This window comes from Bufo bufo, chromosome 1, assembly GCF_905171765.1.
Source record: "Bufo bufo chromosome 1, aBufBuf1.1, whole genome shotgun sequence".
NCBI lineage: Eukaryota > Metazoa > Chordata > Amphibia > Anura > Bufonidae > Bufo > Bufo bufo.
Genome location: NC_053389.1, coordinates 237,823,198 through 237,895,286, shown reverse-complemented (window position 1 = coordinate 237,895,286; position 72,089 = coordinate 237,823,198).

The following is a 72,089-nucleotide window of genomic DNA, read 5'->3' as shown; positions in this document are numbered from 1 at the left end:
TATGCCTCTTTAGTGCCCCCTCACAGTAGATATACTCCTTTAGTGGCCCCTTACAGTAGATACGCTCTTAGTGTCCCCTCACAGTAGATATGCCCTGTTAGTGCTTCCTCACAGTAGATATGTTCATTTATAGTAGATATACTCCGTTAGTGCCTCCTTACAGTAGATATGCTCTCTTACTGCCCCCTCAAAGTAGATATGCCCCTTTACAGTAGATATGTCTTTTTAGTGCCCCCTCACAGTAGATATGCCCCTTTACAGTAGATATGTCTCTTTAGTGCCCCCTCACAGTAGATATATCCCTTTACAGTAGATATGTCTCTTTAGTGCCCCCTCACAGTAGATATACCCCTTTACAGTAGATATATCTCTTTAGTGCCCCCTCACAGTAGATATACCCCTTTACAGTAGATATGTCTCTTTAGTGCCCTCTCACAGTATATATGCCATTTACAGTACATATGCCCCTTTAGTGCTCCCTCACAGTAGATGTGCCCCTTTACAGTAGGTATGCCCCTCTCACAGAAGATATGTCCCCTCACGGTAGACATTCACCTTGGTGCCCCCTCACACTAGATATGCCCCATTAGTGCCCCAATAGTGATGCCCTTGTAGTTTTGATAAAATAAAAGAGCATTTCTTACCCCACTTCCTGGATGAATGGAGCACATCATCCTGGAGCTTGTGCTTCTCAGCACAGCACGCGTGATGACGTCATTACATCGCGCCTGCAGCTGGTGTCAGAGAGCACCGGCCAGGGAACGGTGGAGTAGGGAGCTGCCGGGCTCCCTGCTTCTCCATGATATTCAACTGTATCTGTGTTCTCAGAATGCAGGCACAGTTTAATAAGAAACATGCACAGGTCTGGACAGCTGGCATTAGCGGTCCGAATCCGGCTGTTGAATATACGTGGTCTATGGAGTCTTATCAGCAAAATGCAAATGTATAATTGAATTATAATGTATTGATCATTTAAAGTTGTGTAGTTCAATGCCATCTATTGTTCCCTGTTACGCTATATGGACAACAGTATTGGGACAGACACCTACACATTACACCTACTGGAGATTTTATGATAAAACATTCTATATCCAATAATAATGGAGTTTCTGAGAAGGCTTTCTACAAAGTTTTGGAGTCTGTGGGAATTTTTGCTCATTCCTCCAGAAGAGCATGTGTGAGGTCAGACTTTTATGTTGTAGGGAAGTCTCAGCTCATAATCTCCAATCTAGTTCATTCCAAAGGTGTTCTATAGAGTTGAGTTCAGGGTTCTGTGCAGACTAGTCAGGTTCTTCCCCACAAAACTCACCCGTGCCTTTATGGACCTTGCCTTGTGCACTGCGGCTCAGTCATGCTGGAATAGAAAAGGGCCTTCACCAAACGGTTCCTACAAAGTTGGGAGCATACAATTGTCCATAATGTCTTGGTATGCTGACGCATTAAAATTTCCTGTCACTGGAACTAAGGGGCTAAGCCAAACCCTCCAGCCCTCAGGGGAGGCGTGAGGGTGGAGAAGATGGTAGTGGTGCTCTGGCGGGGATTTAGGTCGTAGTACTCACTGTAGCAGTTCTACTCCTGTGCTCCTTGGGCCTTGTGTGCAATGAAGGGAGGGATGCACTCTTTAATCCCCTCAGGGCACACCCTGGTTTTAACTAGGGTCCCCTGCCTGGTTGCAGTTGGGGTTCCTTTGGTGTTAGTGGGTTTTGGGGTGCAAAGCAGCGGTCCCTTAGAGTGACACAATACAGTGCAATGATGAGCCTGGTAGTAGGTGAAAACAAGTCCTCTGTACTTTACTGGAACAGTGGCGTAGCGTGGGTTGCCAGCACCTGGGGCAAGCCAAGTATTGCGCCCACCCCTCCAACCTGTGGCCACGCCCCTTTTTTCAGATAATGTAGTAGATATCACCTGCAGTCCTATGTAACGCCACAGATAACACGGTGATAACTCTCTGTGTACAGATAATGTATTAGATGGGTGTGAGGCCCCAGATTTCAGAACACACACAGTGTGACCTTAAGTCTGGGGCCAGGCTACTACAGTGTGGGCCAAATTTTATATCCACCCTCCTATCACTACAGTACATACAGGGTAATACAGCGCACCATACCTCTTACATCTAGTGAAGCCTCCTTTGATGTAGATGTTCGTTCCCTCTTTCCTCATCTTCTCCTTTCAGACCTTCAGAGCAGACCACCATTTTTCAGCCATTTCTCGTCTCTGCAGTTTGACAAAACAAATCTTAGTTCACTACTTTGCCATCATCCTCCCATCCTCTGGACAAATCATCCTACCATCCCCAATACTCTGCCTGCCGTGCTCCCCAATATTATACTGCAGAAACAGATAAACCCCCTGTCACGAGGGTATCAAGAGCCACGTCTGACTCCGTTATACCCGGGGTCAGGAGGTCGCAGCGGGTGGCTGCGCGCTCTATATCTATAGATCACGTTGTTTCTTAGTGATTGTTTTCTGTGTTTGCCTTGCTATCCTTTTTGTCTCAATCAGGGATCCGTAGCTTCTTCTCCTCAGCTGTTTCTTGTCTGCCACTCCCAACCTCCTTATATTCTCCCCTCACTCTTCTCTAGTTGCCAGTTATAGAGCTTCCTGCCTGGACATCTATACTGCCCACTGGAGTTGTGAATCCTGGTTGTCGTTCCAGAGTGCTACCCTCCGGATCCCTGTTGGGCTTCTTGTTGTCTCCTGTTGTCGCCCACCTGGGATTATATGTTGAGTTTGTATTGTCTGTCCTTCCCTTGGTGTTTTCCTTTAGAGCTAGTGGTGCGGACTAGTGTTCCCACCGCCCTGTTCACTATCTAGGGCTCAGCTTAGGGAAAGCCAGGGCTTTAGGCACGTGATCGGCGTACGGGTGAGGAACCCGTCTAGGGACGCCAGGGCAGCCAGGTGCCAGCCGCTAGGTGAGTCAGGGGTCACCATCTTCCCTCTCACTTGGGCAGGGCCTTCCTTGTTCCCTCCCTCTGCGTCACGTATGTGATAGTCACGCCCGACCGTGATATTATAACTGGCCATTACTTTTTGAGAAAAAAATAAAATAATTTTTTGTTGTTTTTTTTTCTCTACTTAGAATCCAATATGGATCCTATTGCTGCCTTGGCAAAACAGCTTCAAGGCCTGTCTTTGGAGGTGGCAGGATTGAAGTCGTCTGTCCTCCAACAACAGCAGCAAATGCAGCAGACCGCACCCCCAGCGGTTGCTATGGGTAACCAGGTAGTTACAGAACCCAAGGTTGTTCTTCCTGACAGATTTTCTGGGGGAAGGGACAAATTTGCGACGTTCCGTGAGGCCTGCAAATTATACTTTAAGTTGCGCCCTTACTCCTCAGGTAATGAAGAACAGCGGGTAGGGATTGTCATTTCCCTGCTTCAGGGGGACCCACAATCCTGGGCGTTCTCGTTACCCCCTGGTTCCCAGGCTCTCCGGTCAGTGGAGGGATTTTTTGGGGCTTTGGGTCTCATATATGATGACCCTGACCGAGTCACCCTGGCTGAGTCGAAGTTACGGAGACTCCTACAGGGAGATTGGTCAGCAGAGGAATATTGCTCAGAGTTCCGTAGGTGGGCTACGGATACTCAGTGGAACGACCCGGCTCTCAGGAGTCAGTTCTGCTCTGGGTTATCTGAAAGGGTTAAGGATGCACTGGCGCTGTATGAGACCCCCCTTTCCCTTGATGCTGTTATGTCCCTCTCTATCAGAATAGATAGGCGTCTTAGGGAGAGATCGAAAATTCCTGAGCAATTGGTTACCTCTCCCAAGCAACAATTAGTCTGTACTGACTTAGATGAGCCTATGCAGCTAGGCGGAACTTCTCGTCAGGTCCGTCCTCCTGAGGTTCGCCGTAGGGGGGGGGCTTGTTTTTTCTGTGGGGGGAAGGGTCATTTCATTAATGTCTGTCCCTCCTTTCTCAAAAACAAAAGACCGTCGGAAAACTACTAACCCCAGGCTGTGCGGAGGATGTTTTTTTCTAGACAGTGGAGCAGGGGTAAATTTGATAGATGCCCATTTTGCCCGCACTATGGGTTTGTCTCTCTGTACGCTGCAGAGACCTATTCCCGTATTCGCTATAGATTCGGCTCCTCTGTCTCAGAGAAACCTCACCCACATTGTTCATAATTTACACCTTCGGGTAGGGGACCACCATAATGAGTGTCTTTCATGTTACGTTCTGGAGGGCCTTCCCTCTCCTGTGGTATTGGGTCCTCCCTGGTTGGTAGCGCACAATCCAGTGGTGGATTGGCAGGCCAGGGAGATATTGGAGTGGAGTGAGCATTGCAGAGAGAATTGCTTAAATAACAATTGCTTAATCGCCTCCATAGCTTCCCTACCTACATTTATTTCGGACTTTGAGGACGTTTTTTCTGAAAAGGGTTGTCAGAAGCTACCACCTCATCGTCCTTATGATTGCCCGGTTAACCTGATTCCCGGTGCAAAATTACCCAAGTCCAGGTTGTATAATCTTTCGGGTCCCGAGAGACAAGCCATGAAAGATTATATCTCCGAGAGTCTGGCTAAGGGACACATCAGACCCTCTTCTTCACCCGTGGCTGCAGGGTTTTTCTTTGTTAAAAAGAAAGATGGGGGCCTGCGTCCTTGCCTAGATTTCCGTGAGCTAAACCAGATAACCATCCGAGACCCATACCCTCTTCCTCTCATTCCTGACCTTTTTAATCAGATTGCGGGTGCTAGGTGGTTCTCCAAACTTGATCTTAGGGGGGCCTACAATCTGATTCGTATCAGGGAAGGGGATGAGTGGAAGACAGCTTTTAACACCCCTGAGGGGCATTATGAAAATCTAGTTATGCCTTTCGGTCTGACCAATTCCCCCGCTGTCTTCCAACATTTCGTTAATGATATTTTTAGTCATCTCATCGGCAGGTTTGTAGTCATATACCTAGATGATATCTTAATTTATTCGACTGATCTGAAAACACATGAGGTGCATGTCAGGCAAGTACTGCAGGTCCTACGGACGAATAAATTATATGCGAAAATTGAAAAATGTGTCTTCGCCGTTCAGGAAATACAGTTCCTGGGATATCTATTATCTGCTTCAGGTTTCCGTATGGATCCTGGGAAGGTCCAGGCAATTTTAGATTGGGATCTTCCTGAGAACCTTAAAGCCCTACAACTGTTTTTGGGTTTCGCAAATTTCTATAGAAAGTTCATTAAAAATTATTCAGTGATCGTTAAACCCCTTACCGACATGACTAGGAAGGGGACTGATTTTTCTAAATGGTCTGACGCCGCTAAAAATGCATTTTCCTCTCTAAAAGAGAGGTTTACCTCGGCACCTGTTCTAATTCAACCTGATGTCTCCCAGCCTTTTATTGTTGAGGTAGATGCGTCAGAGGTGGGAGTGGGGGCTGTACTATCTCAGGGTCCGTCTCCTGGCAAATGGCGCCCTTGCGCTTTCTTTTCCAAAAAATTATCTTCTGCAGAGAAGAACTATGATGTTGGAAATAGGGAACTGTTGGCGATTAAGCTGGCGCTTGAAGAGTGGCGTCACTTCTTAGAGGGAGCAATCCACCCCGTCACGGTGATTACGGATCACAAAAACCTTCTGTACCTAGAATCGGCTAAGCGTCTCACCCCTAGACAAGCTAGGTGGTCGCTATTCTTTACCAGATTTAACTTTGTAATCACCTATCGTCCTGGGGCAAAAAATACCAAGGCAGACGCGTTATCTCGTTGTTTCCCTGGAGGGGGTAATGCTAGTGATCCGGTACCTATTTTACAAAGAGGAGTGGTTGTCTCTGCTGTACACTCTGTTCTAGAGGGAAAGGTGTTAGAGGCCCAGGGGGACGCCCCGGCCTCTTGCCCCTCAGAGAAATTGTTTGTACCGTTAAACCTGCGTCTTGAATTATTAAAAGAACATCATAATTCGGCACTTGCTGGGCACCCGGGTAGTAAAGCAACCTTGGAGCTATTATCTCGTCGTTTTTGGTGGCCAAGGTTGCGTCAGGATGTAATGGATTTCGTGTCTACTTGCTCTACTTGTGCACGCGCGAAAGTCTCTCATTCACGTCCAGCAGGGTCTTTATTGCCTCTTTTTATCCCCAATAGGCCATGGACACATCTGTCAATGGATTTCATCACTGACTTACCGTTGTCTGCGGGTAAAACAGTTATTTTGGTAGTAGTAGACAGGTTTAGCAAAATGGTACACTTTATTGCGTTACCCGCACTTCCTAATGCTAAAACTCTTGCTCAGGTGTTTATCAGTGAAATCGTGAAGCTTCACGGGGTCCCTTCCGATGTGGTTTCGGATCGGGGAACCCAGTTTATTTCTAAGTTTTGGAAAGCTTTTTGTTCCCGTTTGGGGGTACACTTGTCCTTTTCCTCAGCTTTCCATCCTCAGTCGAATGGACAGACTGAGCGTACCAACCAAAACCTAGAAACATATTTAAGGTGTTTTGTGTCTGAAAACCAAGAGTTGTGGTCATCATATTTACCGTTAGCTGAGTTTGCCATAAATAATCATTATCAGGAGTCCACTGGCAAGTCACCATTCCTTGGTGCATACGGTTTTCATCCCCAATTTTGTACTTTCAAAGAGGGGGGGTCTTCTGGGGTTCCCGAAGAGGAAAGGTTTTCTTCATCTCTTTTTTCGGTATGGCAGAAGGTGCAAGTTAACTTGAAAAAGATGAGTGGTAAATATAAATGCATGGCCGATAAGAAACGGTCGCCAGGTCCGGACCTAGGGGTGAATGACTATGTGTGGTTGTCTACTAGGAATATTAAGTTGAAGGTTCCCTCTTGGAAACTGGGCCCTAGGTTCATTGGTCCTTATAAAATAGTAGCCGTCATTAACCCTGTGGCTTTTCGCCTGGAGCTACCTCAGACTTTTAAGATCCATAACGTCTTCCATAAATCGTTACTCAAGAAGTATGTTCCACCTCTAGAACAATCACCGCTGCCACCTCCTCCTGTTATTGTGGATGGTAATCTGGAGTTTCAAATAGCCAGAATTGTTGATTCTCGTCGGGTCCGCCGCTCTCTTCAGTATCTGGTGCATTGGAGGGGTTACGGTCCCGAGGAAAGAATGTGGGTTCCAGCGTCAGAGGTAAACGCCAACAGGTTAATTCAGGCTTTCCATGTCTCTCATCCGGAGAGACCTGGTCCTGAGTGTCCGGAGGCCCCTCGTGAAAGGGGGGGTACTGTCACGAGGGTATCAAGAGCCACGTCTGACTCCGTTATACCCGGGGTCAGGAGGTCGCAGCGGGTGGCTGCGCGCTCTATATCTAAAGATCACGTTGTTTCTTAGTGATTGTTTTCTGTGTTTGCCTTGCTATCCTTTTTGTCTCAATCAGGGATCCGTAGCTTCTCCTCCTCAGCTGTTTCTTGTCTGCCACTCCCAACCTCCTTATATTCTCCCTCACTCTTCTCTAGTTGCCAGTTATAGAGCTTCCTGCCTGGACATCTATACTGACCCACTGGAGTTGTGAATCCTGGTTGTCGTTCCAGAGTGCTACCCTCCGGATCCCTGTTGGGCTTCTTGTTGTCTCCTGTTGTCGCCCACCTGGGATTATATGTTGAGTTTGTATTATCTGTCCTTCCATTGGTGTTTTCCTTTAGAGCTAGTGGTGCGGACTAGTGTTCCCACCGCCCTGTTCACTATCTAGGGCTCAGCTTAGGGAAAGCCAGGGCTTTAGGCACGTGATCGGCGTACGGGTGAGGAACCCGTCTAGGGACGTCAGGGCAGCCAGGTGCCAGCCGCTAGGTGAGTCAGGGGTCACCATCTTCCCTCTCACTTGGGCAGGGCCTTCCTTGTTCCCTCCCTCTGCGTCACGTATGTGATAGTCACGCCGACCGTGATACCCCCTGGTAATACTAGTACTATGCAGATAGTGCCCTTCAATAATTATTGGCACACAGTGCCCTAAAATTACGGCGCCCAGCAAATAGTGCCCCTGACACTAATAGTGTAAACATAACTTCCACCAAAAATAATTGTGGTAAGCTGATACTGTGCCAAGGCGCCCCCACAGTAATAGTGCTCCCAAAAGTCCCACCAATAGGAATAATTCTCTGCTAGATCACACATGGTAGTAATAGTGCTCCTAAAGTGTCCACAAAATGTCCCCACTGTGCCCCAGAAGTAATAATGCTCATATAGTGCCCAATCATGTTCCCCCTAGACACCATAATGGCCCCCTGTATTAATAATTATCCTTATAATGTGACAGTGCAAAAAATACCCCTTTTTAATGCCCCTAGTTGAACTAATGTCCCCATAGTGCCCCCATAATGTGCCAGTATAAAATACCCCTATATAGTGCCCCCAGTAAATGCCCCCATAGTGCTCCTCGCCCCCCTTCCTCCTAGTGCCCCCCATAATGTACCAGTATAAAATGCCCCATATATAGTGCCCCAGTAGATGCCCTCAGTTTCCACCATAATTTGCAAGTATAAAATACCCCTCCTTAGTGCCCCGGTAGATGACCCAATAGTACTCCTCTCTCCCCTTCTCCATAGTACCCACCATAATGTGTCCCAGTATAAAATGCCCCTATACAGAGTCCCCCATTGAAAGTACTCCTTCTTTGTGGCCTCAATAGATGCCCCTAATAATGTGCCAGTAAGAAGCGCCCCCATAGTGCCACCCAATAATGTGCCAGTAAGAAGTGCCCCCATAGATGTCCCCACAGTGCTCCCCAATAATGTGCCAGTAAGATGTTGTCACGGTGGGGAGTGGGGGAAACCCCCCACCGTACAATGTCGCCAGTTACTAGGCCATAGGCAGGGAAAAGGGAGTTGGTCACCTCCTAAAGCTTCCCTCAAATTGCCCTAGTCTCCTGGCTGTATGAGCCGCTTTCAATGGTAAGGGGGCTCATAATCACGAACCTAGAAGTCTAGGAATCCCTGCATCACCCTCAACATCGTGACAGGGCAGAGACCTCCTGTTCATCCAACATCACGGATGAAAGGCGTCTCCAGAGGCCCAGTAGCTGACAGGGAGAAAGACTGAATGCAGCAACTGCACGGCAGGTAAGTAGACAGTGTAACAACAGAACACTAGCAACAACCAACACTTACCTGCCGCAGCAGAGATGGAAAGACGGCACCAAACATCTAACCGGACCTCCATACGAACACCAGATGCGCGGAAGCTCCAGGCAGTGCTGCATATAGGCTTATGGTCCCCCCTCCTGGAAACCAGTCCCCTCGCGGAGGTCCGATTAGATGTTTGGTGCCGTCTTTCCATCTCTGCTGCGGCAGGTAAGTGTTGGTTGTTGCTAGTGTTACTAGGTAAGTAGACAGTGTAACAACAGAACACTAGCAGCAACCAACACTTACCTGCTGCAGCAGAGATGGAAAGACGGCACCAAACATCTAACCGGACGTCTGCGAGGGGGCTGGTTTCCAGGAGGGGGAACCATATAGCCAGGAGACTAGGGCAATTTGAGGGAAGCTTTAGGAAGTGACTAGCTCCCTTTTTCCTGCCTATGGCCTAGTAACTGGCGACATTGTACGAATTGGGTTTCCCCCACTCCCCACCGTGAAATTTGTGCCCCCATACATGCCCCCCAATAATGTGCCAGTAAGTGCCCCCATAGATGCCCCACCAATCATATGCCAGTGAGAATGCCTCCCATAGATGGCCCTCCAATCATGTGCCAGTAAGAAGTGCCCCCATAGATGGCCCCCAATTATGTGCCAGTAAGAAGTGCCCCCCAATCGTGTGCCAGTAACAAGTGCCACCCATAGATGGTCCCCCAATCATGTGCCAGTAGCCAGTATTGTACCATATAAAAAAATAAACACTTATACTTGCCTCCATGGCAGTGATGCGATGCAGGCCTCTTCCGGCCTGTGTCCTGCTCTGCACGGCTCATGCGGCACGATGACGTCATCGCGCCACCTGCATCGGCCTCTGATAGGCTGCAGGCCTAGTTCCTGCAGCTTATCATAGGAACGGGAAGGGAGACGTCTCTCCCCTGCCCTGCAGCACATCCTTCTGTATAGCTGTCCTGAGGACGGCGATACAGATGACTATGGGGGCGATCGTCTCACTTTGCCTAATTGGCGGTGTGGCCCTGCTGGCTCCCCTTAAAATTTTGCACCCGGGGCAAAGGCCCCCCCCCCCACGCTACGCCACTGGGAACGACTGGGCAGAAGGTATGCACAGGCACTTGCAAAAGTAGACACAGTCTATACAGGTTCCATATACAATTTCCAAAGGCTGTATGTAGGGAAAAATAGGCAATGAAGTTGTTGTCTCTGAATGCCTTTCTAGTTAACCTGAGCAATCTTCCCAAATCAGCCAAAGGTTAACATTTTTTTTCTCTCCCTATATATAATCAATCCTGATTTCTAGCATTCCCAGCTGTGGGATGTAGACCTTTAAGAGATAGCCAGTCTGTCTCCTGTTTATAGTAGGGGCACCCCAAGCTTTTAGCTCCAACTAAAGGAAGCGAAGTCCACAGCCAAACATGCGTTACATTCACTGAATCTTTGTCCATGCACTGACCCTTTGAAATGGTAGCTAATCCTTCTGTTAGGCTCAATTATTTTCTCCCTCAGAGTTCGATACTTGTTCAAGTCTGATAACATAGAATGTGTCGACAGATAAGAACCATTTGGCCCATCTAGTCTGCCCAATAAGACTGTTGTATCTCAGTCTGCTGCTTCTCTTTTCAACTTCTACACCACACTCATTAACTCATTAACACACTGAGACTCTGTCTGCAATTTCTAACTATCCCAAAAAAGGATGGGACCAGCCCGCACCCAGCAACTATCTCCAGGGGCTAAGTAAGTAATCTTCTTCTTTGCATAAATAGCCTTTCGATACAAAGGGCATAAAGTTTAATGTAACCCCTTTCACAGTGAACCACTGGGATCACTGCACAACTCCCTATTTTAACTGATGCTGTCCTCAACATCTGCTGACACTTAGCTCTCCTAAAATCTGTAAGACGGAAAGAATGCATGCATGCATACACATTACAGTTTTAATTTTTTTTTCTTCTGCAAGAAACCATAGCATGGCATATACAGTAGTACAAATATATGTGGCATAAGGGCCAGTGATATCTCAAGCACGGTGCTCTGGGGGCATTGGTCTAAAGAATAACACAATAGATGCAAACATTATATAAGGACTAAGCCCTCATTCTGACATGATAAAATCTGAGACTCTCAGCCAATATATTTGGATCAAAACACATCTGTGTCTGCCTACCAGCACCAAGGTGGTCTCAGTCAGGCAGGTCCTACCCTAAACCAACCTATGCCGTTGGGCATCTATATTCAGGAGAGCAGACCCTGCACATATAGTGTGCTGCTTCTTGTTACCCCTGTGTGCATCAAGCAACCGATGAGGGGGAGAGCAAGCACTGCTATATGTACCATTCAGACTTAAAGGTGTTACTACTTCAAGTGTATACTACAGACTAAACAAAAATCACAGAAAAAGATTTAAAAAAAACACATCCTGTAAGATGTAATAAATGAAAATGCGGATGTGCATGGCTACATATACAGTATATTGGGTGAGAGTCTCTGATTTTATCATATCAGAATGAGGGCTCAGTCCATATATACTGTTTGCATCTATTGTGTCAGTGCATTATTTTCTGTGAGTTTTCTTTTATAAATCTAGCTCATCTGTGTCCATAACGTCTCAGAATAGGCTTCAGAATAGGCACGTGGAACTCTCAAAGGGGGCTTTAGAGCATAGGTCTATTCCTGGGGCACTGAATTTAAATGTTGCAAAACATCACAAAGGGCTTTGGTGCATAAGTTCTACTTTGGGGACAATACTGGATCATTACACAATTAAGGGTACTTTCACACTAGCGTTTTTCTTTTCCGGCATAGAGTTCCGTCAAAAGGGCTCAATGCCGGAAAAGAACTGATCAGGCATATCCCCATGAATTCTGAATGGAGAGTAATCCGTTCAGGATGCATAAGGATGTCTTCAGTTCAGTCATTTTGACTGATCAGGCAAAAGAAAAAACCATAGCATGCTACGATTTTATCTCCAGCGGAAAAAAACTGAAGACTTGCCTGAATGCCGGATCTAGCATTTTTTTCCATAGGAATGTATTAGTGCCGGATCCGGCATTCAAAATACCGGAATGCCGGATGACACGGAAAGACGGTTTTGGCATTTCAATGCATTTTTTTGACTGATCAGGCATTTTTAAGACTGATCAGGATCCTGATCAGTCTTACTAATGCCATCGGTCGGCATACTTTTGCCGGATCCAGCAGGCAGTTGCGGCGACGGAACTGCTTGCCGAATCACTCTGCCGCAAGTGAGAAAGTAGCCTTAGGGTGCATTCACATCACCGTTTAGCTTTCCCTTCTTCTGATCCATCAGAAGAGAGAGAAAAAAAAAAACAGGATCCAGTAAAAAAATGGATCCTGTTGCATCAGTTGTCATCCGTTTGAGTCATTTCCGTCTGAGATCCATTTTTTACACGGGAAAAAACTGCATGCAGTACTTTTGTTTCCATCTAAAAAAAAACGGATCTCAGATGGAAATGGCTCAAACGGATGACAACTGATGCAACAGGATCCATTTTTTTACTGGATCCTGTAAAAAACTGATTCTATGCAATTCTATCCATAAGGGCTCATGCACACGAACAAATTTTCTTCCCGCTTCCTTTCCGTTTTTTTTTGTGGACTGTATGCTGTTCCGCATTTCCGTTCCGCAAAAAAGTAGTGCATGTCCTATTGTTGTCCGCAAATCACGGTCCGAGGCCCCATTCAAGTCAATGGGTCTGCAAAAAATACGGAACACATCCGTATGTCATCCGTATTTAATCCGTATTTTGCGGATCCATACTGTAGAAATGCTTTGCCCAGCCCATATTGCTCATGTGTTTGGCGATTAATAAGTTACGGTTTCCGTTCCCGATCCGCAAAAAACAGATCAAATACGGAACCCATACGGATATGTTTTGTGCAATAACGGAACGGAAGAGAACTTAAATCAGAGAAAAAAAAACAGACGCGGGACAACGTATCCGTGAAAAACGGACCGCAAAACAACAATGGTCGTGTGCATGAGCCCTAAAACTGATGCAACAGGATCGGTTTTTTTTTACAGGATCCTGTTTTTTTTTTTCTCTCTCTCTTCTTCTGATGGATCAGAAGAACGCAAAGCTGAACGGTGATGTGAATGCACCCTTAACAGTAACAGAGGGCTTTAGGCCCAAAGTCCTCCTCTGGGCACATTTAATTTAACGTTGCAGAATATCATTAAAGGCTTTAACATGTAAGTCCTACTCCAGGAATACTTTCTTAAGGGCTCATGCACACGACCGTATGGCCTTTTCAGTATTTTGCGGTCCGCAAATAACGGAACTGCAAAAAATACGGATGACATCCATGTGCATTCCGTTTTTAGCAGAATGGAATATCTAGCCCCTAATAGAACAGTACTATCCTTGTCTTTTATGCGGACAATAATAGGACATGTTCTATATTTGAACAGAACGGAAATACGGAAACGGAAGTGTGGCAGGCGCAGCACTATGAAGTGCCTTTTGCTCTGTGGCATTAGAAGAATTTTGATATCTCTGACTTTTAGTCTAACCAGACTGTCTATTACTCTGTAATTCCTCTAGCGCCGTTCGATGGAAACAGTAGGTTTAAAGAGCACACCAAATGCTTCAAATAACTTTTTTATTAACTTCAACTTTTCTTCATATATAACACTGCCGACTCCGCAACAGATAGTCCATGTACAAAACACGTGTTGAAAAGATATCACAAAATGGCGGTATGCATAAGATGGTGTTCAATCTTGTCATTCAACATAAAATGGTGGATATATTTCTCTCTTGAGTATCTGTACTCTCACTTTAAGTTATTTAAGCACTTTATGATCTCTCTGAGAGGTATATCTAAGATTTGACCGATAGTTCTACTGATCTGTATGCAATTTGTATGGATTGCTATTTGTATGCTATTTGTAGTTTGCAATTGTATTTGCAATTTGATTTATTATTTTAAATTAATTATATTAATTATATTACATTTTTATTTATTAATAATAAATACCTATTTTGGCCTCTTTGCTTCTATAAAACTGAACTCTGGCTGGATCTTTGTGTGTTCAGCTCCTGTATCTGGTGAGTAATGATTCCAGCAGCTCCTGCTAAGAGAATTCCCAGAGAGGCCGTGTGTGAGGCTGGCTGTGATTAAAGAGGACCTTTCACTAGAATAAAACATCTAAACTAACTATACAGACATGGAGAGCGGCGCCCAGGGATCCCCCTGCACTTACTGTTATCCCCGGGCGCCACTCCGTTCTCCCGTTATAGCCTCCGGTATCTTCATAGTTAGGCTCCACCCAGGGGAACCTGCCGGCGTCTCATTCTTCCATGCTGTAGCGCTGGCCAATCGCAGCGCTCAACTCATAGCCTGAGAGAAAAAAAAAGCCTCTCAGGCTATGAGCTGAGCGCTGCAATTGGCCAGCGCTACAGCATGGGAGAATGAGACGCCGGCAGGCTCAACTGGGTGGAGCCTAACTATGAAGATACCGGAGGCTATACCGGGCGAACGGAGCTGCGCCCGGGGATAACAGTAAGTGCAGGGGGATCCCTGGGCGCCGCTCTACATGTCTGTATAGTTAGTTTAGATGTTTTATTCTAGTGAAAGGTCCTCTTTAATGAAAACTCTTGTTGTGTGAAAAGCTGGCTATGATTGGTCTAGACTTCTGCCCAGCAACAACAGATTAACACTATGCTTTCTGTTTCTGATGTGTCACTGAGCTTACCTTACACTATAAAATGAATCTTAAAGGCATATTATCTTTTCTGCTTCTGTGAACACAAACTATAACAGTTATATGACATCCAAAACATGATGTCACAGTAAATAACTCTGCTTTTGTCTTTAACACATAAACATAGGAACTGTATTAAGGTTATTAGCAGGTTTGACTATATACACATATAATCTATACTAGCAACCTAGGACAGGTCTTAGCTGGTCAGCTACAGGAAGGCATACAGAATACCTCAGTTTTTTTTGTGGATCCATTGAAATGAATAGTCCTGTATACGGTCCATATACGGGACGCAAAAAACGGAACGTAAACAGAAAAAAAACGTTTGTGTGCATGAGCCCTAATGCATCTTTCACATGACCTTTTTTTTTCAGTTTACGGGCAGTTTTTTTCCGTCCATATACGGAACCATTCATTTCAATGGTTCCGTAAAAAAAACACAGAATGTACTCCGTTTGCATTCCGTTTACGTATTTCCATTCCATTGAAAAATAGAGAATGTCCCATTATTGCCAGAAAATCATGTTCCATGGCTCCATTCAAGTCAATGGGTCTACAAAAAAACAAAACAGAACACATATGGAAATGCATCCATATGTCTTCCGTATATGTTCAGTTTTTGCGGAACCATCTATTGAAAATTTTATGCCCAGCCCAATTTTTTCTATGGAATTACTGTATACTGTATATGGCATACGGAAAAACGGAATGGAAAAACAGAACAGAAATGGAAACAAAAGAACAGAACAACGGATCCGTGAAAAACGGACCGCAAAACACAGAAAAAGCCAAACAGTCGTGTGAAAGAGGCCTAAGTGTTGCAAATCTCATACTGTGGTTTAACCTGAGGAGGAGGGAAGGTGCAATATACACAACTTGGATGAGAAGTGGTGTAGTCTCTTAGGAGAGACTGTGGGTAACGCTCTGGATAGTGTGGGGAACTACTGCCCATAAACACAAGAAACATATGGGATCATTTATCAAACTGGTGTAAAGTAGAACTGGCTTAGTTGGCCATAGCAACCAGATTCGACCTTTCATTTTTGACAGCTCCTTTGGAAAATGAAAGATGGAATCTGATTGGTTGCTATGGGCAACTAAGGCTACTTTCACACTAGCGTTCGGGGCTCCGCTTGTGAGTTCCGTTTGAAGGCTCTCACAAGCGGCCCCGAACGGATCCGTCCAGTCCTAATGCATTCTGAGTGGAGGCGGATCCGCTCAGAATGCATCAGTCTGGCAGCGTTTGTCCTCCGCTCCGCTCAGCAGACGGACACCTGAACGCAGCTTGCAGCGTTCGGGTGTCCGCCTGGCCGTGCGGAGGCGAACGGATCCGTCCAGACTTACAATGTAAGTCAATGGGGACGGATCCATTTGAAGTTGACACAGTATGGCTCAATTTTCAAACGGATCCGTCCCCTATTGACTTTCAATGTAAAGTCTGAACGGATCCATTTTTATTTTTTTTGTTCATGATAATGCAAACGGATCCGTTCTGAACGGATCCAAGCGTTTGCATTATAGGTGCGGATCCGTCTGTGCAGATACCAGACGGATCCGCACCAAACGCAGGTGTGAAAGTAGCCTAAGCCAGTTCTGCATTACATCACTTTGATAAATGACCCCAATAGTCTCTCATGCCAGCTTTGTTGGCTCCAATATCCTGCAGATTAGGGCTGAAACGATTACTCGATTAAATCGAGTAATTCGACACAACAAAATCCTTAATGGAAATTTTTTGCATCGAGGATTCATTTGTGTCATGTGACCACAGAGCAGGAGTGAAGCACTTGCTATTACTCACCACTCCGGGGTCACCCGACGCTTTGTGACGTCAGGATGACAATGCAGCACGCGGAGAAGAAGATGGAGAATCTGTAGAGTGGCGCCCCTACAGGAAAGGTAAGTACAGGCGCTGGGGACATGGCTAGGAGGGGGAGATGGTGGCACTGGGGGGCAACCTGGTGGCACTGGGGGGCAGTTGATGGCACTGGGGGGCATGCTGGTGGCACTGGGGGGCACCTGATTGCACTGGGGGGCAAGTTAGTGGCATTGGGGGGCAAGCTGGTGGCACTGGGGGGCAAGCTGGTGGCACTGAGAGGGCAGCTGATGGCACTGGGGGCATCTGGTGGCACTAGGGGGCAGCTAGTGACACTGGGGAGCAGCCGGTGCACTGGGGAGGAAGCTGATGGCACTGAGGGGGAAGCTGATGGCACTGAGGGGGCAACTGATGGCACTGAGGGAGCAACTGATGGCACTGAGGGGGCAGCTGATGGCACTGGGGGGCAGCTGGTGGCACTGGGGGGCAGATTATGGCATTGAGGGGGCAGCTGATGGCACTAGGGGGGAATCTGATGGCACTGGGGGACAGCTGATGGCACTGGGGGGAAGCTGATGGCACTGGGGGGCAGATGGTAGCACTGGGGAGCAGTTGATGGAACTGGGGGGGAAGCTAATGGCACTGGAGGGAAGCTGATGGCACTGAGGGGGCAACTGATGGCACTGAGGGAGCAACTGATGGCACTGAGGGGGCAGCTGATGGCACTGGGGGGCAGCTGGTGGCACTGGGGGGCAGCTGGTGGCACTGGGGGCAGATTATGGCATTGAGGGGGCAGCTGATGGCACTAGGGGGGAATCTGATGGCACTGGGGGACAGCTGATGGCACTGGGGGGAAGCTGATGGCACTGGGGGGCAGATGGTAGCACTGGGGAGCAGTTGATGGAACTGGGGGGAAGCTAATGGCACTGGGGGGAAGCTGATGGCACTGAGGGGGCAACTGATGGCACTGAGGGAGCAACTGATGGCACTGAGGGGGCAGCTGATGGCACTGGGGGGCAGCTGATGGCACTGGGGGGCAGATTATGGCATTGAGGGGGCAGCTGATGGCACTAGGGGGGAATCTGATGGCACTGGGGGACAGCTGATGGCACTGGGGGGAAGCTGATGGCACTGGGGGGCAGATGGTAGCACTGGGGAGCAGTTGATGGAACTGGGGGGGAAGCTAATGGCACTGGGGGGAAGCTGATGGCACTGGGATGGCAGCTGATGGCACTGGGGGGCAGCTGGTGACACTAGGGGGCATCTGGTGGCACAAGGGTGCAGCTGGTGGCACTAGGGGGCAGCTGGTGGCACTAGGGAGCAACTGATGGCACTGAGGGGGCAGCTGATGGCACTGAGGGGGCAGCTGATGGCACTGGGGGGCAGCTGATGGTACTGGGGGGAAGCTGATGGCACTGGGGGGAAGCTGATGGCATGGGGGGGGGCAGCTGATGGCACGGGGGGGCGGTTGATGAGTTTGCATAAAGAAAAACGTTCTTTTAATTATTTTTTTGTTATTAGAGTACTCGATTAATCGTAGGATTCATCGATAGAAAACTCGATTACAAAAATAGTCGATAGCTGCAGCCCTACTGCAGATGCAGTCTAAGGATGGGCGGATCTCTCAGCTCCTGAATCCTCACCAAGCTACTACTCTTTCTATGACTCTAGTGGAGTCAGGTCAGGCTGGGACTCTGGCTTGGAGTCAGCAACAGGGGCAAAGGAGACAGCGGTGCACTGGGGAGGAAGCTGATGGCACTGAGGGGGAAGCTGATGGCACTGAGGGGGCAACTGATGGCACTGAGGGAGCAACTGATGGCACTGAGGGGGCAGCTGATGGCACTGGGGGGCAGCTGGTGGCACTGGGGGGCAGATTATGGCATTGAGGGGGCAGCTGATGGCACTAGGGGGGAATCTGATGGCACTGGGGGACAGCTGATGGCACTGGGGGGAAGCTGATGGCACTGGGGGGCAGATGGTAGCACTGGGGAGCAGTTGATGGAACTGGGGGGGAAGCTAATGGCACTGGGGGGCAAGCTGGTGGCACTGAGAGGGCAGCTGATGGCACTGGGGGCATCTGGTGGCACTAGGGGGCAGCTAGTGACACTGGGGAGCAGCCGGTGCACTGGGGAGGAAGCTGATGGCACTGAGGGGGAAGCTGATGGCACTGAGGGAGCAACTGATGGCACTGAGGGGGCAGCTGATGGCACTGAGGGGCAGCTGGTGGCACTGGGGGGCAGATTATGGCATTGAGGGGGCAGCTGATGGCACTAGGGGGGAATCTGATGGCACTGGGGGACAGCTGATGGCACTGGGGGGAAGCTGATGGCACTGGGGGGCAGATGGTAGCACTGGGGAGCAGTTGATGGAACTGGGGGGGAAGCTAATGGCACTGGGGGGAAGCTGATGGCACTGGGATGGCAGCTGATGGCACTGGGGGGCAGCTGGTGACACTAGGGGGCATCTGGTGGCACAAGGGTGCAGCTGGTGGCACTAGGGGGCAGCTGGTGGCACTAGGGAGCAACTGATGGCACTGAGGGGGCAGCTGATGGCACTGAGGGGGCAGCTGATGGCACTGGGGGGCAGCTGATGGTACTGGGGGGAAGCTGATGGCACTGGGGGGAAGCTGATGGCATGGGGGGGGCAGCTGATGGCACGGGGGGCAGTTGATGAGTTTGCATAAAGAAAAACGTTCTTTTAATTATTTTTTTGTTATTAGAGTACTCGATTAATCGTAGGATTCATCGATAGAAAACTCGATTACAAAAATAGTCGATAGCTGCAGCCCTACTGCAGATGCAGTCTAAGGATGGGCGGATCTCTCAGCTCCTGAATCCTCACCAAGCTACTACTCTTTCTATGACTCTAGTGGAGTCAGGTCAGGCTGGGACTCTGGCTTGGAGTCAGCAACAGGGGCAAAGGAGACAGCGGTGCACTGGGGAGGAAGCTGATGGCACTGAGGGGGAAGCTGATGGCACTGAGGGGGCAACTGATGGCACTGAGGGAGCAACTGATGGCACTGAGGGGGCAGCTGATGGCACTGGGGGGCAGCTGGTGGCACTGGGGGGCAGCTGGTGGCACTGGGGGGCAGATTATGGCACTAGGGGGGAATCTGATGGCACTGGGGGACAGCTGATGGCACTGGGGGGAAGCTGATGGCACTGGGGGCAGATGGTAGCACTGGGGAGCAGTTGATGGAACTGGGGGGGAAGCTAATGGCACTGGGGGGCAAGCTGGTGGCACTGAGAGGGCAGCTGATGGCACTGGGGGCATCTGGTGGCACTAGGGGGCAGCTAGTGACACTGGGGAGCAGCCGGTGCACTGGGGAGGAAGCTGATGGCACTGAGGGGGAAGCTGATGGCACTGAGGGGGCAACTGATGGCACTGAGGGAGCAACTGATGGCACTGAGGGGGCAGCTGATGGCACTGAGGGGCAGCTGGTGGCACTGGGGGGCAGATTATGGCATTGAGGGGGCAGCTGATGGCACTAGGGGGGAATCTGATGGCACTGGGGGACAGCTGATGGCACTGGGGGGAAGCTGATGGCACTGGGGGGCAGATGGTAGCACTGGGGAGCAGTTGATGGAACTGGGGGGGAAGCTAATGGCACTGGGGGGAAGCTGATGGCACTGGGATGGCAGCTGATGGCACTGGGGGGCAGCTGGTGACACTAGGGGGCATCTGGTGGCACAAGGGTGCAGCTAGTGGCACTAGGGGGCAGCTGGTGGCACTAGGGAGCAACTGATGGCACTGAGGGGGCAGCTGATGGCACTGAGGGGGCAGCTGATGGCACTGGGGGGCAGCTGATGGTACTGGGGGGAAGCTGATGGCACTGGGGGGAAGCTGATGGCATGGGGGGGGCAGCTGATGGCACGGGGGGGCGGTCGATGAGTTTGCATAAAGAAAAACGTTCTTTTAATTTTTCTTTTGTTATTAGAGTACTCGATTAATCGTAGGATTCATCGATAGAAAACTCGATTACAAAAATAGTCGATAGCTGCAGCCCTACTGCAGATGCAGTCTAAGGATGGGCGGATCTCTCAGCTCCTGAATCCTCACCAAGCTACTACTCTTTTTATGACTCTAGTGGAGTCAGGTCAGGCTGGGACTCTGGCTTGGAGTCAGCAACAGGGGCAAAGGAGACAGGCAGAGCCTCCTATTCAATGTGAGTGAGCATAGTAGCAGTATGGGTGGTGGTGATAGCAGGTGCTGCAGGTGGTGAGGTCTTCAACTCCAGGAGCAAGGAACTAGCTGAATTGGCAGGGGCAGTGGTAACTGTGAAAGTAGAGCAGTGACACATCTCCTTCTGAGCTCTCCGGACCTCTGGGGTCTTCCATGGAAGAATGTAAGAGGAACCCAGACCAGTGTTGACGGATATGACCAGTTTAACAAAGTTGCCAGCCCCCACAGTGGTGACAGGAGTGCAGGGCACCCCACACTTGGTTGGTTAAATAATCTGGAGCTCTGAAAGGCTTGGCCCCTCAGCCTGAGCTCAAGCCTGTACCTCAGGTCTTCTGCTGTTCCATAGAGGCCATATCCTTGTGAGCACCTAGTGGCATCTAGCTACTCTTCTACTGGTTCCTTGGGCACAGAGGACTTAGGTGGTCCCAGCTGCAAATGGTCCCTATTGGCCATCCATGAGAGCAAACTCTACCTCCTCCCTTGGGTGTAGATTGTGCAGGTACAGTGAAAGTGGGACGAATAGCTCTTCCACTGAGGCGTAATCTATGGAGAACCAGGCCACGCTGTAGCTCTTGATTACCGGCCCAAGACTGTTCTAGTATGTCACCCACCACTCCATCTAATGCAGTAGTGAGCCAGCCTGCAGCCCCAGCATCCAAAGGGAAAAACCACCACAGGCAACACTCCTGGGTCCGGTGGTCATACAGAAGTTCCGACTGTGGCCTCTGAACCAGCACTGGCTCAAGTGGATACAGGTGGCCGGTTCTCTTCTCTGGCCATGGCCAGCTCCTGCATAACAGCGAGTAGCTCCAGCTCATCTTCCCAATAAAACTGTGTGTAATCTAAATGTTGACAGGACCCTGCCATGACCAGAAGGCCAGAGACCAATGTCCCACCTACAGAGTTTATCAAGGTGGGCACTTGTTTTCCTGCTCTCAGAGAGGTAGAACAGAGAGCGGCTGGCTCCAACAACAGGGAGGGTGTGGTCTTTTATTTTTCCTACTCTTGTACGGGGTGTAGCAAAAGACTTCCTGTGCTTAGCAGGGAGGTTGTCAGCAGTGGCGCAGCAATAATTGTGTGGTTGGTCAGCGGCAACTCAACATAGTTCATTCAATGACAGAAAGAAGAGTGGTTTAGCATGCCTGCAACAATGTTCTGCACTCTCTAGTATACAAATGGTACACTTCTGTAACACTAGCGATATCCGGCAATTCAGTGGTTCAAAACAATAAGTAAAAAAGTTTCTTTGTGGCCACGTACATAGATAATTCACAGCAAAGCACAATTGAGCTGAACCCGTTTGTTACGCCAAATCAATGCAGTGCGTGAGGGCAGAGAGGATAGATGTTGTGGCAAGGAGGTGGTTCCGACTCTAGCGCTCCTTGAGCTGTGCATGCACCCTTTCTTCCCCTCAGGGCACACCTTGGTTTTATCTAGGGTCCTCTGGTGGCACCCCCTGGTGGCAGGTGAGGTATCCTTGGTATCAGTGGGTTTTGGGGTGCAAGGCAGAGGTTCCATAGAGGGACCCAATGCTGTGCAGGTGGGGATGCAGTGCAATGATAAGGTCAGTGGTAAGAGTAAACAAATCAGCTGAACATTTATTCTGCCACTGATGTACATGAGAGAAGTCTCTGAGTGTGAGTGGCAATCTATCATATAAGCAATGGAAGATGGTAAACTCACTATAATGATTTCCCTAGCGAGACCAGTTGAATGTAGAAGTCCAGTGAGGGAGATGCAATGGATATGCCTTTAGATAATTTATTGAGCGTAAATGATTATAGAAGTCAAAGTAAAATCCTATCTAGCTCTGTGAAGCATTATTGACAAACAAGAAAAGATATACGATAAATGCGCTCACAGGAGAGGAGGAGTAACAAGATTAATGGCATAATAAAATACAACCATAGGTAACTTCATAAAACCAAATATAGCAATGTCCACTAGATAGCAGCAAAGTACAATAAGTATAGTAGTTAACAGATATAACACAATAAAATTATGATGAATCCTAAATGAGAGCAATAGTTGGGACAGCACAACTCGGCAGATGGTGTACACAAGCACAGCCTTTACAGGTTGCATAGGCAATTTCCCAAGGCCTTGTTTAGTGAAGAATAGGCAACGAGATGGTTATCTCTGAGTCCCTTTCTAGTTAACATGAGCAATGTTCCCAATTCGGCCAAGGGGAGCAATTTATATCTTTCTCTCTGTATATATTCAATCTGTATTTCTACAATTCCCAGCTGCAGGGTGTAGTCCTTTAACAGATGGCCAGGCTGTCTCTTGGTTATGATATGGGAACTTGTTTTTAAACGCCAACCAAATACAGTGAAGTCCATAACCATAATACACGCGCTACCTTCTCTGACTTTTTGCCCAAGCACTTTGCTAAACCTTAGATTAGGCTCAAGTCTTTGAAGGGGTTATCTAACCGCTAGGGAGGCTGGTCACTGTCGCAGCCTGCTGTTGGCCGCCCTAACTGCCAACACCCTCCCCCCCCAACGTTGTTGGATGTTTTGATCCATGCGACAGGGAGATGCAGCAGCAGCCGTGCAGGGATCAGGAGCAACGGGGGTGCCGGGGAGCAGGAAAGTTTAATCGATATGAGGTGCCCGGGCATTAGGGGGGATCATTATAGGTGTTGGATAACCCCTTTAAGTCTGATACTTCCCACTTCCACATCAGACTCTACAACTGCACACTGAGACTCTCTCTACATTATCGCTAGTAGGTTCTAACTAGCCCAAAAAGGGTGGGACAAGCCCACACCCAGCAACTATCTCCAGGGGTGCATCAAGCCTTTCTGCTGCCCAATGCAAAAAGTGAAATGTTTCCACTACTCCAGAGTCCAGTGGTAATGTCCTTTACACCACTCCATCTGCCACTTGGCATTGTGCTTGGTGATATAAGGCTTGCATTCAGCTTCTTGGCCACGGCAATGCAATTAAGCGCCTGTGTGTGTGTTGAGTGTTGGTGATTTTCAAGCACTATGATCCTCAGCACTCAATGACCCCACTCTGTAACTTTACATGGTCTAAAATTTCATGGTTGAGTTGCCATGGCCCCTAAATGCTTCCACTTTACAATAATACCACTTGCAGTTGATGGTGGAAGATCTAGTAAGGAAGAAATTTCACGCGCTAACTTATTACAATGGTGACATCCTATTACAGTACCTTGACAATGAGATATGGTGGCTGGTTAGTTGGAAAATAAATGACACTTGCAGATACCTATGGATATAGGTATCCACAGCGTGATATAGGCCTGGAGTTAGACTGGCCTGGAAGTGGTGTAGGTGAGGGGTTTCTGAGCCATAGTCTCTCACCAGCAGCAGAGTTTGAAAAGCTGTGGTTTTGCTGATCACCCTGCTGACTAAGCACACTGAAGCTTTTTAGAAAAAAGTGTTGTTGATTCTGGCAATCTCCCTGAAGTAATGGTCTCACAGAAGAACTAGTTAAGATTCCCTGAAGAAGGAGCTCAAGCATCAGCTTCCTTCCTCTTCACTGAAACATCCACCCCTGGCAGAACATTGGGCCAGCTCACTCCTACCCAGAAAGGAGGAACAAAGTGGTTAGCCCTGTTCCTGCCAACCATTGCCAATCATACCTCCTTTGCTGGAGTACGCTGCAGAAACATAATATGTCATAACATGAATACATAATATAACAAGCAATTTCAGATACCCCAGGTATGGGTTAAAGCAAGCTCCCTTGAAAGGCAGGCGTGCTTAGAGTCATTCCTGGTAGCACTGCAGCGGATGCCCAAAGATGCAAATAAAGCTGGCTCTCCCACCTCCCAATACTATGGAGAGAAAAGGGTTAAGGACATACAGTAAGGGTCCATTCACACATCCGTAGAATGGGTCCGCATCCGTTCCGCAAATTGCGGAACGGGTGCGGAACCATTCATTCTCTATGGGGCAGGAATGGATGCGGACAGCACACAATGTGCTATCCACATCCGCATTTCCGGAGCGCGCCCCCGATCTTCCGGTCTGTGGCTCCAGAAAGAAATAGAACATGTCCTATTCTTGTCGGCAATTGCGGACAAGAATAGGCAGTTCTATGGGGGTGCCGGCCGGGTGTATTGCGGATACACTACAGACGTGTGAATGGACCCTAAGTGTATACAAACATTTCACAATGTCTCAGCTAAGAACTAGCTACCAAGGGGATAAATAATAAAAGTCTAGAGGGGCAGTTCTTGTTGGAAACAAGGTGGTGTCCTCTCTAGCTAACTAAACGCACACCCTGGCTGCAGGGCTCAGCTGCATTTGACTCCTTGTATCTGCAGTAGGGGAACATCAAATCCTTGCTATGTGGCTCTTGTAAGAGTCCCGAGATCACAGACCCCAGGCGCGCCGCCACACAGATTCGCTACAGTCCTTGTGATGGGTCCAGACTTGCAACATAACTGTAACAATAATATTCCTTGGGTAGGAATCTTCTTACATTGCAAAACCCTCTCAAGCATGTGATAAACTGAGAAGGGGAAGGAAGGGGTGCAACTAGCACAACTTGAGCTTTGCTAAAAAGGGTCTAAAATTAGGGCCCAACATAAGACACACACAAACGGGGGTCAGTCTGTCTCACCCTGTATTTCTTCTTAGATTAGGGAGAATAATTCTTTATCCCAGATCAGTGATGCCCAACCTGTGGCCCTCCAGCTGTTGTAAAGCTACAACTCCCATCATGCCTTGCTATAGGGTGATAGCTGTCTGCTGTACAGGCATGCTGGGAGTTGTAGTTTTGCAACATCTGGATGGCCGCAGATTGGGCATTACTGTCCCAGATCAATGAGAGGACCATTCCACAGCAGTGATTTTGTAGCTTGAATAGCTGGAATGTTGGTGACCTCCAGAGGTCGCTTTTAGTGTTGTAGGATCCTCAGGTGCAGAACATGGGAGCCCTCTGGATCCAGAAATTTCAGGTAGAGCTTGTGGTTGGAGAATCTCTGGCTCCATTGGTAGTGGCAAACAAGCCTCAGGGTGCAGCCAGGCCATGTATTCTTGCCGTTACATATGTTGCTCCTCTAGTGCCAGCTTCCATGGCAACAAAAGGGTCTGCGAATGCCCAGGGTTGATGTTGTCCACTGGGTTGATGTTGACCCCATTTGTAGCAGATACAGTGGCGGTGAATGATGGTTCTGGCAACCCTGGGATCAAAGGCTCTACTTTTGGCTGTGGCAATGGCCCACAGCAGAGAGACCCACTGGTAGATTACCTCAGGCCTTGCGGTGAAGAAGGCCCCTGCTGATCTTCAGGCCAGACTTCAGGTGGTCGGGCCACAAACAACGGCTTGGCCAGGTGTGTCACGCCAGTGGCAAAAGGGCCTCGAGGACCTGACATGGGTGTGCACTCTATTTGGTTCCCCTGATATAGACTGTGGAGGGGTGATGGCAGATAATGCCTCTATACTGACCTGTGACTGACGAGGATCTTGTCTTTCATCTCATCATCCCACAGAAAGCCAAAACCCCATCTCCATGGAGAACCAATTGATGTTCCCCATATGCCACTCCAAAACGGTGTTCCCGGGCTTAGGGTGGTCCAACACACAATTTTTCCATCATTGTCTTGTGCTTCAGGGGATCTTGTGGCCCTTCCTTATTTAAAGCGGCAAAACTCCAGCCTCAATCTATTATGGTGGAGAATGGATGCAGGGGTCCTCCCTGGTCAGGCGACAGAACGGGAGCCAAGGCCCTGACTGCCACACCGACTGGTGCAGGTTGCTACATTCTTCTCTGCCTTCAGTTTCTGGCAGCTTCTGGAGTCAGGCAAATTCTTCAGCACCCTGGAACACATTGCATTTTTGGCCTGAAGTACTTTGCCTTGGCAAAATAATAAACAGGAACCCATATAAAGGTGCTGTTCTCCCACACCCAGCGGAGCATACGGAAGAAATGTCTTGCCTTCTCCTTTGCTGGGCATTCTCTCTTATTTCCTGCTCTGGAGGGGCAGAGCTTCGGCGCACATGCTGCAGATCCAAGATTGCTGATTAATCCCTTCTGTGCTGGCGCATAGTAAATGGATAGTTTCTGGGCCTTGGTAGCAAGAGGTGGTGAGTGTGAAACACCCACAAGGAGTCTTCTTAACACAATGTGGCTGTAGTTTCCATTAAATTCCCTCCAGCAAGGCAATAAAGTGTTTTTTAGGGTCCACAGCAATTAGGCCAACAGTAGTAAGGCACGGAGTGGGTGGAAGTGGTAGTGGCCGTTGCACCATGGGAATTTGTGCTGTGGAAAGGTAGTTTGAAAAATCAAACCAGAATTAAAAAATATAACAGACAATGAGATTTTGTGGCTGGTTAAGTGGCAATTAAGTGGCACCTGTAGGCAACTGTGGATATATGTGTCCCTGGTCTGATACAAGCCTGGAGTTAGACTGGCCTGGAAGTGGTCTAGGTAATGGGTATGGTAGTCCCTCACCTGCAGCAGAGTCTGTAAAGCTGTGGTTTTGATGATCACTCTGCAGACTAAGCACAATTAAGCTTTCTGGAAAGCAGTGTTATTCATCTGGCAATCTCCCTGGAGTAATGGTCTCACCAAAGAACTAGTTAAGATTCCTTGAAGAAGTAGCTCAGACATTCGCCTCCTTCCTTCCTTATGACTATATCACTGGAACTCCCTCTCCTGGCAGGACATAGGACCACTACACTCCTACCAAGGGGAGGAACAAGGTGGTTAGCCCTGTTCCTGCCAGCCATTGAGAACCATACCCCTGGAGTACACGGCAGAAACATAATATGGCAAAACATTAATACATAATACAGCAAGAAATTGCAGATACCATAGGTGCCTGCTGGCGCCTGCGCAATAACATCTACCAGACGCCAAGTATTTGCTCTGCCACCATTGAGCTCATGTATTAGTGAGCCTTGAGTAGTTTGAACTTGTGACTAGTGATGAGAGGACCGGTGGATGTTCGGGTTCGACCGAACATCTTTTCAAAGTTCAGTTTGGGTTCCGAACTTGAACCCGAACACCGAACCCCATTGAATTGAAAGGGCTAGAGGGCTGCAAAGGGATCCAAAAAGAGGGTAAGAGCAGTACAATTTCCCTGCTAAACAAATGTGGATAGGGAAATGACTTAACATAACATAGAATACATTAAAAAAATAAAATAATAATCTTGAACCAGGAGGCGGCGATCCAAGTGGAGTAGGAAGTTGAGGACGCTGTAGACATGGCGGTGTAGGTGGAAGAGGTGTAGGAGGCGGAGGCCAACACTGTGTTTGTGGGGGGCTTTTCTTACATTTTTTATTTGTCTGTTAATTCTGTGTGTGACCTATAGCCATATTTTGGGGTGCGACCGGTATACTTCTCTACTCTGCCAATATAACAAATAATAATCTTGAGCTATGAGGTGGAGGTCTGAATAGAGGAGGAGGAAGTGGATGTTGCGGTGTAGGTGGAAGAGGCGGAGGAGACGGGGGAGGAAGCTGACACTGTTTCTGTTTAGTTTTTTTTTATGTGTCTGTCAATTCTGTGTGTGACCTTTAGCCATTTTTTGTGGTGCAGCCGGTATACTTCTCTACTCTGCCAATATAAGACATAATAATCTTGAGCCAGGAGGTGGAGGTCCAGGTGGAGTAGGAGTAGGAAATGGCAGAGCAGGCGGAAGAGGCAGAGGAGGAGGGGCGGTTTGTGGAGGCCCCAAAACATTGGGAAATAGCAAAGAGAATGTACAAACTGCACTGGAGTATAACAATGGCTGGCTGCGGCTGATATACTTCTATACTCTGCCAATGTAATACCTAATAATCTTCAGGGAGGAGGTGGAGGTCCGAGGGGAGGAGGAGGCTGCGGACGTGGCGGTGCAGGCGGAAGAGGCAGACATGGCGGTGCAGGGGGAAGAGGCCTAGGAGGCTCAGCGGCACCAACCATTCATCAGTCTGTTCTTTCATGCCTGCCTACAGCTCCTGTGCAGTATGGGGTCTTTCCTCCAAACATATGAGTTTCAGAACCGCCTGCTGTGGTTTTCCCCTGGGTGTGCTGAAGTTGGTGGTGCAGGTGTTGCACTGACTTGATGAGGAGGCGGTAGAGGAGGAACGGGAGGAGGAAGCAGAGTAGGAGGCAACAGGAGGCACCGAGAAACATCCAGCAATCCTCAGTGGCGGTAGGACGTGCACTAAACCGCTTTCTGCCTCAGGCCCAGCCACCACTACATTTACCCAGTGGGCAGTTAGGGAGATATAACGTCCCTGCCTGTGCTTACTGGTCGGTGGTTATGTGGACCTTGCCACTGATGGTATTGTGCAGCGCACACCTGATTTTTTCTGCCAATTGTTCATGCAGAGCAGGGAGGGCCTGCCTGGAAAAATAGTTGCTGCTGGGAACCGTGTACTGTGGGACAGCCACCGTCATTAAGTTTTTAAAACTGTCCATCTCCAACAGACAGAATGGCAGCATTTCAAAAGCTAGGAATTTGGAAAGGCTGGCATTCAGGGCCAGGGCTCTCAGGTGGGTAGGGGAGTACGTTCTCCCAAGGGACAAGCTTCTAAGAAGGGACAAGTACCTCAATCTCCACAGGCAGGGTTTAAGTAGGTGACAGTGAGGGCTTAGCCACCGAGAGGTGGGGTCGCCCCTTTCGGGGGGGGGGGGGGGGTGCTCTGCCTGTAGGCAGGGGTACATTGAGGGACACATTAGGGATTTTTTTTCCCCCTACCCCTATCCTGACTTCACCTCCCGTTCACCGCCTGGCCAGGTCCACAGTCATCAAACTGTAAGTTGCTACAATTTTCTGTATTGGATTATACTATCCTGGATACATCCTAAGTAAGGCTTTGTCAAAATATCTGACATAGTTTATTATAAATTACATATAGATGGGGTAATATTTTAACAATTAACAGTAAAAGTTATGTTTTATATGAAAAGTCATTATTCTCTGTGATATTCTGTATTGATACTTTTCTACCCCTATAATTACTAGGGTGATATTGCTTACAAATAAACCCATGCCTTGAGGAATGTTCACAAACTGGACAGGGCCATCTATTTATGGGTAGGACTCACATAAGCCCCACCCATTTGTAAACCAACACAGTCTAAATTTGCAAGGACTGACTGAAAAAAAGGGACAGTCCCTGCAAATTCGGGACTGTTGGCAACTATGCAGGAATGATTACTCACAGAGCCTTTTAGGTCTGTTGGTGGCTGACTGACAAGACTTATACAGAAGCTAATATGGCATAGGACGAAGTGACTGCATAGGAGAAAGAGATTGGATGCAGTGACTGCACAGAAAGAGGAGACTGGACTCCACACAATAACTGTGTAGTATCCCAGACCAGGGGTTCTCCAAATCCTTTGTGGTTATGCATTGTATTTCACTGTTTCCTGGCTATCACTATCAGCAAGGAAGGTATGGGCTGGTCCTGCTTTTTGCCAAGAAGGGGAGTTCCTGTGAAGCTACAATGTGGAGAGGACGTAGCCTGCAGTGCTCCTACTCCTAATATAGATTTCTCCTGAGAGAACCATTATCAAGGATAAAAGACAGCAGAGTGACCTGCTACATTCAGCTTCTACAGACACTGTTGTGAAGTGAGGGGAAACAGGCCAAAGACACCCTCATCACCAAACAACCACTAGGCCAGAATCAGGGGTATAGCGAGATCTGACAGGGCCCCACAGCAAATTTTCTACAGCCCCCTCTGATAACAGATCATCAATAGTAAAAGGCTTTTTTCTTTTCTTTTTTTTTAAACATGTATCAGTATAAACACACATATATATATATATATATTTGTGGTCAGGGCGACGGCCCCTGGACGTAGGAACTAGAGCTAACCTCAGGCTGGGAAATGCCGGGAGACCGTAGCGAGGATAGGCCTAAAAGGGGGCCTATCCTTAAGGAAGAGCTAAGAAAAGGGAAGGGAGGGAGGGGTACCTGGCCGTACGTCCCGTCCCCTGACCTGCGAGAGGGTTAATATAGCCAAGGGGCGTGGCCTCTGCCCCTCCCACAAATACAGGCTGCACGGCAGCCTTAACTACTTGTGGTCAGGGCGACGGCCCCTGGACGTAGGAACTAGAGCTAACCTCAGGCTGGGAAATGCCGGGAGCCCGTAGCGAGGATAGGCCTAAAAGGGGCCAAAAAGGAGACCCAACCATACCATCAAACACTCATTGCACCGTACAGGGCAAGTGAACCCAAAGCATCACGGATCTCCGAACGGAGGACTTGGACCATATCTGGAGAACATGACTACCTCCAACGTCCCATGCACCTGATAACCTGAGGAGGCATCTGGTGCTTAGACACCGCCTCAAAACGAAAGGAGTGGAGCAGACCCTGTTTAGAGTAAATATACACCTACCGTTACGACACCCGTTTTGAACCAAAAGACCCTTCACGATGGAGGTGCGGGATATACCGTCTTATATCACCGTGACTTCCATCTACCTTACCTCCTTGCCATGTGTACCGCCACACCGTTATTGGAGCTGGTTAAATGCTGATGCAATTGAAAGAGTGTCTGCAACCAGGAACGATTTACTCCAATGCTGACTAACAGATGATCATATACGAGAAGGTCTGAATCCTGAGAGCTGCAGACTGAAACAAACAATGGTGAAACGGTTGGAAGTGCCTAGATCAGGCCTCTCAAACCGCGGCCCCTCCGCTGCCGCAACCACAACCCCCACAACGCCCCGCTGCAGGCAGATACCTGCAGGCTGTCCGGGCACCGCGGGAGCCACAACCTCGCAACAGCCGGAGGGCCGCAGCCCACGACCCCCGGCCCAGATGAACCCCGACCATCCACCAAGGGCCCCGATCGGGCACCAACTGTTCCTGGTGGCAAAATACTTACCTCTACTTATTCCCCAGGCCACACTTCCTAATAAGGGCCAAAAAGAGTCAGAACATGGTGCCTGTTGCCCTACCGAAGTAGCACACTCAGTGAAGTGTAAACCCACCAGGCCTGGGGAACCATCCCCAGAAATATATGGCTATAATGATTAATGAGCTTATGTGCCCGTACTAAGGACAGGACGTACCCCAATACCTGCAGTTGTGACAGAAAAAGCTTAAGGTCGTGATAAACTATGTATGCTGCACCTGTAGTCGTGATAGCACTTGTCGTGTCAGGTGACACGACAGACTTCGAAAACTTGCGCCTTATTACTGTACCTCCTACTGGAAGATGGACCGATACCCAGGATTTAGGCCGGACACCAACACCCTCAGCCCGAGTTTGTAGATGAAGTAAGCATGCCTGGGAGAAGAAGATGTCCGCAACGGCAGGCTTGGAATGACTGCTTACAAAGAAACAATGAAACCCAACAACCTAGAAAATAACAGAGTCAGAGAAAACAATAACGAGAGTGGGACTCTAATGGCACAAGCCACACGTGCGAGCCACCCCAAGAAAATTGTATTGCGAGCCACAGATGACCGAGCCATGCGAGCGGGACTGAGGACAGAAAAGACATGGAACTTACTTGTTATGGGACCACGCAGCCGGCCTTGACTGGCGTTGTGTGTGTAATTTTTTCTTTTTCTTTTTTTCTTTGAGAAGCCATGCGTGAGAGACTCAAATGGCAAACACCTGTGTAACCCTAAAAGGGGGAAGTCAAGCGTGAGAGACTAATGGCGGAGTCATATGTGTAAAACTAACATGGGGAAGCCATGCGTGAAAGACTCTAATGGCAGAGACATGTGCAACCCTAAAACGGAGAAGCCATGCATGAGAGACTAATGGCGGAGACATATGTGTAACCCTACAACGAAGAAGCCATGCGTGGAAGACTAATGGCGGAGTCATACGTGTAAGACTAAATGGAGAAGCCATGCATGAGACTCTAATGGCAGAGACATGTGTAACCCTAAAAGGGAGAAGCCCTGCGTGAGACTAATGGTGAATTCATATGTGTAACACCAAAAGGGGAGAAGCCGTGCGTGAGAGACTAATGGCAGAGTCATATGTGCAACACTAGAATGGAGAAGCCATGCATGAGAGACTAATGGCAGAGTCATATGTGCAACACTAGAATGGAGAAGCCATGCATGAGAGACTAATGGCAGAGTCATACGTGAAGACTAAAATGGAGAAGGCATGCGCGAGACTCCAATGGCGGAGTCCTATGTGACACTGACGGGGGAAACCATACGTGAGAGACTCAAATGGCAAAGCCATGCGTGAGAGACTCTAATGGCGGAGTCATGTGTACCACTCAAAAGGAAAAGCCACACGTGAGAGACTCTAATGGCGGAGGCATATGTACCCTTACAGTGAGAAGCCATACGTGAGAGACTCTAATGGCGGAGTCAAATGTGACACTAACAAGGGAGAAGCCATGCGTGAGAGACTCTAATGGCACAGCCATACGTGAGAGACTCTAATGTCGGAGTTATATGTAACACTAAAGGGGAAAGCCATACGTGAGAGACTCTAATGGCAAAGCCATGCGTGAGAGACTCTAATGGCGGAGTCATATGTAACACTAAAGGGAGAAGCCATACTAAAAAGGGGGGAAGCCATGCGTGAGAGACTCTAATGGCAAAGCCATGCGTGAGAGACTCTAATGGCGGAGTTATATGTACACTAAAAGGGAGAAGCCATGCGTGAGAGACTCAAATGGCTAAGCCATGCGTGAGAGACCCTAATGGCGGAGTCATATGGCGGCTTAATTTCCCTCTTAATTAATTAACAACCACTATGCCGCCCCAGTATGACTTGGGGACTCGCATAACCATGATCCCTCCGACAATGACCTAGGACGCTAACCAGCCTACAACCATATTGCCCCCCACCGAACCACATGACGAACGAACACCGGGCCCCCGAAGCCCGGAGGCCCCCCCGAAGCCAAGGGATCGACCCGGAAGACCTTACCGTGATGATAAGTAATTAAACATGAGCCCGACCTAAAGGCAAATGCATAGACATTAGTGATCCGAACCACTTGCATGAATGAAACATTAACCAACCGTGAAATTGAAACAGATGGGAGAAAAACCAGAGCCACAGGCATTTGCAGTTAGCTAAGAAAAACCCCTAGTCGTGACAAACACATGAACAACTGTGAAACATAGTAGGAACTCACTCCTATTGGCCCACTGTCCGCTAGGGATCTACTTGGTTAACTGGGGCGGGAGATCCAACTGCGTAAATGTGAACCAGAAGTAAAGGAGATCAGTCTGCGTAACCCACCACCGAGGAACGAAACTCAAGCCTGAAGAAGCAGCTATGTTTTAACGGAAGAGCAGAATTAGAGCGGTGCGCTGATAGCCCTAGCAAGAATACTGAGTAACCATGATGTAGAAATGAAAGAAATGCAGATTAATGTGGAAGCAGAGTAGAACACATGATGCAAGAACAAGTGGGTAACTGCAGCTCTGGATGTGGGAGGTGCCTACAACATGGTATGGGCACAGCTCTGAGTATGAGCATAAGGAGCATGGTATAACGCAGCTGTATGAATGCAAGCTGAAAGGGAACAGAGTATTAATGTAATGCAACCGCGACCGCTGCTCTAGAAGTGAATGTAGCTTGAAGGTAACAATCCTGACCACTTATTTTTTTTTTATTATGACAACCTGGACGTACCAGGCAGGACCACCTGTCACAGGAGTGACCAATATAATGCTTAAACGCTTTAAGCGGACGTACCACATGAGATGACAAGACACCCTGGACATCCAGGCAGGACACCGTGCCACGAACTGGCGGACGTAACATTGCCTGTACGTTTTAGGCAGACCTACCACAATAAGCTTGTCACGTGGCGTGCAGGCAGCCATTCGCAGCACCATATACAAATGAACCCCGTGACTGGTATTGACCTAAGGTGTGGGGCGCAATATAAGGCAAACATCAAAGCCACAATTACCGTGAATGCTTACCTTTCAAAACCAGCGTTTGCCGCCTGTTATTACACATGCCTCAGCTCAACAGGCTTAAACAGTTTGTCCAGTTCCCATGGAAACCAGCCACGTGCCTAGGAACAGCACGCGCTGGCCTACATGCGCTACTGCCATCCACCATGACCCCCGGCGGGTTATGAGAAACCGAAGAGCGCGTTACCAGGGGCGGCGGCGCCGGCGTGCCTAGCAACCGGCACCCGCGGCCGCCCCCCGGAACACACACACACGCCCTCGGCTGACAGTGCCGGCCGGCTGGACCAGGAGGTGAGCGGAGCTCCGGCCCCCAACCCCCCCGCGTGGATGTGCCGTCCCCGTGGTGATGAGCCTTGCACCGCCGTATGCCGCCCCCCCGCACCGAGGTAAGATTCCGACTCGGAACAGGCAACGGATATAGCTTACCTGAGACGAGAAGCCGATCCCATACTTACCCGGCTCGAGGATTGAAGGCGCGGGACGTGCAGGAACCAGACGTGACCGGACGATCCAGGTACCTGGCCGCACGTCCCGTCCCCTGACCTGCGAGGGGGTTAATATAGCCAAGGGGCGTGGCCTCTGCCCCTCCCACAAATACAGGCTGCACGGCAGCCTTAACTACATATATATATATATATATATACACACACACACACACACACAAACACATATATATAAAACCACAAAGATAAACACACACACACATACACACACACACACACACACACATATATGTTGGTAAGGCTGATTAGTCAGCCTGCATTTGTGGGAGGGGCGGAGGCTCTTCATATACGAGCCACAGCCTCACTCACAGGCGTGGGTTCTCAGGTGCAAAGGCCACATGTTACCTTGTCCATCCAGGTTCAGCCACGGCTGATACTATGTTTTTGTCTTGTTACCTGGATCGCCCAGGCCGAGTTAAATGTATGTCACCTGGATTTCCCAGGCCACGTTAAATGTTGTATGTCACCTGGATTGTCCAGGCCACGTTAAATGTTGTTTGTCACCTGGATCGCCAGGCCGAGTTAAATGTTGTATGTCACCTGGATCGCCCAGGCCGAGTTAAATGTTGTATGTCACCTGGATCGTCCAGGCCACGTTAAATGTTGTATGTCACCTGGATCGTCCAGGCCACGTTAAATGTTGTATGTCACCTGGATCGTCCAGGCCACGTTAAATGTTGTATGTCACCTGGATCGCCCAGGCCACGTTAAATGTCGTATGTCACCTGGATCGCCCAGGTTCAGCTACTGCAGATACCATGCTATTTCATTTGTCTTGTTACCTGGATCGCCCAGGACAAGCTAAATGTTGGGTGACAACTGGACCGTCAGGTTCAGCCGCTGCTGATACTACGCTATATGTCATGTTTTGTTGTTGAATAAGTCTCTGCCATACCCCACTCTATCGGTATGTCGGGTTTACTCTACTCGCACCCAGAGCTGCGTTCACACGTCCTATACTACTACAGGTTCTTTCCAGGCCTATTTCAAGAACTGCATTCATGTCGCTGTTACATCTATGTTATGCTCCGTTCACAACCAGAGCTGCTGTTATACCAAATTTCATGCTCTGCTTATACCCAGAGTTGTGTTCACACTTATACTGCTACACCAGGTCGTATACCCCACTCACCAAAGCCGCTTTCCATGTCTGCTGTCACATCAAGTTAATATTCCGTGCATATCCAAAGCTGCGTCCGCATGTCTGCTTTGACATCTTGTCCTATACTCCATTCACTACTAGAGCTGCGTTCACGTGTCTGCTTTCGCATCACGTCAATACTCTGCTCACTTTCAAATTGCATTCATACGTCTGCTTATACCATGCTTTTCATGCGCTACCCATACTCGGAGCTGCGCCCATACCATGTTTTTTAGGTACCACTCACATCCAAAGCTCCATTCACCCATTTGTTGTTACATCATGTGTTGTATTCTGCTTCCACTCAAAGCTGCATTCTCCTGTTCATTGCTACATCATAGTTTTACTCAATAGTCTCACCGGGGCAGTCGGCACCCACCGCTCTGGTTCTTTAATCCTGGTTCATATTCACTCAGACTGGTCTCCTTTTACTTCTGGTTCGTATTTACTTAGATTGGTCTCCTGCCCCAGTTCACCAAACAGCTCCTCAGCGGAGGTCAGTTGGCCAATAGGAGTAAGTTTCCTGCTATGTTTTCACAAGCTGTTCATTTGTTTGTCACGATAAGAGACTTCTCTTAGCGAACTTGCAATGACTCAGGCTCTTGTTTTTCTCCCATCTGTTTCAATTTCATGTTTACGTTTATGGTTCGTGGTGGTTAGTGTTATGTATGCACGTGCTTCGGATTTCTAATGTCTATATTTTCAACGCCTGTTGGCAGTTATGTTCCTTAGGCCACCTTCTAGCCAATCCAATCATTCAAGCCTCTGCATATCCTATCAGGTCCGGCTTACGTTTTAATTACTTATCGTCACCGCAACGTCATCCCTCTGGCTTCGGGGGCCCTATGATTGATCCGGCCTCATGGCTCCGGGGGCCCCTTGACCATTTTTCTTGTTTTGTTTGTTAGGGGTACGAAATGGTTGTAGGCTGGTTAGTGTCCCAGGTTTGCTGTTGGAGGGGGTCATGGTTATGCGAGTCCCCAAGGCATTCTGGTGCTGCATAAGTGGTTTAAAAAAATAAAAAAATAATGAGGCTCGCTAGAGTGGCTGTTCGCTTATAGGACCTCACAATTGGCACCGACACTTGTAGTTTGCTCCCGCCATAAGGGACTCGCACGCATGGCTCCCGCCATAAGGGACTCGCACGCATGGCTCCCGCCATAAGGGACTCGCACTCATGGCTCCCGCCATAAGGGACTCGCTGGAGTGGCTCTTGGCTTAGAGGATTTCACAATTGTCATCGACATTGGTAGGTCATACGGCCATCTGATACTATTTTCCATGGCACAATGGCACACCTTTCAGAAGTTTTCTTTTGTTCATTTATATTTTATAGATTAGTACTTGCGGTTAATTTCAGCCTCATTTCATTAAGAAGCTTTACCCCATGTCTTTGTCTTTCTAGGTTATCGAGTCCCGGTTGATTACTAAACCCGTCGGGTTAAGCCCCAATCTTTTCCCCAGCCGTCTTCAATTCTAAGGTTCGCACCCCGGCGACTGCCCGGCCCCATGGGCCCCTGGTGGTTGCTTCGGCCCCATGGCTTCAGGGGTCCGACCAATGGTTGTCTGTCCACCTGTGCAGCTATGCTTTTGGTTTTGAATGACTCATCTTTATCTGCTTGCCAACTTATGTTATTTAGGTTTCATTTTAGTTAATGTCCGTTATTATCTCCATTTTCTGTCATGTTTCCCTTCGTCTTTTCAGGTCATGCAGTTGAATTTATGTTGGGGGTCACCTTCCACGTCGGTCAGGTCTCGTTCCTAACGATATTTCTCCTTGCATGTTATTCAGGCCACGTAGTTTCTTAGGTATCGCCTGCCACATCGGTCAGGCTCATGGTTTAATTTCACCTGCACCTTATTCAGGTCACTTATTATAGTCATAATTTCTTGATTAAAAAAAAAAAAAAAACTCGGCCCCATGGCTTCGGGGGCCCGACGACTGCTTCGGCCCCATGGCTTCGGCCCCATGGCACTCATGGGAGGTCATAGACAGAATCTTGTATATTATGGCTTCGTAGCTTCTTTCCGCACTAACCTCAGACTCTCTACAACCACGTTAAATCGTGTTTTGGACAAGGTTCAGCATTTCCTCACAGTAGAAGATTCAGATAGTAGGTCGGTCTTCACGTCTCAAGCGTGAAAACAATTCTCAGGGGCACACAGTAGAACAACGTGTGGACCACGGCTAGCAGATAGCTGTTGTCTGGGGAACTATTCAAGGATTCTCTTCCTATCTACATAGTTCTTTTTGGCCCTCATTCCTGCATAGTCTAGGCAGTTAGGTTTCGGTCCCACGATCTCCTGAGGCTAGGGCATTGCCAGTACTCCCTAGAACCAAAACTTTACTAGGTTCAGTTGGTTTTCATGATCCATTTCACAACGTATTCCCGGTCCTCCATTCCGCTTTGGGGCAGTATCCGCAATATTGAGCATCATGTCTCTGGCCTTGTCATCCACAAGATGGGTTGTAGGTCTCCTTCTGGCCTTGCCTCATACACCCCAAATTTTTCGCTCTAGATCCCTGACGCCTTGCAGTTGGCTTGGGGATTAGTTTGCACATGCCATTAGAGTTCCTTTTCTACCCTACTTGGCTTGGTTTTTGCCCACTTATAGGCCTACCCACGATCATGGCTTAGGGCACACAACAAGCCATTTAGTCAGGTTAGCTAAGACACGCCTAGCTCGGTTAGGTTGTTCCCGTTGTTTCTCTCCCTAGGGTTCTTCGGATATCTCTTGGCCGTAGCCATGACCACAAGTTGGTAAGCCTGATTAGTCGGCCTGCATTTGTGGGAGGGGCGGAGGCTCTTCATATACGAGCCACAGCCTCACTCACAGGCGTGTGTTCTCAGGTGCCCCACCCTCCCTCCCTTATCTTCTCATTTCCACAGGGTATGCCCACTTATAGGCCTACCCACGATCATGGCTTAGGGCACACAACAAGCCATTTAGTCAGGTTAGCTAAGACACGCCTAGCTCGGTTAGGTTGTTCCCGTTGTTTCTCTCCCTAGGGTTCTTCGGATATCTCTTGGCCGTAGCCATGACCACAAATATATATACAGGGAGTGCAGAATTATTAGGCAAGTTGTATTTTTGAGGATTAATTTTATTATTGAACAACAACCATGTTCTCAATGAACCCAAAAAACTCATTAATATCAAAGCTGAATATTTTTGGAAGTAGTTTTTAGTTTGTTTTTAGTTTTAGCTATTTTAGGGGGATATCTGTGTGTGCAGATGACTATTACTGTGCATAATTATTAGGCAACTTAACAAAAAACAAATATATACCCATTTCAATTATTTATTTTTACCAGTGAAACCAATATAACATCTCAACATTCACAAATATACATTTCTGACATTCAAAAACAAAACAAAAACAAATCAGTGACCAATATAGCCACCTTTCTTTGCAAGGACACTCAAAAGCCTGCCATCCATGGATTCTGTCAGTGTTTTGATCTGTTCACCATCAACATTGCGTGCAGCAGCAACCACAGCCTCCCAGACACTGTTCAGAGAGGTGTACTGTTTTCCCTCCTTGTAAATCTCACATTTGATGATGGACCACAGGTTCTCAATGGGGTTCAGATCAGGTGAACAAGGAGGCCATGTCATTAGATTTTCTTCTTTTATACCCTTTCTTGCCAGCCACGCTGTGGAGTACTTGGACGCGTGTGATGGAGCATTGTCCTGCATGAAAATCATGTTTTTCTTGAAGGATGCAGACTTCTTCCTGTACCACTGCTTGAAGAAGGTGTCTTCCAGAAACTGGCAGTAGGACTGGGAGTTGAGCTTGACTCCATCCTCAACCTGAAAAGGCCCCACAAGCTCATCTTTGATGATACCAGCCCAAACCAGTACTCCACCTCCACCTTGCTGGCGTCTGAGTCGGACTGGAGCTCTCTGCCCTTTACCAATCCAGCCACGGGCCCATCCATCTGGCCCATCAAGACTCACTCTCATTTCATCAGTCCATAAAACCTTAGAAAAATCAGTCTTGAGATATTTCTTGGCCCAGTCTTGACGTTTCAGCTTGTGTGTCTTGTTCAGTGGTGGTCGTCTTTCAGCCTTTCTTACCTTGGCCATGTCTCTGAGTATTGCACACCTTGTGCTTTTGGGCACTCCAGTGATGTTGCAGCTCTGAAATATGGCCAAACTGGTGGCAAGTGGCATCTTGGCAGCTGCACACTTGACTTTTCTCAGTTCATGGGCAGTTATTTTGCGCCTTGGTTTTTCCACACGCTTCTTGCGACCCTGTTGACTATTTTGAATGAAACGCTTGATTGTTCGATGATCACGCTCCAGAAGCTTTGCAATTTTAAGAGTGCTGCATCCCTCTGCAAGATATCTCACTATTTTTGACTTTTCTGAGCCTGTCAAGTCCTTTTTTTGACCCATTTTGCCAAAGGAAAGGAAGTTGCCTAATAATTATGCACACCTAATATAGGGTGTTGATGTCATTAGACCACACCTCTTCTCATTACAGAGATGCACATCACCTAATATGCTTAATTGGTAGTAGGCTTTCGAGCCTATACAGCTTGGAGTAAGACAACATGCATAAAGAGGATGATGGGGTCAAAATACTCATTTGCCTAATAATTCTGCACGCAGTGTATATATTCACACACACATATTGAATATATACAGACTCACACAGATATATACACACACACACACAGATAAACACACAGATATATATATATATATACATACATACATACACAGATAAATATATATATATATATATATATATATATATATACATATACACAGTATATACACACACACACATACACACACATATATATATATATATATATATATATATATACACCCACACAGATAAACACACTCATACACAGATATACACACACACACATATATATATATATATATATATATATATACACACAGTATATACACACACACACACACATACATACATACATATATATATACACCCACACAGATAAACACACTCATACACAGACATACACACACACACACACACACACACATATATATATATATATATACACAGTGTATATATTGTGACACAGTGAGGGGTTGTGTCTGGCAAGGCAGGTATTTTCCTCAGAGCATGTGCGGCTGGGCTGGTTTACAGCCAGGTGAGTTCAAATACTGGACCGGAGTTTAAGTGCCGGTCCGGGTTTTGGCAGCAGCTGGCTATTCTTAAATAGGCAGCTGGGCTCAGCAGAGATGTCTCTGTTTTTGGGATCTGAGGCTTTGTGCCGTGCTGGAGGGCTGAGAGCCGCACGCTGGGGAAACAGGCCCCCTAAAGCCTGCTGTGGACTACTGGAGGCAGAACTGCCAGCAAGGTGACTTGTGTTATATGAACTTTCCATTGTGTGTGAATTAACAGCAAGACTGCAAAGTTACGTGCTGTTTTGTACAATTGCCTCAAGTGTGAATAAACAATGACATTTTGAGTTAAGAACTTGTATTTTGCCTCTGTACTGCTCCCTCTTATCCTATATACCAGAGCGAAAGTCCACAATTGGTACCTCCTGACGAAGCCTTTTCCTGGCGAAACGTGCGTCGAGGTGCAGCTCTGTTAAGATACCTGGTGCTTCAACACATCATGGGTAATTCATGTATTCCGTAGTTTATGTTTAGTGTCTCTATTTGGCTGTTATTTTTTGCACATGCTATTGTTGCTTTGTTATGATTACATCATTTATTGTGACCTGGTTTTCTGCTTTACATCACAGACAGGCCACGGTCACTATCTATTTTGGTTGGCAACCATGGCATGTGTGATAAGGTGATATTATGTACACCTGCGGTATGCATTTAGTTACATGTTACTTTGGGTGATTCCCCATCTCACCCACCATAGTGTGGTTTAGCACCTTGAATTTCTGGCATGTTCCCCTGTCAGTATGGTATATGTGAGGGTGGGGGTTTTGCGGCTCCGACACACGGGGCGTCCCATCCTCCCATTGCCTTGTGCCTTATGTCATTGTATGTTTATTTTATGTCTCAATAAAACGACATATATTTTATATGAGTGTTTTCCTCATTCTTTTGGGGTTATTGGTTTGGTTCTTTTTTTACTTAAAAGACTATCCCACCGCCCTGGTGTCTCTAACCACAGGGGCTGGCAGATGGACTCATTAAGTGGCAGTTGCACCAAATTTACACTACGAACTTATAATAGGGAGAGACTTCTGGGCTTCCCGGCACTGTGGCCTGCTATGAGAGTGACTGATACCCATGAGACAGGGGTAACCCTAGCAGAGTGGCCGGGCTCAGGGGGGGGAGACCAGAACCCTGGGAACATGAGACTGAAGGGCCAGCGGTAGGGGTGACCGCCACTTCGGTGGAAGAGACAGAGACAACCCCAAGTATGATGGCGGGAGATGTGGAGGACTTTCTGCCTAGTCCTGAATTGGCAGACCTCAATGTCTCTGGGGATAATTTTGGTACCGCCCAACGTCGGGACCCAACCCTATCCCGCGCCTGGGAAAATGTGTTAATAGTGTAACATCCCAGAGTTATGTTACTAAACTCTTTTTCCCTGCTACTATTTGTTGGTAACATGTGCCTTGTCATCTAATGTGATCTTACATAATATTCCTCACAAATGTGCATTTTCTAAGCCTGTTAAATGTATTTGCTGTAATTTCCATGTACACCAGCAGGTGGCAACTATGTGTCAGCAAGGCCTTAGTTCAGTTTAGCATATCTAGACTGGAATAGTACATTCCAGTTTAGCTCCCCCCCTCTTTAAGGAGGTGTGGAATGTTCCCACATCCTGCCTCATGGGGAGGAAAGGAAGTTACAGTTAGTGTTCCAGCCACCCCGGCTAGGGGAAGGCTGTGCAAGTAGGAGCTCCCAGAAATAGGGATCCCAAACCAGCATCTCGTCTCGGTTGAGACCAAAGATCACCCTTCCCAGTCTGAGCCCTTCAGCCTCAACTGGTGACCAGCAAGCAGCCATCTCCAGAACTTCAGGACGAGCCATTCCCTGTGAGCTAACTGTGAGTAACATCCAGAGACCAGGAGAAGCCAAATTCCTCCTCAGCTAGTCAGTCCCCAACACAGCAGAAGATAGACAGATTCCTGCCATATTCCCCAGGCACATGATAGAAGCAGAAGAGATATTGATCCCTGCCATACATTGCCAATACCTGCTGGGACCCAAGACTATTGCTGTAACCCATATGGATTAATGCTGCCTCCAGTAAAGACAAGTTGAATTATATTTCAAGTCTGGATCTCATTCATTGCTACCAAGTTCCTCAATTACTCCTACTAGCAACACTCATTTATTGCAAGTGAGCCAGGATCCAGGAGTGCAGCCGTACCAAGGTAGGAGACACCGTTGACACTAAACCTACCACTACACAGAGACATTATACCACTCTGGCATTCCTAACCTGGTACGTGAGTTGCAACATCTTAAAGGGCCCTGAGACTGTACCCTGCGCACGCTGCAATTGGCGTCACAAACAAAAACTATAGACTTATATACCCATATCCGGACCACTGCATAATCTGGCGTCCGTGTAACCGTACCACGGTCCTGCTCATTGCAATAGTAGATGGTGAACCACAACAACCTGTGGCACAGTCAGTGTTTCCCCGTTTTGTGGTTCATCAGGATATGTTGTATCGGGTAAACCAACTACGGGGTGAGCCTATTGAACAGTTTGTGGTCCCCAAGGCTTATCACAACCTTGTGTTAGATCTAGCCCACCAACACGTTCTCGGGGGTCACCTTGGGCTGCAGAAAACTCAGGATCGTATTCTACAGCGGTTTTACTGGCCCAGCATATTCAAAGAAGTGTAAGAGTTTTGTAAGTCTTGCCCGACCTGACAGATAACTAGCCCCCAGCCACATTTCCGTAGTCCCCTAATACCTCTCCCGATTATCGAAGTACCGTTTGACCGAATGCAGTACGCAGCCCTGCAGGGTATTGCGATGTGAGGCCACGGTTACTTAGGCAAACGAGGGTTGCTATGGGTTACTCACAGTTTGTAGGATGACCCTGGGCAGCGCACAGCAGTGATGGAGAGGCTGGCACAGAAGTCCTCTGGGGCACTCTCTGTATATAGGGACCAGGCCTGATGGTGGGTGAGGTGCCCTGGATGTTGCAGATGTTTAATGTGCCTAGGGCAAGGTCCCTTTAAGGTTCGTGACGCCAGTGCCTGTAACGGTGGCACCTGTAATAAGTGAGGAACACAGTGTGGTGGTGAACCAAACTTTTCTTTACTTGAAAACAGTTAACTTTGTACAGACTTTTGTAAGTTCAGTTCCTCATAGCAGAATCACATCAATAGCAGGCTTTTTACAATAATGGCAGGCAACAAAGTTCCTTTGCAAGATACTCAGAGGGTAAAACACAATCACAGACCAGGCTGTACCTTCTTCTCAGAAATACTGTACACTGTTCCTCAGAACTCCTGTCTGTCTGTATCCCAAGGCACGTATGCCCTAATGCTGGCTTTTATCCTTGGTAGCAATCCTCCTCAGGTATATATCCTTGCTTTAAAGTATAACTCCTTCTGCCCTTCAGCTTACTTGACTTAGCTGGAACACTGGCTCTGCTCTGCTCTGGTTAGGGAACTGCAGGTTTCTCCCAGGAGGCAAACTCTTCTCTTAGGGTGAATCTTCTGAGCTAACAAAGGCTCAGGAACTTCAGGCAGGCTATAATCCTTCACTAGCCTCCTGGTGGCAACTAGAAGCCTGGGCTGTCTAGCTGTATGTCAGGAGGAGGCCCTCAGCTTGTCTCTGGCTGGTGCCCTCTCACTTCTGTCTCCACAGACTCCTGACTACAGACTAACCCCTCCCTGTCTGGGTCTAAGTATATATACTAGGGGCTCCCTAGCTCCCTCTAGTGTCTAGGATGTTAAACTACACCATAATAGGCCTGCTGCACATATCACAGGAAAAATACACATTAAAATGCATTAAAATGTACTGTGAAATACACTGCCACTGTCCCACAGGAGGTGGAGAACAATGTGGCCCAATTGACCCTTGTGTAGTGCCCACATTTACCTAGTGGGACACTACACGAATAGCTATGGACATCATAGGCCCAGTACCGAAGTCCGCCAGAGGGCATGAACACATCTTAGTTATTCTAGACTATGCCACTCGGTACCCGGAGGCGGTGCCACTGCGACATACCTCGGCCAAACTCATAGCTAAGGAGTTAATGGAGATGTTTTCCCGAGTAGGACTACCTAAAGAGGTTCTGACCAACAAAGGGACCCCTTTTATGTCCAAGGTGATAAGGGAACTCTGTAAGTTGCTGCACATAAAACAACTACGGATGTCCGTTTACCATCCGCAAATGGGCGGTCTGGTAGAACGGTTTAACCAAACATTAACCACTTCCCGCAACTGTAACGCCGAAAGGCGTCATTGCGGCGGCTCCCCCAGGCTACGCTAACGCCAATAGGCGTCATCTCGCGTGAGCCGAGATTTCCTGTGAACGCGCGCACACAGGCGCGCGCGCTCACAGGAACGGAAGGTAAGAGAGTTGATCTCCAGCCTGCCAGCGGCGATCGTTCGCTGGCAGGCTGGAGATGTGTTTTTTTTAACCCCTAACAGGTATATTAGACGCTGTTTTGATAACAGCGTCTAATATACCTGCTACCTGGTCCTCTGGTGGTCCCCTTTGTTTGGATCGACCACCAGAGGACACAGGTAGCTCAGTAAAGTAGCACCAAGCACCACTACACTACACTACACCCCCCCCCCCGTCACTTATTAACCCCTTATTAGCCCCTGATCACCCCTGATCACCCCATATAGACTCCCTGATCACCCCCTGTCATTGATTACCCCCCTGTCATTGATCACCCCCCTGTAAAGCTCCATTCAGACGTCCGCATGATTTTTACGGATCCACTGATAGATGGATCGGATCCGCAAAACGCATCCGGACGTCTGAATGAAGCCTTACAGGGGCGTGATCAATGACTGTGGTGATCACCCCATATAGACTCCCTGATCACCCCCCTGTCATTGATTACCCCCCTGTCATTGATTACCCCCCTGTAAAGCTCCATTCAGACGTCCGCATGATTTTTACGGATCCACTGATAGATGGATCGGATCCGCAAAACGCATCCGGACGTCTGAATGAAGCCTTACAGGGGCATGATCAATGACTGTGGTGATCACCCCATATAGACTCCCTGATCACCCCCCTGTAAAGCTCCATTCAGATGTCCGCATGATTTTTACGGATGCACTGATAGATGGATCGGATCCGCAAAACGCATCCGGACGTCTGAATGAAGCCTTACAGGGGCATGATCAATGATTGTGGTGATCACCCCATATAGACTCCCTGATCACCCCCCTGTCATTGATTACACCCCTGTCATTGATCACCCCCCTGTAAAGCTCCATTCAGATGTCCGCATGATTTTTACGGATGCACTGATAGATGGATCGGATCCGCAAAACGCATACAGACGTCTGAATGAAGCCTTACAGGGGCATGATCAATGACTGTGGTGATCACCCCCCTGTCATTGATTACCCCCCTGTAAAGCTCCATTCAGATGTCCGCATGATTTTTACGGATGCACTGATAGATGGATCGGATCCGCAAAACGCATCCGGACGTCTGAATGAAGCCTTACAGGGGCGTGATCAATGACTGTGGTTATCACCCCATATAGACTCCCTGATCACCCCCCTGTCATTGATTACACCCCTGTCATTGATCACCCCCCTGTAAAGCTCCATTCAGATGTCCGCATGATTTTTACGGATCCACTGATAGATGGATCGGATCCGCAAAACGCATCCGGACGTCTGAATGAAGCCTTACAGGGGCATGATCAATGACTGTGGTGATCACCCCATATAGACTCCCTGATCACCCCCCTGTCATTGATTACCCCCCTGTCATTGATTACCCCCCTGTAAAGCTCCATTCAGATGTCCGCATGATTTTTACGGATCCACTGATAGATGGATCGGATCCGCAAAACGCATCCGGACGTCTGAATGAAGCCTTACAGGGGCATGATCAATGACTGTGGTGATCACCCCATATAGACTCCCTGATCACCCCCCTGTCATTGATTACCCCCCTGTAAAGCTCCATTCAGATGTCCGCATGATTTTTACGGATGCACTGATAGATGGATCGGATCCGCAAAATGCATACGGACGTCTGAATGAAGCCTTACACGGGCGTGATCAATGACTGTGGTTATCACCCCATATAGACTCCCTGATCACCCCCCTGTCATTGATCACCCCCCCTGTCATTGATCACCCCCGTCATTGATCACCCCCCCTGTCATTGATCACCCCCCCTGTCATTGATCACCCCCCTGTCATTGATCACCCCCCCTGTCATTGATCACCCCCCCTGTCATTGATCACCCCCCCTGTCATTGATCACCCCCCCTGTCATTGATCACCCCCCTGTCATTGATCCCCCCCTGTCATTGATCACCCCCCCTGTCATTGATCACCCCCCCTGTCATTGATCACCCCCCTGTCATTGATCACCCCCCTGTCATTGATCACCCCTCTGTAAGGCTCCATTCAGACATTTTTTTGGCCCAAGTTAGCGGAATTATTATTTTTTTTTTCTTACAAAGTCTCATATTCCACTAACTTGTGTCAAAAAATAAAATCTCACATGAACTCACCATACCCCTCACGGAAACCAAATGCGTAAAATTTTTTAGACATTTATATTCCAGACTTCTTCTCACGCTTTAGGGCCCCTAGAATGCCAGGGCAGTATAAATACCCCACATGTGACCCCATTTCGGAAAGAAGACACCCCCAGGTATTCCGTGAGGGGCATATTGAGTCCATGAAAGATTGAAATTTTTGTCCCAAGTTAGCGGAAAGGGAGACTTTGTGAGAAAAAAATTAAAAATATCAATTTCCGCTAACTTGTGCCAAAAAAAAAAAAATTCTATGAACTCGCCATGCCCCTCATTGAATACCTTGGGGTGTCTTCTTTCCAAAATGGGGTCACATGTGGGGTATTTATACTGCCCTGGCATTCTAGGGGCCCCAAAGCGTGAGAAGAAGTCTGGTATCCAAATGTCTAAAAATGCCCTCCTAAAAGGAATTTGGGCACCTTTGCGCATCTAGGCTGCAATAAAGTGTCACACATCTGGTATCGCCGTACTCAGGAGAAGTTGGGGAATGTGTTTTGGGGTGTCATTTTACATATACCCATGCTGGGTGAGAGAAATATCTTGGTCAAATGCCAACTTTGTATAAAAAAATGGGAAAAGTTGTCTTTTGCCAAGATATTTCTCTCACCCAGCAAGGGTATATGTAAAATGACACCCCAAAACACATTCCCCAACTTCTCCTGAATACGGCGATACCACATGTGTGACACTTTTTTGCAGCCTAGGTGGGCAAAGGGGCCCATATTCCAAAGAGCACCTTTAGGATTTCACAGGTCATTTACCTACTTACCACACATTAGGGCCCCTGGAAAATGCCAGGGCAGTATAACTACCCCACAAGTGACCCCATTTTGGAAAGAAGACACCCCAAGGTATTCCGTGAGGGGCATGGCAAGTTCCTAGAATTTTTTATTTTTTGTCACAAGTTAGTGGAAAATGCAGATTTTTTTTTTTTTTTTTTTTTTCATACAAAGTCTCATATTCCACTAACTTGTGACAAAAAATAAAAACTTCCATGAACTCACTATGCCCATCAGCGAATACCTTGGGGTCTCTTCTTTCCAAAATGGGGTCACTTGTGGGGTAGTTATACTGCCCTGGCATTCTAGGGTCCCAAATGTGTGGTAAGGAGTTTGAAATCAAATTCTGTAAAAAATGACCTGTGAAATCCGAAAGGTGCTCTTTGGAATATGGGCCCCTTTGCCCACCTAGGCTGCAAAAAAGTGTCACACATCTGGTATCCCCGTACTCAGGAGAAGGTGGGGAATGTGTTTTGGGGTGTCATTTTACATATACCCCTGCTGGGTGAGAGAAATATCTTGGCAAAAGACAACTTTTCCCATTTTTTTATACAAAGTTGGCATTTGACCAAGATATTTATCTCACCCAGCATGGGTATATGTAAAAAGACACCCCAAAACACATTCCTCAACTTCTCCTGAATACAGAGATACCAGATGTGTGACACTTTTTTGCAGCCTAGGTGGGCAAAGGGGCCCATATTCCAAAGAGCACCTTTCGGATTTCACAGGTCATTTTTTACAGAATTTGATTTCAAACTCCTTACCACACATTCGGGCCCCTAGAATGCCAGGGCAGTATAACTACCCCACAAGTGACCCCATTTTGGAAAGAAGAGACCCCAAGGTATTCGCTGATGGGCATAGTGAGTTCATGGAAGTTTTTATTTTTTGTCACAAGTTAGTGGAATATGAGACTTTGTATGAAAAAAAAAAAAAAAAAAAAAAAATCATCATTTTCCACTAACTTGTGACAAAAAATAAAAAATTCTAGGAACTTGCCATGCCCCTCACGGAATACCTTGGGGTGTCTTCTTTCCAAAATGGGGTCACTTGTGGGGTAGTTATACTGCCCTGGCATTCTAGGGGCCCAAATGTGTGGTAAGGAGTTTGAAATCAAATTCTGTAAAAAATGACGAGTGAAATCCGAAAGGTGCTCTTTGGAATATGGGCCCCTTTGCCCACCTAGGCTGCAAAAAAGTGTCACACATCTGGTATCTCCGTACTCAGGAGAAGGTGGGGAATGTGTTTTGGGGTGTCATTTTACATATACCCATGCTGGGTGAGAGAAATATCTTGGCAAAAGACAACTTTTCCCATTTTTTTATACAAAGTTGGCATTTGACCAAGATATTTATCTCACCCAGCATGGGTATATGTAAAATGACACCCCAAAACACATTCCTCAACTTCTCCTGAGTACGTAGATACCAGATGTGTGACACTTTTTTGCAGCCTAGGTGGGCAAAGGGGCCCATATTCCAAAGAGCACCTTTCGGATTTCACTCGTCATTTTTTACAGAATTTGATTTCAAACTCCTTACCACACATTTGGGCCCCTAGAATGCCAGGGCAGTATAACTACCCCACAAGTGACCCCATTTTGGAAAGAAGAGACCCCAAGGTATTTCGTGATGGGCATAATGAGTTCATGGAAGTTTTTATTTTTTGTCACAAGTTAGTGGAATATGAGACTTTGTAGGAAAAAAAATAAAATAAAAAAAAATCATCATTTTCCGCTAACTTGTGACAAAAAATAAAAAGTTCTATGAACTCACTATGCCCATCAGCGAATACCTTAGGGTGTGTACTTTCCGAAATGGGGTCATTTGTGGGGTGTTTGTACTGTCTGGGCATTGTAGAACCTCAGGAAACATGACAGGTGCTCAGAAAGTCAGAGCTGCTTCAAAAAGCGGAAATTCACATTTTTGTACCATAGTTTGTAAACGCTATAACTTTTACCCAAACCATTTTTTTTTTACCCAAACATTTTTTTTTTATCAAAGACATGTAGAACTATAAATTTAGAGCAAAATTTCTATATGGATCTCGTTTTTTTTGCAAAATTTTACAACTGAAAGTGAAAAATGTCATTTTTTTGCAAAAAAATCGTTAAATTTCGATTAATAACAAAAAAAGTAAAAATGTCAGCAGCAATGAAATACCACCAAATGAAAGCTCTATTAGTGAGAAGAAAAGGAGGTAAAATTCATTTGGGTGGTAAGTTGTATGACCGAGCAATAAACGGTGAAAGTAGTGTAGTGCCGATTTGTAAAAAAGGGCCTGGTCTTTAGGGGGGTATAAACCTGTGGTCCTTAAGTGGTTAAAATATATGTTGAAAAAGGTAGTGTCTAAAGATGGGAAGGACTGGGACCTCCTTCTGCCCTATCTCATGTACCCCAGGCCTCTACTGGTTTCTCGCCCTTCGAACTGCTATATGGCACACACCCTTGCAGTCTCTTGGACGTGGCCAAAGAGTCGTGGGAACATCAACCTACTCCACATAAAAGTGTCATTGAGTACATTACCCAGATGCAAGATTGGATACCCATCAATCCCCAAGTAAACAAAATAGATGCAATACGGAATTGGCCCTGATCTGTCACCACTAGGCAGGGTGGATAAAAATCAATGATTTAAAAAAAAAAATCTGTTTTTTTTTATTAAAATCTGATTTTTTTTTAATATAAAATGCTTTTTGAGGAAAATATATTACCATCCAAAGGTTATTCCATCATGAAATAAAGATTAGTTTTTTAATTATGTAGAATAAGGCTGTACGTAGACTCCCATATTGTTGAATGGATTAGGCAGTGGCTGAGGGACAGACAACAGAGGGTTGTAGTCAATGGAGTATATTCAGACCATGGTCTTGTTACCAGTGGGGTACCTCAGGGATCTGTTCTGGGACCCATATTGTTTAATATATATTGCAGAAGGCCTCGATGGTAAGGTGTGTCTTTTTTCTGATGACACAAAGATTTGTAACGGGGTTGATGTTCCTGGAGGGATACACCAAATGGAAAAGGATTTAGGAAAACTAGAGGAATAGTCAAAAATCTGGCAACTAAAATTTTATGTTGATAAGTGCAAGATAATGCACTAGGGGCGTAAAAACCCAAGAGCAGAATATAAAATCAGTGATACAGTCCTAACCTCAGTATCTGAGGAAAGGGATTTAGGGGTCATTATTTCAGAAGACTTAAAGGTAGGCAGACAATGTCATAGAGGAGCAGGAAATGCTAGCAGAATGCTGGGGTGTATAGGGAGAGGCATTACCAGTAGACAGAGGGAGGCGCTCATGCCGCTCTACAAAGCACTAGTGAGACCTCATTTGGAGTATTGTGCGCAGTACTGGAGACCATATCTCCAGAAGGATATTGATACTTTGGAGATAGTTCAGAGAAGAGCTACTAAACTGGTACATGGATTGCAGGATAAAACTTGCCAGGAAAGGTTAAAGGACCTTAACATGTATAGCTTGGAAGAAAGACGAGACAGAGGGGATATGATAGAAACTTTTAAATACATAAAGGGAATCAACAAGGTAAAAGAGAATATTTAAAAGAAGAAAAACTGCTACAAGAGGACATAGTTTTAAATTAGAGGGGCAAAGGTTTAAAAGTAATATCAGGAAGTATTACTTTACTGAGAGAGTAGTGGATGCATAGAATAGCCTTCCTGCAGAAGTGGTAGCTGCAAATACAGTGAAGGAGTTTAAGCATGCATGGGATAGGCATAAGGCCATCCTTCATATAAGATAGGGCCAGGGGCTATCCATAGTACTCAGTATATTGGACAGACTAGATGGGCCAAATGGTTCTTATCTGCCGACACATTCTATGTTTCTATATGTGTAATTTTTTGGGTAAATAAATTCCATTAATCCACTCACAATGTCATGCTCTTCCAGAGGTTTTTGTAAGATTATTGGGCAGTTTCTCTGCCTACAAGATATTATCACAGATGCTTGGTTTACTTTTGCAGTTCTCAAAACTGAATTTGACTCAGCAGAGATCACATGCCTCTTCTTCACAGCAAAAATGTTATAACATGAACAGAGTTGAGAAAAATACCTTAATCCTAACTTCTACAAACCTATGAATGCAGAATCAACCTAATCAAACTAATATGAAAAGTTGTTTAAATCTTCATCTACTTGCATATTATAAGTTATACCAGCAAGAATTAGTCTTTATGTAGAAAACTATGATTTAAATCAAGCCTTACTGACTAGTGATTTTAATCGTGATTTAAATTGTGATTTAAATCAAATCCACCCTGCCAGTAGGCAAATAAAGTCATTCCTGGGAATGGTGGGCTATTACATGAGGTTTGTTCCCCACTTTGCTACTCTAGCCACGCTCTTGACAGGGCTCTTGAAGGGCCGAAAATCAGTGATGGTTCACTTGAATGATCGGGCGAAAGAGCCTTTTGCCGCTTTGAAGTCGGCCCAGTGTGGGTCACTAGTTTTCGTGACGCCCAACTTCAAGAAGGAGTTTGTGGTACAAACCGGATTCCAAAAAAGTTGGGACACTAAACAAATTGTGAATAAAAACTGAATGCAATGATGTGGAGATGGCAAATGTCAATATTTTATTTGTAATATAACGTAGATGACGTTTAATCTGAGTAAATGTATAATTTTAAAGGAAAAATACATTGATTCCAATTTTCACGGTGTCAACAAATCCCCAAAAAGTTGGGACAAGTAGCAATAAGAGGCTGGAAAAAGTAAATTTGAGCATAATGAAGAGCTGGAAGACCAATTAACACTAATTAGGTCAATTGGCAACATGATTGGGTATAAAAAGAGCTTCTCAGAGTGGCAGTGTCTCTCAGAAGCCAAGATGGGTAGAGGATCACCAATTCCCACAATGTTGCGCAGAAAGATAGTGGAGCAATATCAGAAAGGTGTTACCTAGCGAAAAATTGCAAAGACTTTGCATCTATCATCATCAACTGTGCATAACATCATCCGAAGATTCAGAGAATCTGGAACAATCTCTGTGCGTAAGGGTCAAGGCCGTAAAACCATACTGGATGCCTGTGATCTCCGGGCCCTTAAACGACACTGAACCACAAACAGGAATGCTACTGTAAAGGAAATCACAGAATGGGCTCAGGAATACTTCCAGAAACCATTGTCACTGAACACAATCCACCGTGCCATCCGCCGTTGCCAGCTGAAACTCTACAGTGCAAGGAAGAAGCCATTTCTAAGCAAAATCCACAAGCTCAGGCGTTTTCACTGGGCCAGGGATCATTTAAAATGGAGTGTGGCAAAATGGAAGACTGTTCTGTGGTCAGACGAGTCACGATTCGAAGTTCTTTTTGGAAATCTGGGACGCCATGTCATCCGGACCAAAGAGGACAAGGACAACCCAAGTTGTTATCAACGCTCAGTTCAGAAGCCTGCATCTCTGATGGTATGGGGTTGCATGAGTGTGGCATGGGCAGCTTGCATGTCTGGAAAAGCACCATCAATACAGAAAAATATATTCAGGTTCTAGAACAACATATGCTCTCATCCAGACGTCATCTCTTTCAGGGAAGACACTGCATTTTTCAACAAGATAATGCCAGACCACATTCTGCATCAATCACAACATCATGGCTGCGTAGGAGAAGGATCTGGGTACTGAAATGGCCAGTCTGCAGTCCAGATCATTCACCTATAGAGAACCTTTGGCGCATCATAAAGAGGAAGGTGCAACAAAGAAGGCCCAAGACGATTGAACAGTTAGAGGCCTGTATTAGACAAGAATGGGAGAGCATTCCTATTTCTAAACTTGAGAAACTGGTCTCCTCGGACCCCAGACGTCTGTTGAGTGTTGTAAGAAGAAGGGGAGATGCCACACAGTGGTGAAAATGGCCTTGTCCCAACTTTTTGGGGATTTGTTGACACCATGAAATTCTGATTCAACATATTTTTCCCTTAAAATGGTACATTTTCTCAGTTTAAACTGTTCTGTGATTTATGTTCTATTCTGAATAAAATATTAGAAGTTGGCACCTCCACATCATTGCATTCAGTTTTTATTCACGATTTGTATAGTGTCCCAACTTTTTTGGAATCCGGTTTGTACAAACAGATGCCTCCGAAGTAGGCCTCGGTGCTGTACTGTCTCAGGAAGTCAAAGGGGAGCAGCATCCCATTGTCTTCCTAAGCCGCAAGCTCACCCCAGCCAAAACCAGGTACAGTGTAGTGGAGAGAGAGTGCCTGGCTATCAAGTGGGCACTCAAGTCTCTCCCCTACTATTCGTTGGGGAGAAAGTTCCGCCTGGTGACCAACCACTCCCCTCTCAAGTGGATGAGCCAGGCCAAAGACAGGAATGCCTAGGTCACCAGATGGTTTTTGTCTCTGCAGAACTTTAAGTTCTCGGTGGAACACAGAGCAGGCCGGTTGCAGGGAAATGCGGATGCCCTGTCCCGGGTGCATTGTCTGGCATGTGTCCACCCCCTCAGGGTTGAACAATGGGGGGGTATGTGACACAGTGAGGCGTTGTGTCTGGCAAGGCAGGTATTTTACCCCAGCATGTGTGGCTGGGCTGGTTTCCAGCCAGGTGAGGTCAAACTATTGGACCAGAGATTAAGTGCCGGTCCGGGTTTTGGCAGCACCTGGCTGTCCTTAAATTGGCAGCTGGGCTTAGCAGAGATATCTCTGTTTTTGGGATCTGAGGCTTTGTGCCGTGCTGGAGGACTGAGAGCCACATGCTGGGGAAACAGGTCCCCTAAAGCCTGCTGTGGACTACTGGAGGCAGAACTTATGAACTTTCCATTGTGTGTGAATTAACACCAAGACTGCAAAGTTACATGCTGTTTTGTGCAATTGCCTCAAGTGTGAATAAAGACTGACGTTTTGAGTTAAGAACCTGTATTTTGCCTCTGTAATGCGCCCGCTTACCCTATCTACCAGAGCGAAACCCCACTATATATATATATATATATATATATATATATATGCACACACACACACACACACACACACACAGATAAACACATACACAAACACAGACATACACACACATATACACAGATATACACACACAAAGACATAGATAAACACATACACACAAATATACACAAACATACACACAGATAAACACATACACACATATTTATTTAAAAAACACTAACACACATACATATACACACCCATATATGTACACATATGCACTTATTTACTTACAGGCTGCAGGTTCTCTGTTCTCCTCTGATGTCTCTTGGAGGCTAAAGGACCTTTGGAATGCAGTATTGGTAGGCTAGAGGACCTTCAATAATGTGACATGATGACATCATCAAAGGTCTTTTAGTCTACCATTAATGCATTCCAAAGGTCCTTCATACTGGTTTGTACACCTTTTCTAGTACATTTCAGGCCAGGCCAGGCCGGGCCCTAGGGTGGCCACTGGCTTCACCCTAGAAAGCCGGACCTCACGACCACGCCCCAAACCACGCCTCCAATCCATATGAAGCCACGCCCCTGCATCCGTGAAGCCACGCCCCCACCACTAGCCTTAAAACATGGGGGAGGAGAGGGAAGAACTTTGTGAATTGAAGGTGAGCTGGGGCAGCCCGGGGCGCTTCTCCCCCCTCAGGCAGCCACAGGGAGCAATGTCTGTGGCTCTAGTGACTGACTGGGGGTGAGAGAAGCCTCAGTTCGTTGCTGCAGCTCACGCTCAGACAGCGCAATGCTGCTGTCTGAGCGTGAGCTACTGAAAAGGAGGACATCCCTGTGTCCGTCCAGGCACTGCGCCGGACGGAGGACAGGGAGCCTGAAAACCGGACTGTCCGGCCTAAAACCGGACGTCTGGCCACCCTACCAGGCCCCCTTCAGATGCAGTCACACTGAGGGCCCGGCCTGGCCTGAATTGTACTTAAAAAGACACTCCCGTTCCCCTTCTCCACTCGGGCTCTGAAGTAACTGCTTCCCCTGTATTCACGCCACTGGCCTGTATCACCTAAAGGCTGAATCGCTACCAACCAACCTATTTCAATATCATTGCTAGTGCCAGAAGAGAATTACACTAAAGTCTGCTACTACTGTTTCTATTTTCAAGTTCTACATTGCACTTAGTAAAAAGACTTTGTTATGGTCAATTCTGGCCTCATTCTTTAGTGCTACAACTTTCACTATAACTGACCCCAGGGAGCGATGGCCTGAGGTAGGACACAGCTACACTACATCAGGCCCACTGCCACTCCTACTGTATACTCTACATTGGCTCCCAAGGGGCTCGCTGCATCTGCACAGGAGCAAGAGATTTATGCTGGACCGTACTCCATGGTAATATCATGTCTACCTCTAGGACAGGGGTGCACAACCTTTTTAGGCCTAGGGGCTGCATTGTCCCATCGCACTATTTCAAGGGGCCGCAAAAAAAAAAAAGTTAATCAGCGCTTGTTTGCATCAGCTTATTACACAGGCTAATGCAAAGTGACTTGGGGAGGAATGATCACTACCACAGTCATTCCTCCGTCATTCACTTCTATCAATTATCGGTAGCACATTCCTGATTGGAATGCGATAATTGTCCATCTTTCATCCTGATAAAGTATGCAAATCAGCCGACAAACGAGTGATTCCTTGTTTATCGGCTGATCAGCGGCACGATTATACCGGCGAGATATCAGGAATGAGCGCTCCTATGAACACTTGTTCTCAGTAATTGTCCTGAATATTGTGCCGTGTAAGAGGGGCTTATTTTTAACACGTTCCTGCAGCATGGGCCTGAAACAGAAGAATCCTACTTTCCTGCTCCCGCTGTCTCCATCTTCCAGTTCCGGCGCTGTTTAGATCCAGCTGGCTTCTGGCATCGTCATTTGTGCCTCTCCAGCCAATGACTGGCTTCAGTGGTGATGTGGCCACAAGCAGCGTTTCACCGCTAAAGTCAGTAATTTGCTGGAGAGGTGCTCCGGGACCCGAAGATGGAGACAGCGAGAGCAGCATGGGGCAGGAAAGCAGGAATCTTCTGTGTCAGGGACCATGCTGCAGGAACTTGTTAAAAATCATTTTAACTAGGAAACTCCTTTAAGTGGAGACATTTCCTTCCTGCCTCCTATTCAGTAATAAGCGCTTTACTTCACTGCAGAGGACGGCGCTCACTGGTTATTACAGCCTTCTGCACCCCCAGATATACTGTAGGTGCCCTGCAATAACCAGTAAGCATTTTCCCTGAAGGCTCACGGCCATTGTTTTAGTCCGCATCTGAGCCGCAATTTTTTTATGTGGCCTGGATCCAGACTCATTCACTTCAACGGGGCCGCGAAAGATGCGGACAGCACATGGAGTTACTCCGTTCTGCAAAATGCAGAACACACATGGCTGGTGTCCTGTGGACCAAAAGAAAAGGTATGGTCGTGTGTATGAGGCCTTACTAGCCGGGAAAGCACTTATTGATTAACCCTTTAATGACCAGGCCTGAAAAGGCCTTAAAGGGACACTGACAGGCCCGCTTCAGAGCGCTGCTCTCTTACACCTCAGAAGGGGTTAATACTAGTGCTGAAGATGAGACGGAGGCCGATGCCCATAGGATTGTATTGGGCATGCTCCGGATCTTGTGAAGTCGGGGACAGTAGTAGCCGCCCAGCGAAGTGAATATTGATGAGCTGGGCGGCGCTTCAAAACGGCAGTTGGGGGCGGCTGGCTGGGCAGAAGTGGAGATGAAACGCCGCCCCTTGGGCAGAATGAAGACGATTCAACCAGGTTATAAAACTTCAGTTTACTGTATTTATAAGGTGGACAGGGGGTATACTTATATGCTTTTAATACAATTTAGAAGACCTGTACTGTCATATATATACCTAAATATGCTTATTGGGCCTGTCAGTGTCCCTTTATTAATGACCAGTCACTTTTCTGTGATTAAGCACATGTGGTTCAAACACTTTTTTTTTATCATCACTTTATTTATTTTTAAAATATATTTTTGCCACATAATATGATGTTGAACAATTTTCTTTTACTTGTATTTTATTTATTTATTTTACATCTTTTTGCTAAAATTTTATTTTCTTTTAATATATTTTTGCAGCACTGTATGTCCCCCAAGAGGTCTTTAAAAGACCTCGGGGGGACACTGACTTGTTTTTTTTGTATTTTTCACTTTTTTTTTCCTTTTATTTGTATTTTTTTTGTGTTTTAAAATATATATTTTTCAACTTTTAATATATATATTTGCCACATAATTTGTACCCAAAAGGTCCATAAAAGACTTTTGGGTACACAGACTTATATTTTTGCACTATTTCCACTGTAACTGGAGCATCCAAAGGAGCCCCAAGTTACAGGGAAAACCAGCCTGCTTTGTACAGGGCAGAGCTAGTGAACAATTGGCGATCATGTGATCGCCGGGTCCAAACTGCACAGTGCGCCGCTCACCTGTGTGAGCAGAAGGCAGAAGCGCTGATACACTGCTTCTGCTTTCTCCTCGGCTCCCCTGTTGTCTCTGACAGCCGGGGACCAGTCCTGCTCCTGCTACAGTGCGGGAGCAGGAGCTGTAATGATCCATCGTTCGGCACTGCGGGCAGGACGGGGGCTGCTGCCGCATGTTGTGCACCCCTGCTCTAGGAGCTTGTGAGCAAGACATTTACAGACTTCAGTCTGAGCCCCAAATGGATAAAATGTATCAGTCCAAGTTGTAAACTTGAAATTGTGTAGACTGGAAATAAGGTTGTTGTTTTTATTCACTGACAGCAGGCAAAGATGCTATAAAAATGGTGAGGAATTGAAATATACAGTTTATTAGAAAGCGGCAGAACTTTATACAATGATGAATATTTACATAAGGCTGAACTGGTCCTTTAAATTCCTGTTGGCGCAAGTTGTACTCATGGGTGGGGGTGGGTTTCCCTTATTCAGGATTACTTACGATTATTGAAAGATTACACAGTGGTCACATGCTTCACTGTCCTCCATGTACTGGGAATCTGCAGGAAAGACAGTCATTTGCAATATGAACTGACCCCACGACCCCCATGATTAAAGGGCCATCCTCTCTCCCACAGACAACCCTTTAACCATATAACAACACCATATCTTAGATTCTTAAAATGACCCATAGTGTTACCAAGAATACCTCTGTAGATACAGATGTGGCTGTGTGATACAAATAGGATGGGTGGTCTGAGCTCTGTCTCTGCCAAGAGAGTGGGGTGGTATTGATTAGAGGGGCATGCTCCTACACTGGCCATGACCGGCTCTAGTAGAACATTCCGCTCTTGTAGGACAGGATTTTACTGATCATTGTCATTGACTTTGTTATGGCCCAACATCCCTAAACTGCTTCCAAATGTCACATCCACAACAAGAGCCAGTGCCTGCAAGGGGAAAGTGCCCAATACAACTGGTTGATGGCTGTTTCATTCTATGATTCCCAGATGTTCTTCTATGTTCCTCTTTAGGCTTTACAAACAAAGTATTTGGTATGTTTGTTGTGCAGTACTCCAGAATAAGGTACATGCAAATTGTTTTTGTAGCGTAATGTTATTTAATGTTCTAATATATTTTGATGCACCGGAATAGTTTTGTATGGATTAGTCGGGGTTAATAATACTGACTCTGCTCCTGAAGTTAGGAGATGGACTTAGGTCGGCCCCTAGCTCAGTCGGTAAGTTTCTAGCTGAGGAAGTGAGAGAGAGCTACATGTGCTTATTACTCAAGGTACTAGGCCTGAACTCCAGAGAACCACTATCTATGAGAGATCCACAGAGAGAAAAACCATCCCTACTTCACAGTACTACAGGAAAAGAGAAAGGAAAGAGCTAAAAGATCCAGAATCTGCATGGTCAAGCATTGGAGTTAATCAGTAAGGTATTCACTGTTTAAGGCTGATCGACTGCAGTGAGACGCCCTTCACACTTGGAAACGATCTGGCCCACCATATCTTAATCCTATACCCTTCAGGTGGGAATTACAGCCCCCATTGCAAGAATAATATTGCCAGCCTCAGCCTCAGACTTTGGAGAGAAAGACAGAAGGAGTACTATAATTCCATTCTGGCCTATATCCATACATTGCTATCTGGGAAGATTTGCACTGAGAATTGTTTGGAACTGTGTTGTGATTCTGTTGGATGTACTACAACTCCCATTCTGCACCTTACTAAAGAGAGATGTATATCTTCCTCAACTAGCCTGGTCACTGATTCCAGCACTATTCACTGGCCACAGCACCTATATCTCCTCTCTTCACTCATCACACCAAGGCACCCCAGCTACCATCAGGAAGAAGCCCCAATATCAGGGTGTGCCCTGAGGGAAGAAAGAGTGCACCCTCCTATCATTGCCCTAGGGAGCATTGGTGTGAGGATTGCCATTGTCGATGATTATTGCAGTCAGAGCCACTACAACTCCCATCCTCTGCACCTCTGAGGCTTGCGGCAGTTGCACCATCCCTTAATCATACCACTCAATGCGCAAACAATATTCCCAGTGCCCCCAGACTAGTGCTATCCACAAGTGCTCTATATAGTGCCAGCAGAAGCATCAGAAATATGGCTGCTGACAGTTCTGCCAGGATGAGATAAGCCACGCCTCTATGCTTCTATCATTTACATACACCTCAAATCAAAATAACGGGTGAAATGTGGGTCACATTAACCTGCCTTCAACATGCTTCCCTCCCCTCTACATAACATCAGTAAGCATCTTGGTTGAGGCCTGCAGCAACGTCTTGAATGTGAAGAGCCAGTAAGTAATAGCTAATGGGCAGATCATGTGAACTCTCTTCTTTCAGACATTTATTATGTAGTGTCTCACTAGGTAAAGGTGGGCACTACACAAGGGCTAATATGACCATTGTAATGTATATGATGTTTTATGTGCATTTTCCTGTTTATCTGTGTATCAGGCCTGTTAGGGTGTAGTTCCTCCTCCTAGACAGTAGAGGGAGCTAGGGAACCCCTAATATATATATAGGTAGGCCCAGGCAAGAAAAGAGTAGTGTAGACCAGGAGGCTAGTGAGTGCAGTCTAGCCTGCCTGAGGTTCTTGAGCCAGAGTTAGCTCAGAAGTTGTTACCAGGGGAAGAGTTACCTCCTGAGAAACCTGCAGTTCCTATAAAGTACAGTACAGAGCAGAGCAGAAGTGTTTCCAGCCAGACAAGTGAGCTGAAGGGCAGAAGGATCTATCGAATGCAAGGAGATATATGCCTGAGGAAGTTTCTTTACCAAGGATAAAGCCATCAATAGGGCATACGGGCCTTGGGATCAAGACAGACGGGAGTTCTGAGGAATAGTGCACAGGATTTCTGAGGAAAAGGTGCAGCCTGATCTGTGAGTGTATTTAACCCTCTGAGTATCTTGCAAGAACATTGTTGCCTGCCATTATTGTAAAAGCCTGCTTGAAACTGCTTCTGTCATATGCAACTGAACTTAAAGAACTGTATATAGTTAACTGTTCCAGTAAAGAAAGTTTTGGTTCACTGCAAACTGTGTTCCTCACCTATTACTGCTATCAATCAGTGTGCCACCATTACCGGCACTGGCGTCACGAACTTAAAGGGATCATGCCACAGGCACATTAAACCTGCAACACCCAGGGCACCTCACCTACCACCGGCCTGGTCCCTATACACTGAGAGTGCCCCAGAGGACTTCTATGCCAGCCTCTCCATCACTGCTGTACGCCTGCCCAGGGTCATCATAAAAACTGTGAGTAACCAAGAGCAACCTTCATTTGCCTAGTAACCGTGACCTCACTATCGAAATACCCTGCAGGGCTGCGTACTGCATATTTTGGCATCACGAACAGGATTTAAGGATCATTCCTACGCCATTGTGGAATATAAACTGTGTGCCAATACTGCCCATAAAGTGATAAAGCCCTATCCGTTTATTTGAAAAATTGCTGGGTCAAAGAACTGTAAAAACCGCGGTGTGAAAATCATATTTTGTGAACTGTTTGCCGCTTATTTAAGTCAACGCTTGCTGTCAGTGAATAGACAGCGTTATACTCAAAGATGGCCGCTTGAGTTGACTAGACTAGCAGTGCGCCTCGTTGTGTCCGTTTGGCGTGAAAAAGAGAAGAGAAGGTACTGCCCAGCCTGTAAAATAAAAAGTACCACCCTGTCTGTAGAGAAGATACCGCCTACCTTGAATCCCGGAGCTCCAAGAGGCCGCGCCTACCTCCTGACGCTGCACGTGGGACCTCCGCACAACGTAATCCCGTGCCTCGCGAGATTTGGACCGAGCATCGCCGGAGGAAGTAAAAACTTTTGTATTCACTGGCCCCTTTATATATCAGCACCGGAGAGGTTCCGATCAGCGCAAAGAGACTGTGGGAGGTCCCTCCTTATTAGCAAAAGACTTAACCTGGGGGGGAAGTACACCCAACTTAGTTCCGACCTGCTCCGTCGCTCCTTAAAGGGCCATACCCACTCCATAGGTGCCCTTAGCAACGTTAAAACAAGCAAAGGCCAGCGTGTGTCTGCCTATAGTACTGGCCACCAGAGACCACACAATGTCCACACCTGAAGAAGCGGAGCGGGCGGTCCCCGATGTGCCTCCCGAAATGCACGCTACTGATAACAGGGCGTCTGCCGCTGCGGCAGCATCTAGCTTGATGCCACTGACCATGCCATATTATTTCGGGGCCCCCTGGTTCCCGCGATATTCCGGATAGGCCACAAGCTAAAAGACTTTAGGGACCAGATAATGGCCTTGTTTCAGCTCTACCCCATCTCCACTGAGCAACAAATGGAGATCCTCTTAGCACAGTTAGAAGGGGCCGCCCGCAGGGAAGTCATGTCTTGGCCCAGCTCTGAAAAGATTAGCCTGGAACAGATCTTTGATCGCCTTGGCACCACGTTTGAGGCCAGAACGGTGTCTGAAGTTAAGATTTTTCAGCAGGAAACAACAGCCTGGTGAGTCGCTCCGTGATTTTGCTTTGTCCCTGCAAGAGACTCTGAGGGTTGTGGTCCAAGTGGACCCCCGGGAGGCTGAGGACCAGGACCGGACTCTAAGAGAGCAGTTCCTTGCGGGTGTAAACACCGAGCATTTAAAGGGACAGCTGAGGATGCTGTCGGCCCAACACCCCAATTGTGCGTTTTTGGACTTTAAGGAGTTGGCCATCAGTATCTCAGGCCAGAATCCGCCCACAGGGCCAGCGGCCTCCCTTGAACCTCAGGCCTGCCAGTCAAAAACTGTTAATGTGAGGCAAGCTGGAGCCAGTCAAGCCACTCAGGCTCCAGTAACAGATGTGGTGGCGGCATTAATGGAGCAAGTAAACCATCTCACTAAGAGCTTGGCGAAGGTGTGCAGGAAAATAGAGGAATGGGAGAGACCATTGTTACTAGAAGATGAAGACCCCCTTCCTCCAAGGCTCCCGCCTGCATATAAAGATGTATACTCCAAAGAACCGAATGGGCGACCGAATTACCGGTCTAGGAACCGCAAGCAGTCTGTCTGCCACTATTGTAAAAAATATGGACGTACTGAATCAGCGTGTTGGCAGTTAAACGGGCCACCCCCGAGGCCGAGGACCACCCCTCGGGAGGTAGAACAGTAGGTCCAAAGGATCCAAGTTGGATGCCTAGATACGTAGGATCTCGTCCAAAGATTAACATAAGCATCAACGGGATACCTTTTGAAGCCCTGCTGGATACTGGGTCTCAGGTCACCACCATCCAACGACCCGCCTTTGATCAATTCTGGGATTCAAGTCTCCTCACCCAGCCACCAGAATCCTGGCTGGATATTATTGCCAGCAACGGCAAGCCAGTGAAAGTTCATGGGTACTGGGAACCTACCCTTCAGGTGGGAGAAGCCACCTTACAACAGCAAGGTGTGATTGTGGTGCAAGCCGGAGATAAAGGGGGACACCCCGTGATCCTGGGGACTAATGTCTTTAAAAATTGTTACTCCAAGGTGCTTGAGGCATTGAACCAGTCCATACCTTCAGCTTCACCTGCTTCTAAAAGGGTTATTCAAAAGACTATCAGTGTGCTGTGTGCTCAGCAAAGATTCGAAAATGGAAAAGGAGAAATCTGTACTGCCCGGATCCGGGATAACCGGCCGGTAATTCTGCCTCCAAATTCCCAGATCATCCTGTGGTGCCGTGCTGTGCTAGGAATCAAGGGCCAGGACTATCAAGCCCTAGTGGAACCTATCCAAATTGAGAATCATCCCTTCGTGCGAACAGCCAAGAGTCTGGTGACCGTATCTCAAGGTAAAGTGCCTGTCCGTTTGATTAATTTTGGTGATCACTGGGCTGCGCCCCTAGTCCTTGTCCGAAAAAAAGATGGACGCATAAGGTTCTGCGTGGACTATAGAAAAATCAATCAAATCATCCATAAAGACGCTTATCCGTTGCCACGCATTGAGGAGTCCCTGACTGCCCTGGGGTCATCAGCCTACTTCTCCACTCTGGACTTAACCAGTGGGTACTGGCAGGTACCCATGGCCCCAGAAGATCGAGAGAAGACCGCTTTCACTACACCTATGGGTATGTTTGAATTTAATTATATGCCTTTCGGACTGTGTAACGCTCCAGGAACGTTCCAGCGGTTGATGGAGCGTTGTTTAGGCCATAAGAACTTTGAGACTGTACTACTATACCTGGATGACGTCATTATCTACTCCAAGACATATGAGGACCATTTAAAACACCTGACTGAAGTGTTTTAAGTCCTTGCTAAATATGGCCTCAAAATCAAGCCGTCCAAGTGCCATCTACTGAAACCAGCAGTAAAGTACCTAGGGCACGTTGTCAGTAAACTTGCTGCTGTCCGTAATTGGCCTGCTCCCACCACCGTGAAAGAGGTGAGAAGTTTCCTCAGCTTTGCAGGATATTATAGATGCTTCATCCCGCATTTTGCACAAATTGCGGATCCGATCCAGGAAGTCCTAAGGGGGCATCCCAAGAAGAGTCCAAAGACTCCTATCCCTGTTGAATGGAATGAAGAACGGGAGATTGCCTTCCAGCTCCTAAAGAAGAAGCTGACTGAACCCCCTGTCCTGGGTTATCCGGATTTTTAGAAGCCGTTTCACCTGTACACGGATGCCAGTAAAAGAGGCCTGGGAGCCGTGTTGGCTCAGGTGCAAGACAACAAAGAGAGGGTGATTGCCTACGCCAGCAGATCCCTCAGGGGAGCTGAGAAAAGCTATCAGAACTATAGTTACTTCAAGCTGGAGTTCCTTGCCTTAGTGTGGGCTGTGACTGAAAAATTCAAGGACTACCTTGCTGACACTCTGTTTGTCACCTTCACGGACAACAACCCCCTGGCGCATCGGAATACAGCTAAGTTAGGGGCGCTGGAGCAAAGATGGGCCTCCCGCCTTGCAAACTATGACTTCACTGTGAAATACCGGGCAGGTCGCTCCAATGATAATGCCGATGCCCTGTCTCGGCTCCCCACTACAGAAGCACCAGATGAACCAAAGGATGCCTGGGAAGAAGTGGCGATGCCGGCGTTTTACAACAAATTTGCTCAGCAAGATAATGTTCGCACTGATAATCACTCAACTGCTGATCCCTCTTCATCAAATATTCCTGAGTCCAGGGGCGAACAAGAAAGGTGGATTAAGCTCCAGTCAGAAAGTAGTGTCCTCGGTGAACTGCTCGACTTCCTTACTAGTGGGAGAACTCCTGAGAGAGTCCGCAGGAAGAGTGCAGACCCAGAACTATTGAGACTGTGGAGACATCGCCACCAACTCTTCCTTCAAAAAGGTTATTTGCTTAGACGGAGCCTGGATCCAGTGTCCTGCGATAGGGTATACCAGATCCTCATACCACGTCGAGACGCCAGTCTGGTGTTAGAGATGTATCATAACCAGTCCGGACACTTTGGCGTGCAGAAAACTGAGGCTACCATTCGCAGGAGGTTCTATTGGATCGGGATGAGAGAAGACATTGAGAAATGGTGCCGGGAATGTACTGCCTGTGCCGTGGGGAGAAGTGAACGCCATGACCAGAGGACACCTCTCCATCCTATCGTGAGTAAAACTCCCTTAGAACTTGTTGCCATTTATCATGTGAAGTTGGAGCCAAGTCGCTCAGGGTATACTTATGCCATGACCATTATTGATCACTTCACTACGTTTGTCGTAGCAGTGCCTGTGAAAGACCTGACAGCCAAGACTGCGGCGGAGGCATTCTGGAAGCATTTCCTCCTGCCCTACGGCTGCCCAGAGAGGATCCTCACCGATCAGGGGTCTGCGTTTGAATCACAGTTGTTCCAAGAGATGTGTCTGCTACATAATTGCCAGAAAGTCCGGACCACCGCCTATCATCCGCAAGGTAACGGACTCTGCGAAAAGATGAATCAAACTCTCATTGAAATGTTGAGAGCAGTACCCCCTGAGACAAGGGGTAATTGGCCTACTCTGCTGCCACAACTCATGTATACCTATAACAATACAATTCACTGCTCCACCGGGTACACATCTGATGTTCGGCCGTCAAGGGAGGCTACCTGCTGACAACTCCCTGGATGTACAGGTGCCTGATGTCATCAATCCACTACCTAGGACTGATTGGGTGGTGGAGCATCAAAGACGTCTCCTTAATGCTAAGGAGATTGTTCAGGAGCGCATGGAAAGTGCCCGAGAGTGACAGGAGAGAGACTATGACCTGGCTGCTCATGCAGAACCTCTAGCTCTAGGAGACATGGTGTGGTTAAAAAATAACCACCGAACCAGTAAATTTGACAGTAAGTGGGAAAGGACTCCCTATGTCATTTCTGCTATCCCTAATGCTGAGGCCCACATTTATCAAATTTCCAGAGAAGATAAAGGCTCCCAAATTGTACACAGGAATCGTTTAAAACCCTGCATAGAAGGAGAAATTGCAGCAGAGGACATTGAGCCGAAGTCTCCTGAGCCCGAGTTGCCAGCCCAACCTGCTGATCCTATGCAGGCTGTTGAGAACCTGATACATGACAAAGAGCCACTTTATTGGTTTCTCACCCCCTGGTTGAACTTGGTGGTACCAGCTCCAGTTCCTGCTAGTCCTCAACCTCAAGAGCTCCTGAAAGAGCTCCAGAACCTGTGGACTCCTCTGACCCTCCTGAACCAAGGCAGGAAGAACCCCTGCCAGTAAGAAGGTCCACACGGTCTACTAAGGGGCACCCACCTGTGAGATTCGGAGACTACCTTATGGGCCCGAGTAGCCCCTCCCGGGAAACCCCTGTTTAACTGTCTACAAGACCCGGGTACGGACTCATTTTGTTCTTCTGAGCCTCCAGGAACTTATATTATTGTTGCATTTTATTATTATGGACTATCCTGGTTATCCTTGATACGCTGTACCAGGTCAGCGCCCCCTGTTCCCTATACCAGTGTTTTTCAACCACTGTGCCGCGGCACACTAGTGTGCCGTGAGATATTGTCTGGTGTGCCATGGGGAAAAATTCCAATTTGGTCTATTTGTGAGCTGAAGCCGCATGTTATGGACTATATAGCTCCGGTGTCACTGTCCTGTTACAGTCTGACAGGAGGAGACATCACAGTAGATCACCGATGCGCAGAAGAGCGCCGATGGATCTGATTATCGCGTCGCAGCGCAGAGGAGCGCTGAGTGATGGATCTGGAGGAGACATGAGCAGAAGAGTGCTGATTGATGGATCTGATGCGCAGAAGAGCGCCGATGGATCTGATTATCGCATCGCAGCGCAGAGGAGCGCTGAGTGATGGATCTGGAGGAGACATGAGCAGAAGAGCGCTGATTGATGGATCTGGATGGAGAAGAGCGCCTTAGGTGTGACGGACAGCGGCTATCTGGAGGAGACAAGCACAGTAAGTACTGAGTGACAGTGAGACAGGAGCAGATACAGTGATGGACAAGTTTTTGAAAAGGAAAGAACTGGACCCTGAACAAAATTCGGAGCCAGATGAGAGCCCAAGTATGAGTGGGGATCAAAAGAAAGCAAAGATGGTTAGCTCAAGCAAATTCTCTGGCACAAGGCAATATAGCGAAAGCTATATTTCATTTGGATTTACTTTCACCGGAGATGCAAAGAAACCAACTCCACTGTGCTTGGTGTTTGGTGAAAAGCTATCTAACAGTGCTATGTTCCCAAGAAAACTTAAACGCCATCTCCAAACGAAACACCCTTCGCTTCAAAACAAGAATGCGGACTATTTTGTTCGCCTGCTTGAAAACACGGAGAAACAGGCAACTTTCATGAGAAAAACCACAAAGGTAAATGAAAGAGCTCTTAAAGCTAGCTATCACGTTGCTGAACTTATAGCTAAGTCAAAAAAGTGGTGGTGTGCCTCGTGATATTTTTCATGAAAAAAGTGTGCCTTCGCACAAAAAAGGTTGGAAAACACTGCCCTATACTATCCTGAGTGAAGAGAACGACGCCCCTTTTCACCCTACTTTCCAGCAGAACTGCTTAATATATTTGAACTACAAAAGTGGTGATTATTGTATATGCCTGTTTTTCGTTTTTGTCTTTCAGGTTGCAGTTTCCAGCTGGGCGGGCCCCTTATGTTGCGCCGAGGACGGTCAACATTAAAGCAACGGGGTATATAGTGTCCCACTAGGTAAAGGTGGGCACTACACAAGGGCTAATATGACCATTGTAATGTATATGATGTTTTATGTGCAATTTCCTGTTTATCTGTGTATCAGGCCTGTTAGGGTGTAGTTCCTCCTCCTAGACAGCAGAGGGAGCTAGGGAACCCCTAATATATATAGGTAGGCCCAGGCAGGAAAAGAGTAGTGTAGACCAGGAGGCTAGTGAGTGCAGTCTAGCCTGCCTGAGGTTCTTGAGCCAGAGTTAGCTCAGAAGTTGTTACCAGGGGAAGAGTTATGTCCTGAGAAACCTGCAGTTCCTATAAAGTACAGTACAGAGCAGAGCAGAAGTGTTTCCAGCCAGACAAGTGAGCTGAAGGGCAGAAGGATCTATCTAATTGAAGGAGATATATACCTGAGGAAGTTCCTTTACCAAGGATAAAGCCATCAATAGGGCATACGGGCCTTGGGATCATGACAGACGGGAGTTCTGAGGAATAGTGCACAGGATTTCTGAGGAAAAGGTGCAGCCTCATCTGTGAGTGTATTTAACCCCCTGAGTATCTTGCAAGAACATTGTTGCCTGCCATTATTGTAAAAGCCTGCTTGAAACTGCTTCTGTCATATGGAACTGAACCTAAAGAACTGTATGTAGTTAACTGTTCCAGTAAAGAAAGTTTTTGTTCACTTCAAACTGTGTTCCTCACTTATTACTGCTATCAATCGGTGTGCCACAATTACAGGCACTGGCGTCACGAACTTAAAGGGATCATGCCACAGGCACATTAAACCTGCAACACCCAGGGCACCTCACCTACCACCGGCCTGGTCCCTATACACTGAGAGTGCCCCAGAGGACTTCTGTGCCAGCCTCTCCATCACTGCTGTACGCCTGCCCAGGGTCATCATAAAAACTGTGAGTAACCAAGAGCAACCCTCGTTTGCCTAGTAACCGTGACCTCACTATCGCAATACCCTGCAGGGCTGCGTACTGCAATTAGAATATTGAAGGACTGATATTTATAGCCATCTCCATGACAACGTCTGTTTGTTTAAAAAATGGATGCACAGAAAGACAAATTGTTTATTGTTATGCATGCATTGTATTTCACTGTTTGTTTCCTGGCCATTACTACTAGCAAGGAAGTTATGGCAAACGTTAGCAGGAACAGGGTTAACCACCCTGTTCCTTCCCTCTTACATACTAAAATCAGGGCATATAAGTCCCACCACAGCCGTACTCCATATAAGCCCCACCTGCCCGGAAACACCCATTTGTGGGCTGGGTTTGCCTTAACCCTGCCCATTTTCAGCAAGGGACAGCGCAAATTTGCCAGGACTATCTCTGAAAGTCAGGGACAGTCCTGGCAAATTCGGGACAGTTGGCAACTATGCTCTTGGTAAGAGTGGGCTGGTTTTGCTTCCTGCCAAGAGATGGGGGTTCCTGTTTAGGGACAGAGTGGAGAGGATGCAGACTGCAGTGCTCCTGCCCCTACAGAGGATTCTCCAGACAGAATCGTCACTAACTTGCCTCAAGTAAAGCTTTTGAAAAGATAAAGACAGCAGTGAACTGGTAAATTCAGCTTCTACTGCTGTGAAGTGAGGTAATACCGCCAAGCCACCCATCACCAAACAACCACTTGGCCAGTATCACCTAAGTGCACCATTACCACCAACCAACCTGCCTCCATAGCCTTGCTGGTGCCAGAGAAGAATTGCTCCAAAGCCTGCTGCTATTGTATGTGTTCCAGGGTTTATGTTGTACTTTGTGAAAAGGACTTTGTTACTTTTAGCTCTTGCCTCATTCTTCAGTACTCTGACAATAGTAATATATAGTATAATATTCACTGCAATAAACCCCAGGGAGAGATGGCCAGAGGTAGGACACCATAACTACAATACATCAGGGCCACTACAACTCCCATCCTCTACAGTGGCTTCAACTGGGGCTCGATGCAGAAACCCATGCTGTGAAACTTCTGGCACATAGGTTCCCTTTAGCATCAGCAGAAAAACTGTCATCAATAAAGTTGAGCGAACCCAAACTGTAAAGTTCGGGTTCGTACCGAACTTTAGGTTTTTCGGCACCCGGACCCGAACATTTAAGTAAAAGTTTGGGTTCGGTGTTCGGCGATTTTTATGGCGCTTTTTGAAAGGCTGCAAAGCAGCCAATCAACATGCGTCATACTACTTGCCCTAAAAGGCCATCACAGCCATGCCTACTATTGGCATGGCTGTGATTGGTCAACTGCAGCATGTGACCCAGCCTCTATTTAAGCTGGAGTCACTTAGCGCCGCCCGTCACTCTGCTCGGATTAGTGTAGGGAGAGGCTGCAGCTGCTGTGAGGGAGAGATCAGGGAGCGATGTTATCAAGAACTGGTTTATGTACTCAGTGATCTACAGAAAAAGTGTTTTGTGGGTGCAGTGCACAACTTTTTTAAGCCTGCCCTGAGCCAACTACTGCTGAAAACAAACTTTTTTTTCTTCATTTCATCAATATCAATACCTGATCGGCAGCCATTTTATGCAACGATAGTGCACCAGCATTGGCAATCTGCAAGTCCAGAAATACAGCTTTGGCATACTGGGGTGAAAAACCCTCTAATATACTGCACATCTGGGATTAGACAAGCATAAGTGACTGTCACATTTAGAACAGAAATACAGCTTTTTGGTTAGGGTGAAAAAAAGCCTCAAATATACTGTACATCTGTGATTACACGTGCATAAATCACTGTCACATTTAAGACAGAAATACAGCTTTTTGATTACTGGGGTGAAAAAAGCCTCTAATATACTGCACATCTGGGATTACACGTGAATAAGTCACATTTAGGCCATAAATACGGCTTTGGCATACTGGGGTGAAAAAAGCCTCTCATATACTGCACATCTGGGATTACGTGTGCAC